Source organism: Salmo trutta, unplaced genomic scaffold (genome assembly GCF_901001165.1).
Source record: "Salmo trutta unplaced genomic scaffold, fSalTru1.1, whole genome shotgun sequence".
Classification (NCBI taxonomy): Eukaryota; Metazoa; Chordata; class Actinopteri; order Salmoniformes; family Salmonidae; genus Salmo; species Salmo trutta.
In genome coordinates this window covers 10,965,396-11,037,484 of record NW_021822911.1, presented here as the reverse complement: position 1 = coordinate 11,037,484, position 72,089 = coordinate 10,965,396, and the positions used below count along the sequence as shown (strand labels likewise).

The 72,089-nt window shown below is 42.1% G+C and overlaps 3 protein-coding genes across 3 annotated transcripts in view; 2 read left to right on the top strand and 1 right to left on the bottom strand.

Annotated features, from left to right (window-relative positions):
* The window catches only part of LOC115186466 (zinc finger protein 583-like), a 678-nt gene extending 33 nt beyond the window's left edge, over positions 1-645 (bottom strand). The window contains exon 1 of the mRNA XM_029746090.1: positions 1-645. This exon is cut by the window's left edge and continues 33 nt beyond it. Coding sequence (XP_029601950.1) covers positions 1-645 — 645 coding nt within the window.
* A 6,453-nt stretch (positions 646-7,098) lies between these two features.
* Positions 7,099-25,239, top strand: LOC115186465 (zinc finger protein with KRAB and SCAN domains 8-like). Its single transcript, XM_029746088.1, has 3 exons — positions 7,099-7,506; positions 23,034-23,223; positions 24,497-25,239. The coding sequence occupies exons 1-3, from the start codon at positions 7,099-7,101 to the stop codon at positions 25,096-25,098; spliced, it is 1,200 nt and encodes a 399-aa protein (XP_029601948.1). The 3' UTR covers positions 25,099-25,239.
* Positions 25,240-47,108: 21,869 nt separating this feature from the next.
* On the top strand, positions 47,109-71,280 carry LOC115186464 (zinc finger protein 135-like; the record flags this gene model as incomplete). The annotated part of the gene is made up of 3 exons (XM_029746087.1): positions 47,109-48,183; positions 67,631-67,762; positions 71,270-71,280. Coding segments are annotated over 3 exons (1,218 nt in total), but the record flags the coding sequence as incomplete, so codon positions are not given.
* Between the last annotated feature and the right edge of the window lie 809 nt (positions 71,281-72,089).

Here is a 72,089-nt window from a genome sequence, read left to right as displayed (position 1 = left end):
TTAATCGCCATCCACGTCTTTGGTGCTCGGCTTTTCTGCAGTGTGTTTTCTCTCATGCCTTTTCAGGGTAGCTAACACGGTAAAACTCTTTCTACACTGGGAACATTGGAAAGGCTTTTCTCCTGTGTGTGTCCTCTCATGAGCTTTTAGGTCCCCTACTCGGGAAAATCTATTTTTACACTGGGAGCAGTGGTAAGGCTTTACTCCTGTGTGTATTCTCTCATGCTCTTTTAGGTGCCCTCTCTGAGTAAAACTGTTTCCACAATGGGAACATTGGAATGGCTTTTCTCCTGTGTGTATTCTTTCATGCCTTTTTAGGTTAGCTAACACGGTAAAACTCTTTCTACACTGGGAACATTGGAAAGGCTTTTCTCCTGTGTGTGTCCTCTCATGAGCTTTTAGGTCCCCTACTCGGGAAAATCTATTTTTACACTGGGAGCAGTGGTAAGGCTTTACTCCTGTGTGTATTCTCTCATGCTCTTTTAGGTGCCCTCTCTGAGTAAAACTGTTTCCACAATGGGAACATTGGAATGGCTTTTCTCCTGTGTGTATTCTTTCATGCCTTTTTAGGTTATCTAACACGATAAAACATCTTTCCACACTTGGAAAATTGGAAAGGCTTTTCTCCTGTGTGTGTCCACTCATGCTCCTTCAGGCTCCTTGACTGAATAAAACCCATTCCACAGTGGGAACAGTGATGAGGCTTTTCTCCTGTGTGTATTCGCTCATGCCTTTTCAGGTTAGCTAAGACGGTAAAACGCTTTCTACACTGGGAATAATGGAAAGGTTCTTCTCCTGTGTGTGTCCACTCATGAGCTTTTAGGTCCCCTGATCGGGAAAATCTCTTTTCACATTGGAAGCAGTGGTAAGGCTTTTCTCCTGTGTGTATTCTCTCATGCCTTTTCAGGTTATTTAACACAGTAAAACTCTTTCCACACTGGGAACAGTGATAAGGCTTTTCTCCTGTGTGCGTCCACTCATGCTCCTTCAGGATTCCTAACTGAATAAAACGCTTTCCACACTGGGAACATTGGAAAGGCTTTTCTCCTGCGTGTGTCCTCTCATGAGCTTTTAAGTCCCCTGATCCGGAAAATCTCTTTTCACATTGGAAGCAGTGGTATGGCTTTTCTCCTGTGTGTGTCCTCTCATGGCGTTGTAGGTTCCCTAACCAGCGAAAACTCTTTTCACAGTGGGAGCAGTGGTGTTGTCTCGCTGGTTTGGGTGTCTCTGGGTCTGGTTCCCTTGAAGGACTCTTCCTGCTGTCATAGCGAGAGTCTGGTCTCTCTCCTGCCAAAGACAAACAATATCTAGTTAAACAGAGACCTGACTGAAACCTCCACATGATAAAACTGTCTTCCTATGAGGTTTAATCTAGACTAGATCCCTCAATAAAAGAGCAGAACTGGTCATCACAGAGTGGCTGTAGTGCTTTGTAGGCTGGGTAAATCCATTTGAATTCAATTCATTTTTGACAGCATCCATTTTGACTTAAAAAAAGCTTTCCTTACATGTTTGCCTACGGAAGAAGTGGTAAAAAAATTGACTTTTTCTAACTGAATGCAAAAACATTCATGAGATATACAGTACCAGTCAAAAGTTTGGACACACCTAGTCATTCATGGGTTTTTCTTTATTTTTACTATTTTCTACATTGTAGAATAATAGTGAAGACATGACAACTATGAAATAACACACATGGAATCATGTAGTAACCAAAAATTGGTAAAACAAATCAAAATATATTTTAGATTCTTCAAAGTAGCCACCCTTTGCCTTGATGACAGCTTTTCACACTCTTGGCAGTGTCTCAACCAGCTTCACCTGGAATGCTTTTCCAACAGTCTTGAAGGAGTTCCCACATATGCTGTGCAATTGTTGGCAGCTTATCCTTCACTCTGCGGTTCAACTCATCCCAAACCATTTCAAATCGGGTTGAGGTCGGGTGATTGTGGAGGCCAGGTCATCTGATGCAGCACTCCATCACTCTCCTTTTGGTCAAATAGCACTTATACAGCCTGGAGGTGTGTGGGGTCATTGTCCTGTTGAAAAACAAATGATAGTCGCACTAAGCGCAAACCAGATGGGATGGCGTATCGCTTCAGAATGCTGTGGTAGCCAGACAGGTGTGTGTCTTTCCAAATCATGTCCAATCAATTGAATTTACCACAGGTGGACTCCAATCAAGTTGTAGAAACATCTCAACGATGATCAATGGAAACAGTATGCACCTGAGCTCAATTTCAAGTCCCACAGCAAACGGTCTGAATACTTATGTAAATTTAGGTATCGGTTTTTTCTGTTTAATAAATGTGACATGTTTTCTACAAACCTATTTTAGCCTTTTCATTATGAGGTATTGTGTGTACAGTCGTGGCCAAAAGTTTTGAGAATGACACAAATATACATTTTCTGCCTCAGTTTGTATGATGGCAATTTGCATATACTCCAGAATGTTATGAAGAGTGATCAGATGAATTGCAATTAACTGCAAAGTCCCTCTTTGCCATGCAAATGAACTGAATCCCCCAAAAACATTTCCACTGCATTTCAGCCCTGCCACAAAAGGACCAGCTGACATCATGTCAGTGATTCTCTCGTTAACACAGGTGTGAGTGTTGACGAGGACAAGGCTGGAGATCACTCTGTCATGCTGATTGAGTTTGAATAACAGACTGGAAGCTTCAAAAGGAGGGTGGTGCTTGGAATCATTGTTCTTCCTCTGTCATCCATGGTTACCTGCAAGGAAACACATACCGTAATCATTGCTTTGCACAAAAAGGGCTTCCCAGGCAAGAATATTGCTGCCGGTAAGATTGCACCTAAATCAACCATTTATCGGATCATCAAGAACTTCAAGGAGAGCGGTTCAATTGTTGTGAAGAAGGCTTCAGGGTGCCCAAGAAAGTCCAGCAAGCGCCAGGACCGTCTCCTAAAGTTGATTCAGCTGCGGGATCGGGGCACCAACAGTACAGAGCTTGCTCAGGAATGGCAGCAGGCAGGTGTGAGTGCATCTGCACGCACAGTGAGGCGAAGACTTTTGGAGGATGGCCTGGTGTCAGAAGGGCAGCAAAGAAGCCACTTCTCTCCAGGAAAAACATCAGGGACAGACTGATATTCTGCAAAAGGTACAGGGATTGGACTGCTGAGGACTGGGGTAAAGTCATTTTCTCTGATGAACCCCAATTCCGACTGTTTGGGGCATCCGGAAAAAAGCTTGTCCGGAGAAGACAAGGTGAGCGCTACCATCAGTCCTGTGTCATGCCAACAGTAAAGCATCCTGAGACCATTCATGTGTGGGGTTGCTTCTCAGCCAAGGGAGTGGGCTCACTCACAATTTTGCCTAAGAACACAGCCATGAATAAAGAATGGTACCAACACATCCTCTGAGAGCAACTTCTCCCAACCATCCAGGAACAGTTTGGTGATGAACAATGCCTTTTCCAGCATGATGGAGCACCTTGCCATAAGGCAGTGCTTCTCAATTATTTTCTGTTACGCCCCCCCTAGGAAGAAGTAAACATTTCGCGCCCCCCCAACTCTCCGCCGCGACTGTAAATAGTATCATTTGTCTATAAAATTGTTATAAGTACACCTCTGCATAACATTGTATGCTTATTAACATTAAAGAAAAATAAAAAAGAAAGAAATATAGATCAACTTACAACAAAGAATAACTTTATTAACATTGTTTTTTTTAGTTTGTAACGGAAAAGACTTCAAGTGCATCAATTTGCCTGAAATTTAAAAAAAAATTAAACCCTTATTTAAACTGTAAACATTTTTTGACCATTTGATACTGAAAAATACAATTAAATATAATCAATAAATAATAATAAATTCAAATTGATCAGCAACATTAACTCAGGAGCACAATATATGAAACATTTTGACCTATAAAACAAAAATGAATAAAACAATTTGTGCTGATTTAAAAAAAATCAAAATTAGGAAGCCAGGATTAATGGCTACAATGAGCACGTTTTGCAGAGCACAGCTTTTCGAAGCGGGGTTTGAAGCATGATACTGCAACTCTCAGCTCCTGCTCAATGTTTAGCTGGGACCTGTACTTGGTCTTCAGTGCAGCAACAGCAGAGAAGCCAGTCTCACAAAGATAAGATGTTGCAAAAGGAAGAAGAATGCCCATGGCCCTCTGCCCTAAGAGTGGATACTGCCTCTCTACACTCAGCCAGAATTCACTCAGTGTCTGTGATGTGAACCTCAGTCTCAATGTGGAGTCAGACGTCATATCAATGAACTGGTCCTCCTCTGCAGAGCTGAAACCAGTTGGAGCTGGTGCATTGAAAGGATCTCTCACCCAGTCATATTGGGAACTGTTTTCAGGGAAGTACTTTTTAAAGAATCCCATCAGTGATGAAATATGCTCCTTAATATATGGAATCACTGAGGTGGCATCATAGTCAGTAGTGTCAACAAATTCATGCAGGTTCTGGAATGAATCAGTATTTCCTTCATCAAGTCGCCTGCCCCACATTGCAAGCTTTCGAGTGAAAGAGCTGATCTTGTCTGTGACCTGAGGGAGGTGTTTATCTTTCCCTTGAAGCTGTAGCTTTAGTTCATTTAGCTTTCCAAATATGTCACTCAGGTAGGCCAGTTTTGCCAGGAAGTTCTCATCACTAAATGTTTCTGTGATGTCATACTTGTGCTCCTGCTCCAAAAACATTCTTATCTGCTCTCTGAGCTCAAAAACTCGGGACAAAACTTTTCCTCGTGACAGCCACCTTGCTTCACTGTGAAACAGTACAGCTTGATGTTCAGCTCCCATCTCCTCACAGATAGCAGAGAAGACTCTTGTTTTTAGTGGTCTGGTCTTTATAAAATTGACTACACCTACAATGTCAGTCATAACCTCACTTAATTCAGAGGAAAGGTGCCTTGATGCCAGTACTTCTGTGTATAACACAGTGTGTCCACTCAGCATTAGGTGAGGCCTTCTTGATGAGTGCCCGAAGTCCTTTTCTCATCCCTGCCATGGTCTGTGCACCATCACTGCAAACACCAATGCAGTTCTCCCACTTTAGCCCATTCTCAGTCAGGAAGCAGTCCAGCATTTTGAATAGCTCTTCAGCTGTGGCTCTGTCTCTGACATATTTACAAAAAAGTAGATCCTCACACAGGGAGTTTGTCATGTCAAAACGTACATAAGCGATAAACAAACAGTCTTTGTTGCTGTCAGTTGCTTCATCGAACTGTAAGGCAAAACGTTTGTCTTTGAGTTTATCTACCAGCTGTTCTTTAATATCGTTAGCAATGTCATTTATACGTCTGGCGACAGTGTCATTGGACAGAGGGATAGTTTTTATTTTTGCAGCACTTGCGTCATCCAGCATGACAGAGACCATGTCTAATGCTGCAGGCAGTATCAGCTCCTCTGCTATGGAGTGGGGTTTTTTGCACTGAGCAATTTGGTACGCCACCTTATATGATGCTAACAGTGCTCGCTGGTTTACTGAAGTAGCATTCACAAAGCGGGACGATTGTTGACAATATTCGGCACGTTTTCGCTGAAAAAACTCAAGCGGCTTATCAGCGTGATTGGGGTGTAATGTCTTTAAGTGACGCCTTAATTTATTTGGCTTCATGCTGTCCGCTGCCAACATTTTTAGACACAGTAAACATACCGGTCTTTCCTCGTCTCCCACCGTAGTCACAGTGAAGCCAAGCGCGACATACACTTCGTCATATTTCCTCGTCTTAGCTTTCGGGAGACTTACGTTTGTCTCATTATCTCCGTCTCTCTCCGCCTTTCTTTTCATCCCTGTTAAATATTTTTCCATGGTGTCTCTAAGGGTTTGTTATCTGCACTTCATATCTCCTGCTCTGTGCTCTTGTTCGGTAAAAAAAAAAACTACTACGCGGCAAAAAAAAGCGTGTTCCCTGGGGTCACGCGCCCCCCCTGGCATCGTTCCGAGCCCCCCCAGGGGGGCGCGCCCCACTATTTGAGAAGGACTGCAAGGCAAAAGTGATAACCAAGTGGCTCGGGGAACAAAACATCGATATTTTGGGTCCATGACCAGGAAACTCCCCAGACCTTAATCCCATTGAGAACTTGTGGTCAATCCTCAAGAGGCGGGTGGACAAACAAAAACCCACAAATTCTGACAAACTCCAAGCATTGATTATGCAAGAATGGGCTGCCATCAATCAGGATGTGGCCCAGAAGTTAATTGACGGCATACCAGGGCGGATTGCAGAGGTCTTGAAAAAGAAGGGTCAATACTGCAAAAATTGACTCTTTGCATCAACTTCATGTAATTGTCAATAAAAGCCTTTGACACTTATGAAATGCTTGTAATTATACTTCAGTATTCCATAGTAACATCTGACAAAAATATCTAAAGACACTGAAGCAGCAAACTTTGTGGAAATTAATATTTGTGTCATTCTCAAAACTATTGGCCACGACTGTAGATTGATGAGGATTGTTATTTATTTCATCCACAGTAGAATAAGGCTGTAACATAACGAAATGTGGAAAGACTTTAGTGACATAAATAAGGGGTTAAAGACGTGCACATTTTATTTTGTATATATCTCAGATACATTTTATCTCTTAGATACAGGACAGACACTTCAGAACAAACACTTCAGAACAAACTTCCTTTAGATGTTTTGGGGGAAACAATGTTACTATGGTTGTTCCATGTTGTGAATGTTATCCAATGTGTTACTATGGTTACTGTTGTTCCATGTTGTGAATGTTATCCAATGTGTTACTATGGTTACTGTTGTTCCATGTTGTGAATGTTATCCAATGTGTTACTATGGTTACTGTTGTTCCATGTTGTGAATGTTATCCAATGTGTTACTATGGGTTATAGCAATATGGCCTAATACGTTGACATAAAATAATTTAAATATTTTTTTGTTGATACTTCCATTGGTCTTACAATTCAAAATGAAATAGCAAAATTATCCTTGGTGTAACCTTAAAACATTTCTCATTCCGTTGTCGTTGGAGTGAGGCCTGGGAAATTATTTGGCTGGAGGGAAGGTTGTGTCAAATCCTGTGGTTTGTAAGGAACCCAGAATTGCGGAACCTGATGTGTTATCAGAAAAGTACCCTACAGTGTTCCCAGCATGTGCCATTACACATTCCAGTGTGTCAGTACCAGGCGACTGGTTCCAGTGTGTCAGTACCAGGCGACTGGTTCCAGTGTGTCAGTACCAGGCGACTGGTTCCAGTGTGTCAGTACCAGGCGACTGGTTCCAGTGTGTCAGCACCAGGCGACTGGTTCCAGTGTGTCAGCACAAGACGACTGGTTCCAGTGTGTCAGTACAAGACGACTGGTTCCAGTGTGTTCCAGTGTGTTAGTACAAGACAACTGGTTCCAGTGTGTTCGTACAAGACAACTGGTTCCAGTGTGTCAGTGTGCCGTTACACGTGCTCTGTCTAAGAAAGTCACCAGGAGCAAGTCTAGTGTTGAGGATGTCAACGATCCCACCACGGTCCATCTGTCTGAGGCGTTTATGGTGGTCCTGATTTCGGTAAACGTACTGAGTTTGAAAACCCCAAAGGTGAGAGTTTGTAGAACCTCTGAATGAAGAGAGGGTCCCTACAGTTGACACTTGGATGTCTAGGAAGCAGCAGATTGATGAACAGAGTAAAGATGTTTCTAGGAAGCAGCTGATTGATGAACAGAGTAAAGATGTTTCTAGGAAGCAGCAGATTGATGAACAGAGTAAAAATGTTTCTAGGAAGCAGCTGATTGATGAACAGAGTAAAGATGTTTCTAGGAAGCAGCTGATTGATAAACAGAGTAAAGATGTTTCTAGGAAGCAGCTGATTGATGAACAGAGTAAAAATGTTTCTAGGAAGCAGCTGATTGATGAACAGAGTAAAGATGTTTCTAGGAAGCAGCTGATTGATGAACAGAGTAAAGATGTTTCTAGGAAGCAGCAGCTTGATGAACAGAGTAAAGATGTTTCTGGGAAGCAGCTGATTGATTAACAGAGTAAAGATGTTTCTAGGAAGCAGCTGATTGATGAAAATTTAGGAAGAAAAAATTCCTGACGTTTCGCACAATTCGTGCTTCTTCAGAGGAAAAAATTTTTTTTTTCAATATGTATTCCAACTTGTCACAATTGAAAACCCACTTGTATGTATTTTTTGGAAAATCAAATCTTTCAAATTCTAAAAAAGAAAAAGCACAACTATGAAAATCTTTCAAACATGTCACTGAAGCAGTGCACAAATTTTCTTTCCCTCTCCCCTCTTTTTGCTGAGATACATCCAGAAGAGGAGTTTGATGAAGTTTTTGTGAGGAAATGGTGTTCTAATGAGGAAATGGTGTTCTAATGAGGAAATGGTGTTCTAATGAGGAAATGGTGTTCTAATGAAGAAATGGTGTTCTAATGAGGAAATGGTGTTCTAATGAAGAAATGGTGTTCTAATGAGGAAATGGTGTTCTAATGAGGAAATGGTGTTCTCGCGCCACTTCTGGCTGAAACAGGATGTTGTGGCTCACTGTAAATCCTGTGGCGTTTGTCAGCGGACAGGTAAACCGAACCAAGCTGTACCGGTTGCACCTTTGCAGCCTATTACTGCTTTAGCCAAACCTTTCAGCAGGGTTCTGATGGACTGTGTTGGTCCTTTGCCCAAAGCGGTAAGTATTTCAGTTAACTAGTGACAGACTATTTATAATGCAGACATGATATAGTAGTTCATATGTATTACTGGTTGATTGTACTCTTCTGTTTGAGAGACATTTTTGGCTTTCTTGCCGGGGAACGTCACAATGGATGTTTAAAAAAACACTTTCCTACATTTCCGTGGAGCAGGCCAAGTAGTTCTATGCTCAGGTGGGCGCTCCCTCAACATGATCAGGACAGAGAAACCAGACATGCGCTCCCTCAACATGATCAGGACAGAGAAACCAGACACGCGCTCCCTCAACATGATCAGGACAGAGAAACCAGACACGCGCTCCCTAAACATGATCAGGACAGAGAAACCAGACACGCGCTCCCTCAACATTATCAGGACAAAGAAACCAGACATGCTCATTGCTCACATGGAGCACTCCAAACAAAAAGACAATGAAAAAAATTGACAAATCTTGTAAATGATGGTTCTGAAATAAACCAAAACTGGTTTCTCACAAGTGCAGCAGGTTTTGAACAGACAACGTTTCCACTCCGAGAATGACAACGGTAAATGACTGTAATTAACAGAAATGAATGTAAACAAATGACAGGAAGTAACGGTACATTTACTACTGGTGACATTCGTAAAGTGGAATTGATATAATAAACTACATTTAAGGGCAATCAATTCACACAATGAAACAACGAAGGAGCAAGAATTGGTGGAAGCCAGCGGAGGACATTCTGAAGAGAGACTCACCTATATCTTCACCACACAACCCTGCCCTTCTTCTTGTCTCAACATTTTTAATTATACTCAAGAGACATTCTCTTCCTATATTTGAGATGCTTTTCACTGACAGCCATAACTCAATAATCAGCGAAACCTATTGCCACACGCGCTGCCCATTAGACATAAGCCTACAAGCTTGTGATTTGAAACCCGACACAACTAATTGTTTTTAAGAAAGAATTCCTCATTTGGGCAAATGTATTTTAATTTACTTCGGTATTAGAACCACCACTATGTCATTTCTCTCCTGTTCTATTAGACCCACCACTATGTCATTTCTCTCCTGTTCTATTAGACCCACCACTATGTCATTTCTCTGCTGTTCTATAGGACCCACCACTATGTCATTTCTCTCCTGTTCTATTAGACCCACCACTATGTCATTTCTCTCCTGTTCTATTAGACCCACCACTATGTCATTTCTCTCCTGTTCTATTAGACCCACCACTATGTCATTTCTCTCCTGTTCTATTAGACCCACCACTATGTCATTTCTCTCCTGTTCTATTAGACCCACCACTATGTCATTTCTCTCCTGTTCTATTAGACCCACCACTATGTCATTTCTCTCCTGTTCTATTAGACCCACCACTATGTCATTTCTTTCCTGTTCTATTAGACCCACCACTATGTCATTTCTCTCCTGTTCTATTAGACCCACCACTATGTCATTTCTCTCCTGTTCTATTAGACCCACCACTATGTCATTTCTCTCCTGTTCTATTAGACCCACCACTATGTCATTTCTCTCCTGTTCTATTAGACCCACCACTATGTCATTTCTCTCCTGTTCTATTAGACCCACCACTATGTCATTTCTCTCCTGTTCTATTAGACCCACCACTATGTCATTTCTCTCCTGTTCTATAGGACCCACCACTATGTCATTTCTCTCCTGTTCTATAGGACCCACCACTATGTCATTTCTCTCCTGTTCTATTAGACCCACCACTATGTCATTTCTCTCCTGTTCTATTAGACCCACCACTATGTCATTTCTCTCCTGTTCTATTAGACCCACCACTATGTCATTTCTCTCCTGTTCTATTAGACCCACCACTATGTCATTTATCTCCTGTTCTATTAGACCCACCACTATGTCATTTCTCTCCTGTTCTATTAGACCCACCACTATGTCATTTCTCTCCTGTTCTATTAGACCCACCACTATGTCATTTCTCTCCTGTTCTATTAGACTCACCACTATGTCATTTCTCTCCTGTTCTATTAGACCCACCACTATGTCATTTCTCTCCTGTTCTATTAGACCCACCACTATGTCATGTCTCTCCTGTTCTATTAGACCCACCACTATGTCATTTCTCTCCTGTTCTACTGGACCCACCACTATGTCATTTCTCTCCTGTTCTATAGGACCCACCACTATGTCATTTCTCTCCTGTTCTATTAGACCCACCACTATGTCATTTCTCTCCTGTTCTATTAGGACCCACCACTATGTCATTTCTCTCCTGTTCTATTAGACCCACCACTATGTCATTTCTCTCCTGTTCTATTAGACCCACCACTATGTCATTTCTCTCCTGTTCTATTAGACCCACCACTATGTCATTTCTCTCCTGTTCTATTAGACCCACCACTATGTCATTTCTCTCCTGTTCTATTAGACTCACCACTATGTCATTTCTCTCCTGTTCTATTAGACCCACCACTATGTCATTTCTCTCCTGTTCTATTAGACCCACCACTATGTCATGTCTCTCCTGTTCTATTAGACCCACCACTATGTCATGTCTCTCCTGTTCTATTAGACCCACCACTATGTCATTTCTCTCCTGTTCTATTAGACCCACCACTATGTCATTTCTCTCCTGTTCTATTAGACCCACCACTATGTCATTTCTCTCCTGTTCTATTAGACCCACCACTATGTCATTTCTCTCCTGTTCTATTAGACCCACCACTATGTCATTTCTCTCCTGTTCTATTAGACCCACCACTATGTCATTTCTCTCCTGTTCTATTAGACCCATGTCATTAGACCTATGTCATTTCTCTCCTGTTCTATTAGACCCACCACTATGTCATTTCTCTCCTGTTCTACTGGACCCACCACTATGTCATTTCTCTCCTGTTCTACTGGACCCACCACTATGTCATTTCTCTTCTGTTCTATAGGACCCACCACTATGTCATTTCTCTCCTGTTCTATTAGACCCACCACTATGTCATTTCTCTCCTGTTCTATTAGACCCACCACTATGTCATTTCTCTCCTGTTCTATTAGACCCACCACTATGTCATTTCTCTCCTGTTCTACTGGACCCACCACTATGTCATTTCTCTTCTGTTCTATAGGACCCACCACTATGTCATTTCTCTCCTGTTCTATTAGACCCACCACTATGTCATTTCTCTCCTGTTCTATTAGACCCACCACTATGTCATTTCTCTCCTGTTCTATTAGACCCACCACTATGTCATTTCTCTCCTGTTCTATTAGACCCACCACTATGTCATTTCTCTCCTGTTCTATTAGACTCACCACTATGTCATTGCTCTCCTGTTCTATTAGACCCACCACTATGTCATTTCTCTCCTGTTCTATTAGACCCACCACTATGTCATGTCTCTCCTGTTCTATTAGACCCACCACTATGTCATGTCTCTCCTGTTCTATTAGACCCACCACTATGTCATTTCTCTCCTGTTCTATTAGACCCACCACTATGTCATTTCTCTCCTGTTCTATTAGACCCACCACTATGTCATTTCTCTCCTGTTCTATTAGACCCACCACTATGTCATTTCTCTCCTGTTCTATTAGACCCATGTCATTAGACCTATGTCATTTCTCTCCTGTTCTATTAGACCCACCACTATGTCATTTCTCTCCTGTTCTATTAGACCCACCACTATGTCATTTCTCTCCTGTTCTACTGGACCCACCACTATGTCATTTCTCTTCTGTTCTATAGGACCCACCACTATGTCATTTCTCTCCTGTTCTATTAGACCCACCACTATGTCATTTCTCTCCTGTTCTATAGGACCCACCACTATGTCATTTCTCTCCTGTTCTACTGGACCCACCACTATGTCATTTCTCTTCTGTTCTATAGGACCCACCACTATGTCATTTCTCTCCTGTTCTATTAGACCCACCACTATGTCATTTCTCTCCTGTTCTATAGGACCCACCACTATGTCATTTCTCTCCTGTTCTATTAGACCCACCACTATGTCATTTCTCTCCTGTTCTATTAGACCCACCACTATGTCATTTCTCTCCTGTTCTATTAGACCCACCACTATGTCATTTCTCTCCTGTTCTATTAGACCCACCACTATGTCATGTCTCTCCTGTTCTATTAGACCCACCACTATGTCATGTCTCTCCTGTTCTATTAGACCCACCACTATGTCATTTCTCTCCTGTTCTATTAGACCCACCACTATGTCATTTCTCTCCTGTTCTATTAGACCCACCACTATGTCATTTCTCTCCTCTTCTATTAGACCCACCACTATGTCATGTCTCTCCTGTTCTATTAGACCCACCACTATGTAATTTCTCTCCTGTTCTATTAGACCCACCACTATGTCATGTCTCTCCTGTTCTATTAGACCCACCACTATGTCATTTCTCTCCTGTTCTATTAGACCCACCACTATGTCATTTCTCTCCTGTTCTATTAGACCCACCACTATGTCATTTCTCTCCTGTTCTATTAGATCCACCACTATGTCATTTCTCTCCTGTTCTATTAGACCCACCACTATGTCATTTCTCTCCTGTTCTATTAGACCCACCACTATGTCATTTCTCTCCTGTTCTATTAGACCCACCACTATGTCATGTCTCTCCTGTTCTATTAGACCCACCACTATGTCATTTCTCTCCTGTTCTATTAGACCCACCACTATGTCATTTCTCTCCTGTTCTATTAGACCCACCACTATGTCATTTCTCTCCTCTTCTATTAGACCCACCACTATGTCATGTCTCTCCTGTTCTATTAGATCCACCACTATGTCATTTCTCTCCTGTTCTATTAGACCCACCACTATGTCATTTCTCTCCTGTTCTATTAGACCCACCACTATGTCATGTCTCTCCTGTTCTATTAGACCCACCACTATGTCATTTCTCTCCTGTTCTATTAGACCCACCACTATGTCATTTCTCTCCTGTTCTATTAGACCCACCACTTTCACATCTGACTCCTGATGATCAACCTCCTCCTTCACATCTGACTCCTGATGATCATCCTCCTCCTTCACATCTGACTCCTGATGATCAACCTCCTCCTTCACATCTGACTCCTGATGATCATCCTCCTCCTTCACATCCGACTCCTGATGATCAACCTCCTCCTTCACTCTGTCAGATATGAACCTCTACCAGGTGGACTGTATAGAACGGTGTGTTCATCTCTGTCAGATATGATCCTCTACCAGGTGGACTGTATAGAACGGTGTGTTCATCTCTGTCAGATATGAACCTCTACCAGGTGGACTGTATAGAACGGTGTGTTCATCTCTGTCAGATATGATCCTCTACCAGGTGGACTGTATAGAACAGTGTGTTCATCTCTGTCAGATATGAACCTCTACCAGGTGGACTGTATAGAACGGTGTGTTCATCTCTGTCAGATATGAACCTCTACCAGGTGGACTGTATAGAACGGTGTGTTCATCTCTGTCAGATATGAACCTCTACCAGGTGGACTGTATAGAACGGTGAGTTCATCTCTGTCAGATATGAACCTCTACCAGGTGGACTGTATAGAACAGTGTGTTCATCTCTGTCAGATATGAACCTCTACCAGGTGGACTGTATAGAACGGTGTGTTCATCTCTGTCAGATATGAACCTCTACCAGGTGGACTGTATAGAACGGTGTGTTCTAATATTCATGCTAGTAGCTTAGCATCTCTCTCCATTGAATACAGGCGGTTGACGTCAACAACCCTCATAGAATATAAATAATAGATTACAATAATAAAATGTATCCACCAATCCAAAGACGGGATAGGGGGGAGATAGACAACCCACAGTGCAGCTTTGTGGACAACGACTCCCCTTGTTAGGACGGAGAGACATCTTGTCAGTATATCCATAATCTTTGGTGTAGCCAACCCAACTCTCACATGGCTCTATTGGGGGTCACGGTGTGTAGTAAAACATCACTACATTAAAATCACTACATGCCGTGAACCCCCAGTCTGCGGTCAGCAGATAGACCCTTCTCAAATATATATGTTAAGTCACTTTTTGGAAACGGAACGGAGAAAACAAGGGGTAGCTTGTTCTCTACGTCGTCTGATTCTAGACATATCAGTCATCATCCCAGGACCCTCAGTTGAAGAGGTATTGAAGAGCCAACTCCGAATATCCAAAGTTAAAAACTAATTGAAGGCGGTACTTACTGGTGTTAATCAGATCTCCTATCTCCACCTCTTCATCTTTCAATGTGACAGTAATCTCTCCTTCCTTCTTCACTCCAAAAACAGCATCATCCTCTTCTTCCTCTTGTTTAACTGAAACGTCTTCCTCTTCTTTCACTGTAACAGCCTCACCCTCTACTTCTTGTTTTACTGTAACATCCTCCTCTTCCTTCTCCTCTTTCACAACAATGTTCAGCCCCAGAGCTTCTTTCTCCGTCCAGCAGACCTCCTCTTCTTTAACAGGAGGGGAGTAGTTTAGGGAGCTCATGTTCGGGGATGTTAGCTAGCTAGCTATCATTAGCGACCAGGCTAATGCTAACTTAACCAGCCAGCTACTATAGCTGACTAATACAAAATAACGTAATATTAAATTAAATAGATTAACAAGTAGATACGACAGAAGTGTGTCTAAAACACAGTAGCTAATATAGACCGAAAGCGTATAAATAGGTTGAATCTTTCGGCTATGTTGGCTAGCAAGCTACCGAGGTGGTTGACGAGCTGTTTATGAAGAACCGTCCACTAGATTATACGTCACGCTGCAGCATCGCCTGAAAGACGCACATCGCCGTCTGCTGACTGGAGGGAAACGCAGTTGAGGATCACATTTTATGTACAGACAAAGATTATTTTAAATGGATTTAACTAAATAATACTTTTATATTGAGACATACAAAGACAGGAATGTGTTGGTTGATTAGTGAGAATAAAAAATATTTACTACAGCACATTTAAGCCAGTTTCACTAAGTCAAACTAAATCTTAATAAGTAGCTAGCTACTGTAGGTCTATACTGCTCCTACATGGTGTTACAATACATCATGTAGATGTATATAATGAACAGACTAGGTCTATACTGCTCCTACATGGTGTAACAATACATCATGTAGATGTATATAATGAACAGACTAGGTCTATACTGCTCCTACATGGTGTAACAATACATCATGTAGATGTATATAATGAACAGACTAGGTCTATACTGCTCCTACATGGTGTAACAATACATCATGTAGATGTATATAATGAACAGACTAGGTCTATACTGCTCCTACATGGTGTAACAATACATCATGTAGATGTATATAATGAACAGACTAGGTCTATACTGCTGCTACATGGTGTAACAATACAGTTTATTCGGAAAGTATTCAGACCCCTTCACTTTTTCCACATTTTGTTACATTACAGCCTTATTCTAAAATGATTAACACTACCGTTCAAAAGGTTGGAGTCACTTAGAAATGTTCTTGTTTTTGAAAGAAAAACACTTTTTTTGTCCATTAAAATAACATCAAATTGATCTGAAATACAGTGTAGACATTGTTAATGTTGTAAATTACTATTGTAGCTGGAAACAGCTGATTGTTTATGGAATATCTACATAGGCGTACAGAGGATCATTATCATCACTCCTGTGTTCCAATGCCACGTTGTGTTAGCTAATCCAAGTTTATAATTTTAAAAGGCTAATTGATCATTAGAAAACCCTTTTGCAATTATGTTAGCACAGCTGAAAACTGTTGTGCTGATTTAACAAAGCTTTTGTAAACAGTGTTGTTGCATAACAATCAGGCAGTAGAACAACAATAATCATCACCCTCTAGACCAATCTTCCCTCCCCTTAACATTGGGTTTGATTCAGACCCTGTCAGTGTGCCAGGTGGACATTGAGTTTGATTCAGACCCTGTCAGTGTACCAGGTGGACATTGGGTTTGATTCAGACCCTGCCAGTGTGCCAGGTGGACATTGGGTTTGATTCAGACCCTGTCAGTGTACCAGGTGGACATTGGGTTGATTCAGACCCTGTCAGTGTACCAGGTGGACATTGGGTTTGATTCAGAGCCTGCCAGTGTACCAGGTGGACATTGGGTTTAATTCAGACCCTGCCAGTGTGCCAGGTGGACATTGGGTTTGATTCAGACCCTGTCAGTGTACCAGGTGGACATTGGGTTGATTCAGACCCTGCCAGTGTACCAGGTGGACATTGGGTTTGATTCAAACCCTGCCAGTGTGCCAGGTGGACATTGGGTTTGATTCAGACCCTGCCAGTGCACCAGGTGGACATTGGTTTGATTCAGACCCTGCCAGTGTACCAGGTGGACATTGGGCTTGATTCAGACCCTGTCAGTGTACCAGGTGGACATTGGGTTTTATTCAGACCCTGTCAGTGTACCAGGTGGACATTGGGTTTGAGTCAGACCCTGCCAGCATGGCCAGAAATGTATTCCAAGGTCAGTAACTTATAACCACAGAACCACCCCAGACCTTTCATGCATGACTAAAAACACCTAAGTATTAGATTTACTGCCATGGTCTAGTATGTCACTGCATCAGACACCATTCACAATGCTGGCTGAGGTACGAGTAAAACATGACATATTATTTCCTAACCATTCACAATGCTGGCTGAGGTACGAGTAAAACATGACATATTATTTCCTAACCATTCACAATGCTGGCTGAGGTACTAGTAAAACATGATATATTATTTCCTAACCATTCACAATGCCGGCTGAGGTTCGAGTAAAACATGACCTATTATTTCCTAACCATTCACAATGCTGGCTGAGGTACGAGTAAAACATGACATATTATTTCCTAACCATTCACAACGCTGGCTGAGGTACGAGTAAAACATGACATATTATTTCCTAACCGTTCACAATGCCGGCTGAGGTACAAGTAAAACATGACATATTATTTCCTAACTATTCACAATGCTGGCTGAGGTACGAGTAAAACATGACATATTATTTCCTAATTGTAAAAAATTCCCCAATCTTTTAAAAAAGATCTGTAATGGCAAGGCTTTAGTTCAATACTTATTTCCCTCATTAAAATGCAAATCAATTTATAACATTTTTGACATGCGTTTTTCTGGATTTTTTTGTTGTTATTCTGTCTCTCACTGTTCAAATAAAGCTACCGTTAAAATTATAGACTGATCATTTCTTTGTCAGTGGGCAAACATACAAAATCAGCAGGGGATCAAATACTTTTTTCCCTCACTGTATATGCTCTCTAACATAGACAGTTGTTCCTGCTGTAAATGTTTTGCCTTTGTACAGATCTAGGATCAATTCTCCTCCACAATGCATATTCAGTACCGGTCAATTGTTTGGACACACCTACAAATTCTGTTTTTTCTTTATTTTAACTATTGTCTACATTGTAGAATAATAGTGAAGAGAACACAACTATGAAATAACTTATATGGAATCATGTAGCAACCAAAAAAGTGTTAAACAAATCCAAATATATTTTATATTTGAAATCCTTCAAAGTAGTCACCCTTTGCCTTGATGACAGCTTTTCCCACTCTTTGCAGTCCCTCAACCAGCTTCACCTGGAATGCTTTTCCAACAGTCTTGAAGGAGTTCCCACATATGCTGAGCACTTGTTGGCTGCATTTCTTTCACTCTGCGGTCCGATTCATATCAAACCATCTCATAGGCATAGTTGTGTTATCTTCACAGTTAACTCTAATGAACTTATCTTCTGCAGCAGAGGTAACTCTGGGTCTTCCTTTCCTGTGGCAATCCTCATGAGAGCCAGCTTCATCATAGCGATGGATGGTTTTTGTGACTGCACTTGAAGATTCATTCAAAGTTTTTGAAAGTTTCCGTATTGACTGACTTTCATGTGTTAAAGTAATGACGGACTGTCATTTCTTTTTGCTTATTTGAGCTGTTCTTGCCATAATATAGACAAATAGGGCTATCTTTTGTATACCACCCCTACATTGTCACAACACAACTGATTGGCTCAAATGCATTTAAGAAAGAAAGAAATTCCACATATTAACATTTAACAAGGCACACCTGTAAATTGAAATGCATTCCAGGTGACTACCTCATGGTAGATGATAGGAGATGGTCAAAAGATAAACGTTTTTTATTTTTTTTTAAGTCAAAATAAAACACAATAAAAAGTACATTTGAATGAAACTAAGTGGCAGTGTTTTTACAACTAATGCTGGTTTGCCTGAGGCTGATGCCGTGCAGGAACACATGCATATTCACACACTCTCAATCAAACAAACACATACAAGAACACACACATACATGTAATAGTGCCAGACATGCACACAAACATATACAGTTGGCATTGCTGTTATGATTTTAGTTGTCCTTGATTTCCTTTGTTTTAAATGTATTATTTTGTTTTATAATTTTTTTGCGTTGTTGTTTGCTGTTTTCTTCTGTCTTTTCCTTTTTTCTCTTTAGTTCATTCTCTTGGTTGTTGGTGCATTGGGGGGGTCTTGGGGGTGGGGAATGGAATTAATTGTCTTTTTTTATTAGGGGGGACTGTGGGAGGGGTCTCGAATGGTTGAGGGACAGCTATTGGGGAACTGTGGGGGGATCTTGGAGGGTTGAGGGACAGCTATTGGGGAACTGTGGGGGGGATCTTGGAGGGTTGAGGGAGCAGCTATTGGGGAACTGTGGGGGGGATTTTGGAGGGTTGAGGAACAGCGATTGGGGAACTGTGGGGGGATCTTGGAGGGTTGAGTAACAGCTATTGGGGAACTGTGGGGGGGATCTTGGAGGGTTGAGGGACAGCTATTGGGGAACTGTGGGGGGATCTTGGAGGGTTGAGGGACAGCTATTGGGGAACTGTGGGGGGATCTTGGAGGGTTGAGGGACAGCTATTGGGGAACTGTGGGGGGATCTTGGAGGGTTGAGGGACAGCTATTGGGGAACTGTGGGGGGATCTTGGAGGGTTGAGGGACAGCTATTGGGGAACTGTGGGGGTATCTTGGAGGGTTGAGGGACAGCTATTGGGGAACTGTGGGGGGATCTTGGAGGGTTGAGGGACAGCTATTGGGGAGCTGTGGGGGGATCTTGGAGGGTTGAGGGACAGCTATTGGGGAACTGTGGGGGGGATCTTGGAGGGTTGAGGGAGCAGCTATTGGGGAACTGTGGGGGGGATCTTGGAGGGTTGAGGGACAGCTATTGGGGAACTGTGGGGGGGATCTTGGAGGGTTGAGGGACAGCTATTGGGGAACTGTGGTGGGATCTTGGAGGGTTGAGGGACAGCTATTGGGGAACTGTGGGGGGGATCTTGGAGGGTTGAGGGACAGCTATTGGGGAACTGTGGGGGGGGATCTTGGAGGGTTGAGGGACAGCTATTGGGGAACTGTGGGGGGGATCTTGGAGGGTTGAGGGACAGCTATTGGGGAACTGTGGGGGGGATCTTGGAGGGTTGAGGGACAGCTATTGGGGAACTGTGGTGGGATCTTGGAGGGTTGAGGGACAGCTATTGGGGAACTGTGGGGGGGATCTTGGAGGGTTGAGGGACAGCTATTGGGGAACTGTGGGGGGGGATCTTGGAGGGTTGAGGGACAGCTATTGGGGAACTGTGGGGGATCTTGGAGGGTTGAGGGACAGCTATTGGGGAACTGTGGGGGGGATCTTGGAGGGTTGAGGGACAGCTATTGGGGAACTGTGGTGGGATCTTGGAGGGTTGAGGGACAGCTATTGGGGAACTGTGGGGGGGATCTTGGAGGGTTGAGGGACAGCTATTGGGGAACTGTGGCGGGGGGGATCTTGGAGGGTTCGGGTTTCACTAGATTGTGATCATGAAAAAGGAAACTATGACATATATTTTATATCACTATCATGCACACGCACCCTCACACATAAGGATGGCTCTGGTGTGGACAGACTGATACATGTTTGATAGTGTCTTGATGCTGTATTGTTTGTCCTTCATGTTCTAATACTTTAATGTTACCCCTTCCTTGTGTTGTTTGTAATAAATAATAATATATATATATATATATATTTAAATCAGTCGGGGTCTAAACTTACTGTTGAGAGTTAGAATAGAAGAATAGACAAGGTGTCATTTAGAAATGTGGTTGTTCATCAGCAGTTTTTCTCTTGAAAAAAATAAAGAGGAGGGGAATAGTACATTCAACACAAATGACCTTCATTATATCAAAGAACACATGTGTGTCTGAGGGGAAATTAACTTTCATACAGCCACAAGGGGTGAGAAGTTATACCAATATCAGTGGACAATTTGCACTGCTGCTGAAACACATCCCCACAGCATGATGCTGCCACCACCATGCTTCACCGTAGGGATGGTGCACATTTTCCTCCAGACGTGACACTTGGCATTCAGGCCAAAGAGTTCAATCTTAGTTTAATCAGACCAGAGAATCTTGTTTCTCATGGTCTGAGAGTCCTTTAGGTGCCTTTTGGCAAATTCCAAGCGGGCTGTCATATGCCTTTTACTGAGGAGTGGCTTCCATCTGGCCTCTCTACCATAAAGGCCTGATTGGTGGAGTGCTGCAGAGATGATGGTCCTTCTGGAAGGTTCTCCCATCTCCACAGAGGAACTCTGGAGCTATGTCAGAGTGACCATCGGGTTCTTGGTCACCTCCCTGACCAAGGCACTTCTCCCCCGATTGCTCAGTTTGGCCAGGCAGCCAGCTCTGGGAAGAGTCTTGGTGGTTCCAAACTTCTTCCATTTCAGAATGATGGAGGCCACTGTGTTCTTGCAGACATTTTTTGGTACCTTTCCCCAGATCTGTGCCTTGACACAATAATGTCTCAGAGCTCTATGGACAATTCCTTTGACCTCATGGCTTGGTTTTTGCACTGACATGCACTGTGAACCTTACATAGAGAGGTGAGTGCCTTTCTAAATCATGTCCAACCAATTTAATTTACCACAGGTGGACTCCAATCAAGTTGTAGAAACATCTCAAGGATGATTAATGGAATCAGGATGCATCTGAACTCAATTTCGAGTCTCATAGCAAAGGGTCTGAATACTTAAGTACATTTGTAAAAATGTCTAAAAACCTGCTTTGCGATTGTGTAGAGTTTTCCACAAGAATAAATGTTGAACTTTATTTAACTAGGCAAGTCAGTTAAGAACAAATTCTTATTTTCAATGATGGCCTAGGAACAGTGGGTTAACTGCCTTGTTCAGGGGCAGAACAACAGATTTGTACCTCGTCAGCTCGGGGATTTGAAGTTGCAACCTTTTGGTTACTAGTCCAACGCTCTAACCACTAGGCTACCCTGCCGCCACATTAGCAGTTTTGTACACAGTCATGTGATATGTGGCATAGAAAAGTCCAATCTTAGGAGAATATATGGGAGGCACTATACTGTGTGTCTGCAGGTGTATATCTGGTCAAAACCACTGATACAGGTGCCCCTCCACCCTCTGGTGGGATGGATCATGTCTACAGAGAAACCTAGATTCAAATACTTAGATTTGTGTGTATTCGGTACATGTTGTGAAATTGTTAGATATTACTTGTTAGATATTACTGCACTGTCGGAGCTAGAAACACAAGCATTTTGCTACACCCACAATAATATCTGCTAAACATGTGTATGTGACCAATAAAATGTGATTTTGATTTGAAATAAACGTCCTATTTATCAAAGGTGCTTTTGTCTGGGGTCAAAATGACTCCAAAGGATTTGAATTTGTCCATATTTGTCCATATTTGTCCAGATTTGATTGAGTCCATATTGATACAGAAACACTAAACCATGATTTAGATGTATTAACAGCCAGTTGATTGACAAAGTCATGAAAAAATGGAAGAATTGAATGAAATACATTTTGGCTATGATAAAAGATATGCCTCTGGGGTCAAAATGATCCATGTCAGAAGTATGGTTCAATGCAAATATGTAGTGGGTGTAAAGTTTGTTTAAATTCTCACTCATTAAACACAAATCAATCAACACATGCTTCTCTTTGAACGACTTAATATAATATTAAACTTTTATGAAATAAATGAAAAATAAAGGTTTGGTTCCTCAACTGCGTTGCCCCCTCCAGTCAGCAGATGGCGATGTGCGTCTTTTAGGTTCAGGCGATGCTGCCAGTGTGACGTATAATCTAGTGGACGGGACGCTCCTTCAACAACAACAGCTAGTCAGACACCTCGGTAGCTTTCTAGCAAACATAGCTACAACATTCACGCTCTTTACACTGGTTTGGTGTATATTAGTCTCTGTGTATTAAACACACTTCTGTCGTATGTACTTGTTGGCCCATTTAATTATATGTTTACGTTGTTTGTCAGCTAGCTGGTTTGCTAAGTTAGCTTAGAACTAGGCTAGTCGCTAATGCTAGCTAGCTAACATCCCCGACCATGAGTTCACTAAGTTACTCTCCTCCTGCTAAAGAAGCGGAGATCTGCTGGACGGAGAAAGAAACTCTCGTTAAAGAGGAGGAGGAAGAGGAGGCTGTTTCAATACAAAAACAAGTAGAGGGTGAGGCTGTTACAGTGAAAGAAGAAGAGAAAGACGTTTCAGTGAAAGAAGAGGAGGAAGAGACTGAGGATGATGCAGTTTTTGGAGTGAAAGAGGAGGAGGGGGAGATGACTGTCACATTGAAAGAGGAGGAGGAGACAGGAGATCTGATTAAGACCAGTAAGTACTGTCTTAAAATGCGTGGTTTTAAAGCGAAGTTCGACTGAATGTTTATGCTTGAATATGTTGTTTAATGTAAGAATTGATAAAACTAAGATGTGTATACCACCAACGAGCGGGTCACCAACAACACGTTAACAATGGATTTACACGCAAAATCCCATCTTTAATGTTTCACAGAATGGACTTGCTCTTATCATGACTCAAATTACGTTGCATTACACTGGAGCGCGATTCCATGCCAACGTGGGCCGATAATATTTTTCGTATCTCAGAATATATTGTTTTGGCAATTCTCTCATAGAAACCTCATTGGAGGAAGTATGTTCGATATGTTTTTTACATTTGTAACACAAACCATGTTTGAGAAAACCATGATAAAAGGGCCATTATAGGACCTTTTTAGACCTGTGCATGCCTCCTGTCAGACCCCGTGACCTCTGACCCCTACATGATACAGACATCTAGTCATTATACCGTCAAACCCCATGACCTCTGAACCCTACATGATACAGACAACATCTAGTCATTATACTGTCAGACCCCATGACCTCTGACCCCTACATGATACAGACATCTAGTCATTATACTGTCAGACCCCGTGACCTCTGAACCCTACATGATACAGACATCATCTAGTCATTATACTGTCAGACCCCATGACCTCTGACCCCTACATGATACAGACATCATCTAGTCATTATACTGTCAGACCCCATGACCTCTGACCCCTACATGATACAGACATCTACTCATTATACTGTCAGACCCCATGACCTCTGAACCCTACATGATACAGACATCATCTAGTCATTATACTGTCAGACCCCATGACCTCTGAACCCTACATGATACAGACAACATCTAGTCATTATACTGTCAGACCCCATGACCTCTGACCCCTACAGGATACAGACAACATCTAGTCATTATACTGTCAGACCCCATGACCTCTGACCCCTACATGATACAGACATCTAGTCATTATACTGTCAGACCCCGTGACCTCTGACCCCTACATGATACAGACATCTAGTCATTATACTGTCAGACCCCATGACCTCTGACCCCTACATGATACAGACATCATCTAGTCATTATACTGTCAGACCACATGACCTCTGAACCATACATGATACAGACATCATCTGTGAAAACTGACCTTGGGTTATTGAGGGATGTAATCTAGATTAAACCTCATAGGAAGAGTTTTATCATGTGGAGGTTTCATTCAGGCCTCTGTTTAACGAGATCCTCTGTTTGTCTTTGGCAGGAGAGAGACCAGACTCTCTCTCTGACAGCAGGAAGAGTCCTTCAGGGGAACCAGACCCAGAGACGCCCAAACCAGCCAAACGACATCACTGCTCCTACTGCGGAAAGAGTTTTACTAAGTTACGAAACCTAAAAGAGCATGAGAGGACACACACAGGAGAAAAGCCTTTCCAATGTTCCCAGTGTGGAAACAGTTTTAGTCTGTTAGGGAGCCTGAAAATACATAAGAGAATACACTCTGGAGAGAAGCCTTATCACTGCTCCCACTGTGGAATGACTTTTACCTGTTTAGGGAGCCAGAAGTCACATGAGAGGACACACACAGGACAAAAGCCTTTCCAATGTTCCCAGTGTGGAAACAGTTTTAGTCAGTTAGGGAGCCTGAAAATACATAAGAGAATACACTCTGGAGAGAAGCCTTATCACTGCTCCCACTGTGGAAAGAGTTTTACTCAGTCAGGGCACCTGAAATCACATCAGAGGGTACATCCACAGGAGGAGAAGACATACCACTGCTCTCATTGTGGAAAGACATTTTCCCAGTCAGAGGACCTGAAATCACATGAGAGAATAGAGAGGCTGTGTTCTGACTTATGTTTTTGACTAAGAATGTCTGTTTTTGTTCTTGCCAAATGAAATCATATTGTTTACATGAAATCATAAAAAACAGGTTTACTTTTGTGGATGTTTTTTCATCTGGAGACATGATCATGTCGAAAATCAGATAAAATATTTTAAAATATGTTTTTTTTTTCTTATTCGATTGATTGGATGCAAATGTCAACCCTATGATGTTGTTCATTATATTATTTGCAAAATGTAAATTATTATATAAGTAAGTAGCCTTGCACGAGTCCAGAACAGCTCATAGAAACAGGAGCCTTGTCTTGTATGATCCAGAACAAATCAAATCAAAGTTTACCTTACTGTGAAATGCTTACTTACAGGCCCTAACCAACAGTGCGATTTTAAGTAAAAAATAGGTATTAGGTGAACAATAGATAAGTAAAGAAATAAAAACAACAGTAAAAAGACAGTGAAAAATAACAGTGGCGAGGCTATAACAGTAATGAGGCTACATACAGACACCGGTTAGTCAGGCTGATTGAGGTAGTATGTACATGTAGATATGGTTAAAGTGACTATGCATATATGATGAACAGAGAGTAGCAGTAGCGTAAAAGAGGGGTTGGTGGGTGGCGGGACACAATGCAGATAGTCCGGGTAGCCAATGTGTGGGGGCACCGGTTAGTCGGGCTAATTGAGGTAGTATGTACATGAACGTATAGTTAAAGTGACTATGCATAAATGATAAACAGAGAGTAGCAGCAGCGTAAAAGAGGGGTTGGGGGGGCGGGACAATGCAAATAGTCCAGGTAGCCATTTGATTACTTGTTCAGGAGTCTTATGGCTTGGGGGTAAAAACTTTTGAGAAGCCTTTTGGTCCTAGACTTGGCGCTCTGGTACCGCTTGCCATGCGGTAGTAGAGAGAACATTCTGACTGGGGTGGCTGGGGTCTTTGACAATTTTTAGGGCCTTCCTGACACCACCTGGCGTAGAGGTCCTGGATGGCAGGCAGCTTAGCCCCAGTGATGTACTGGGCCGTATGCACTACCCTCTGTAGTACCTTGCGGTCGGAGGCTGAACAGCTCATAGTAACAGGAGCCTATCTCCTGTGTCTGTAGTGTGAGGCAGCTTGATGTACAAGTTCTTCCCCTGGACAGGACTCTAGTCTATTAAGTTGCCCTCCACCATCTGCTGTTTTCAGATCTCGCAATAGGTCACGGATGTGATTCAGATCTGGGGCCTCGTTTATACAAATCTGTGCGTAAAACCAAATGCGTGGGATAATTTCCACGCAAAGCGTGAGATTTATCGACATGAACGTTTGCTTGAGAGAGAGAGGGTAAATTAAACGCACAGCCGTTACCATGTGTAAGCACAGTGCCACGTGGTGGACTGAGGGAACTTCTTGTCAAGCGTAGAATGGGGAAATATCTGTTGAGAATGTCTGTCTGACATTGTGAGAATAATAATGAAAATATTTTTAGATGTGGCGGATGAATCAGAATTAGTTGGGTAACATAGATAATTAAGATCTTTTATTTGTATAATATGCTTATGTGAGATACTTGTCATTAGAATTGTCATGACGTTGGCCTGTGGGTAAGGTTTATGACCCCCCCATAAATACCTTTCTCCCTTCCCCTCTTTTTCTGACCCTACTGAAGGACTGTTGAATAGCCTTTGTTGAATATAGAGAGTCTGGGAACATCAAACAAATGGGGAAAAGGAACCATATTTTGGTAATAAAACCAGCTGGAAATATGCTTTGGAACTTAATGAGTATGGATGTCAGTTCGGTTGTCATCTGAGACATTATGACTGATGACAGGACGACATAAACTGTACCTGGGAAAGTATACACCCTCTAGTTATCAGAGTCACATGGAATTGTTATGCAATTGAAATGTTTGATATTGAAATAGTTTGTTAGGAGATTAAATGTAATTTTAGCTTCCAATTGAGAGAATTGGGTTTTCATAAGGAAAGTGCCCTGCTTGATCAGTGGTCCGCCCCTGTGAAGAGACGGGGGTTATAAACGATGAAACACACCCTTCTCCCCTCGCCACTATATAAGACAATGACACAATGTAACCAGTGGGTTCCACTACGTGAGGTCTGCAGCCTCTGCGTTACAAGGACACACATGTCAAGTACAGAACTAAGCCAACCTAGGCGTGAGCTTTGGTTGTGAATGGTATGAACTTTGAACTTATTCACTACAGAAGTGATACTTCTTAGCCATTGAGTTAGCAGCAGCCGCTGTAGACGTGGGCTAGGAAAGGACGGACGACGGATCCAGTCTACCACAGACAAAGATACTACAACGTATCCACTTTAACACCATTGACATTCTTCTGAGGACAGAAAGATCTGTTGTCCAACCCGGCCAGCATCTACGACCAATCTACCGAAGCGCAGCTCAGAGTAAATAGTTATTGCATTTTCCTTTTCCAAATGGGCGGTAATTTAGAATGCATAAGATGCTGTATTTACGATAGCATAGCTTCTGTTTCTTTGTTCCTAAGTCTTCCCGCTCTTTCATTCAAGCCCAACCCCCTTTCCTTTGTGTAACCAGCCGCCATACAGGTTCCGTCCACCAGGGACGTTTTCTGTATGACATCATTTGTATTCTGTGTATATGTAATTCTGTGTGATTAGTTGGGTATTTAGTAAATAAATAATTAAACCCAATTTTGGATTGCTGATTCAACTTGTTAGCCAGGGTTCGTGAAGATAACCAAGAATTTACAACTTTCATTATGAGACTGAAAATAAAATGAGGATTAATATTGACGGCTATCGATGTAAAATTTTAAAGTCTTTAAGAGTTTATTCGTAAGATAACGGCTCTATAAACACTCTTCCGTGGTGTCCCGACTTTCTAGTTAATTACATTTACATGATTAGCGAATCAGGTGATATTAATTACAGAGAAAGGATTTTATAGAATAGTATGTCATATCACTTAATCCGGCATAGCCAAAGACACGACAGAATGTATCCCTTTGGACTCTGGTGTTGGCAGTTGCACTTCTCCCTCAGCTGGGGCTCAGTCACCTGGGGCCCAGAGAGGGGAGAGGTCAGGCTTGTCTTTCGTATGTCCCTGGTGCTATGCAGAATATCAGAAAGGGAAGAGGACAGAATGGAACATTGTCTTCATTTTTACATTTGAGTCATTTAGCAGACGCTCTTATCCAGAGCGACTTACAGTAGTGAATGCTTACATTTCATACATTTTATCTCCGTACTGGTCCCCCGTGGGTATCGAACCCACAACCCTGGCATTGCAAACATCATGCTCTACCAACTGAGCCACCTATGGCGTGATTAGAACCAATTACTTGTCTCCACAATGTCTGTGCACAAGTCACTCCCTCCTTTGGCATTGAGGGGAGGTGTATGGCAGTGTCTGGAACCATTGTATGTCCTCTCTGATGTTGCACTTATCCTGGGATAGTGTATGACCTAGAGGCTCACTCCCCTCAGTGAGCTTGTCCAGGAGTGGGGTCAAGAGGGGCTTTACTTTAGATGGGAGTATCTAGAGTTGACAATTGATATATGCCATTGGATGAGTTCGTGTTTTTGTACTATGAAGTACCAGGAACGAGATTAGAACCTCGTCATAGGGACCAAACTGAACGATAATTTATAGCGAATGCTATCTGGCTATGGGATACTCCTCTCTCAAGTAAAAGTTTTTCTTTGTGAACAGTTCAATCAATAATACAGTAGAAAAATCTATATACAGCATGTGCAAGTGAGGTAGGATAAGAGAGGTAAGGCAATAAATAGGCCATGGTGGCAAAGTAATTACAATATAGCAATTAAACACTGGAATGGTAGGATGTGCAGAAGATAAATGTGCAACTAACTAACTAGCTAGCTAACATCCTTGACCATGAACTCACTAACCTACTACCCCTCTGCTAAAGAAGAGGAGGTCTACAGGACGGAGAAAGAACCTTTTAGAGTGAAAGATGAAGAGGGGATAGAGGCTGTCACAGTGGAAGAAGAGGAGGTAGAAGCTTCCAGAATTAAAGAGGAGGAAGAGGAAGATGTTATAGTGAAAGAAGAGAAAGAACCCATTGGAGTGTCAGAGGAGGCTATCTTAAGAAAAGAGGATGAGGAAGATGTTTTGGGAGATGAAGGTGAGGAAGAGGAGACTGAAGATCTGATTAACACCAGTGAGTACCGTCTTAAAAGCAGGGCCACAAACTGCCCTTGATGAATTAATGTATCGTTTTAATATATGGCTCTGGGCCTCGCCATTGGATCTTGGATAAGATAACTTAAAAAATGTCCACTGAACTTAGTTCAACTGTCGTACCCCATCAGAACCCAAAATATAAGCTTGTTTTACTCCTTTGTTTGTGAACGATGTAATTGTAAAATAACACTGTATATCCTCAAAACATGGAGGTAGTTAAAAACCTCTCTGGGGTATGTGGGACGAACTCGTCCCACCTACGTAACAGCTACTGAAATTCCAGTGGCGCGATTTTTGAATCGTTAGAAATACTATTACTTCAATTTCTCAAACATATGACTATTTTACAGCTATTTAAAGACAAGAATCTCGTTAATCTAACCCCACTGTCCGATTTCAAAAAGGCTTTACAACGAAAGCAAAACATTAGATTATGTCAGCAGAGTGCCCAGCCAGAAATAATCAGACACCCATTTTTCAAGCTAGCATATCATGTCACATAAACCCAAACCACAGCTAAATGCAGCACTAACCTTTGATGATCTTCATCAGATGACACACCTAGGACATTGTGTTATACAATACATGCATGTCTGTTCAATCAAGTTCATATTTATATCAAAAAACAGCTTTTTGCATTAGCATGTGACGTTCAGAAAAAGCATAACCCCCGCAAACTTCCGGGGAATTTACTAACAGTTTGCTAAATTACTCACGATAAACGTTCACAAAAAGCATAACAATTATTTTAAGAATTATAGATACATTACTCCTCTATGCACTCGATATGTCCGATTTTAAAATAGCTTTTCGGATGAAGCACATTTTGCAATAATCTAAGTACATAGCCCGGCATTACAGGGCTAGCTATTTAGATACCCACCCAGGTCAGCCTCCACCAAAATCACATTTCCTATAAGAAAAATGTTCTTACCTTGCTTGTTCTTCATCAGAATACACTGCCAGGACTTCTACTTCAATAACAAATGTTGGTTTGGTCCCAAATAATCCATCGTTATATCCAAACAGCGACGTTTTGTTCGTGAGTTCTAGACACTATCAGAATGCTTCTTCACGTTCCCGCGCATGGCGCATTGGCGTGTCAAAAATGTCTAAATATTCCATTACCGTACTTCGAAGCATGTCAACCGCTGTTTAAAACCAATTTTTATGCCATTTAACTCGTAGATAAGTGATAATATTCCGACCGGGAGTATGCATTGAGCCTAAACAGCCGAATAAAATTTCTCCTCAGGAGCGACTCGTGCACGCGCCTCATTCAAAGGTCCTCGGAGCAGCCACTTACAAAAGGTGATAATGTGTTTCAGCCTGAGGCTCCCTCGTAAACCTTCAGTTATTTCCCGGGCTCTGAGAGCCTATCGGAGCCCTGGGAATTGTCACGTTACAGCTAAGATCCTTACTTTTCAATAAAAAGATGCAAGACGCACGACTCCTTGTCAGACAGGGTACTTCCTGCTTGAAACCTTGTCAGGTTTTTGCCTGCCATAGGAGTTCTGTTATACTCACAGACACCATTCAAACAGTTTTAGAAAATTCAGGGTGTTTTCTATCCAAACCTGAACAATAATATGCATATTCTAGCTTCTGAGTTGGTGTAGGAGGCAGTTAAAAATGGGAACATATTTTTTCCAAAATTCTCAATACTGCCCCCTAGCCCAGACAGGTTAAATGATGCTGAACCTGAGACATAAGATTGTTATAAAAAGTGCTATTGAAATGCAATAAATGATTACTATATACACTGAACAAAAATATAAACGCAACAATTTCAACGATTTTACTGAGTTACAGTTCATATAAGGAATCAGTCAATTGAAATACATTAATTAGGCCCTAATCTATGCATTTTACATGACTGGGCAGGGGCGCAGCCTTGGGTGGCCCTGGGAGGACATAGGTCTACCCACTTGGGAGACTGGCCCACCCACTGGGCATCAAGGCCCAGCCAATCAGAAGGAGTTTTTCCCCACAAAAGGACTTCATTACAGACAGAAATACTCCTCAGTTTCATCAGCTGTCAGGGTGGCTGGTCTCAGACGATCCTGCAGATGAAGAAGCCGGATGTGGAGGTTCTGGGCTGGCGTGGTTACATGTGGTCTGCGGTTGTGAGGCTGGTTGGACGTACTGCAAAATGTTGTAAAATTACATTGGAAGCGGCTTATGGTAGAGAAATTAATATTACATTATCTGGCAACATCTCTGGTGGACATTCCTGCAGTCAGCATGCCAATTGCATGCTCCCTCAAACCATGAGACATCTGTGGCACTGTGTTGTGTGACAAAACTGAACATTTTAGTGACCTTTTATTGTCACCAGCACAATGTGCAAATATGTAAGATCATGCTGTTTAATCAGCTTCTTGATATACCACACCGGTCAGGTGGATGGATTATCTTGGCAAAGGGGAAATGCTCACTAACAGGAAGGTAAACAATTTGTGCGTAACATTTTGAGAGAAGAAACACACATTTCTGGAATCTTTTATTTCAGCTCATGAAAAATGGGACCAACACTTTACATGTTGCGTTTATGTTTTTGTTAAGTATATTTAGAGAGTTGGGCAACCTTCTAGAATTTGAATATTGTTATCATTCTAGACCTTCAGTTATATCATTTAAATATTCCCCATGTATTGTAAATGGGGGCGCTAACATGGCTGCCATAATTTTATGTAAACGCAGAAACCTGTCCCCAACTCTCTAAATACCTGTCTCTGGACTGAACCATGTTGCACCGGGCTAACATGCTGACCAGACTATCGCGCATGTTGATTTTGTCCCCCCACACCAGACCCTATTAGGACTCGCAGGTTAAAATATCAAAACAAACTTCCTGCTAACTTGCTGTTGCTAGCTAATTTGTCCTATTTAGCTAGCTTGCTGTTGCTAGTTAATTTGTCCTGGGATATAAACATTGGGTTAATATTGATATAAGTGATATAACCAACACTACTCCCTCCACAGTACCTGGAGCATCACAGTGATATAACCAACACTAGTCACAGTGTTATAACCAACACTAGTCACAGTGATATAACCAACACTAGTCACAGTGATGTAACCAACACTAGTCACAGTGATATAACCAACACTAGTCACAGTGATATAACCAACACTAGTCACAGTGATATAACCAACACTAGTCACAGTGATATAACCAACACTAGTCACAGTGATATAACCAACACTAGTCACAGTGATATAACCAACACTAGTCACAGTGATATAACCAACACTAGTCACAGTGATATAACCAACACTAGTCACAGTGATATAACCAACACTATAACCAACACTAGAGGTTTGACCACGTTAGGCAACCTAAAAGAACATGAGAGGACACACACAGGAGAAAAGCGTTTTCAATGTTCCTTCTGTGGAAAGAGTTTTACCCGTTTAGGAAGCCTGAAAAGGCATAAACGAATACACTCAGGGGAAAAGCCCTACCAATGCTCCCTGTGTGGAAAGAGATTTTGTAGATCACAGGACCTTAAATCACATGAGAGGACACACTTTACCACTGCTCCCAATGTGGAAAGACTTTTAACTGATTAGGGATCCAGAAAACATATGGGATGACACATAGGAGAAAAGAGATTTACTCCGTTATGGAACCTGAAAGACCATGAAAAATACATATAAATACACAGGAGGAGAAGACATACCGCTGTTCTAATTGTGGAGAGACATTTTCCCAGTCAGAGGACCTGCAATCACATGAGAGAATAGAGAGGCTGTGTTCTGACACGTTTTTGACTGAAATAGTGTTTACATTTTTTGTTTATATAAGAGAATGTTTTTCAAAAGATTTGCCCTCTTTTACATTCATAAAATGTGCATCTTTATGAACTTTGCCTGGATAAAAGTAAGTAAGTTGGCCTTGCCTGGTGTGAAACTTTCTGTAGCATAAGACAGCTTAGTGTACAAGTCCCCGTGAACAGGACGCTTAGCCCCAATCTATTTTCTTAAAGCTGAGTGCCAAGCAGATGCACCTGGTCCCCATTTTTAAAGTCTTTGGTATGACTCAGGCGGGGAACCAACTACCAACCTTGCAATCTCAGGGATGACACTAACCACAAGGACATTGACTTGATTGTGATTCAAATAAAATTGTAATTAAAATAAAATGTTTTTGGATACAAGTATAAACCCTTTGATGTTCATTAAATGTTTTGGATATATTTTTTAAATGTAAATGATTAAATAGATGAATAGAATGTGCATTTCTTCATTCTAACCTTGAAACATCTTGAATTTTGTCTGTGTTACATTGAGTTAATTTGTGTACTAGTCATCAAGCTAAATGAGTATGAAAATGTGATGACGTTCTTAGAACATTGATAAGTTGTTGACATGAAGAATTCACTACCTCATGAATGTTCCCATCAGTATTATTAAAACACTCACTACCTCATGAATGTTCCCATCAGTATTATTAAAACACTCACTACCTCATGAATGTTCCCATCAGTATTATTAAAACACTCACAACCTCATGAATGTTCCCATCAGTATTAATAAAACACTCACTACCTCATGAATGTTCCCATCAATATTATTAAAACACTCACTACCTCATGAATGTTCCCATCAGTATTATTAAAACACTCACAACCTCATGAATGTTCCCATCAATATTATTAAAACACTCACTACCTCATGAATGTTCCCATCATTATTATTAAAACACTCACTACCTCATGAATGTTCCCATCAATATTATTAAAACACTCACTACCTCATGAATGTTCCCATCAATATTATTAAAACACTCACTACCTCATGAATGTTCCCATCAATATTAATAAAACACTCACTACGTCATGAATGTTCCCATCAATATTATTAAAACACTCACTACCTCATGAATGTTCCCATCAGTATTAATAAAACATTCACTACATCATGAATGTTCCCATCAGTATTATTAAAACACTCACTACCTCATGAATGTTCCCATCAGTATTACTAAAACACTACCTCATGAATGTTCCCATCAGTATTATTAAAACACTCACTACCTCATGAATGTTCCCATCAGTATTACTAAAACACTACCTCATCAATGTTCCCATCAGTATTATTAAAACACTCACTACCTCATGAATGTTCCCATCAGTATTATTAAAACACTTACTACATCATGTATGTTCCCATCATTATTATTAAAACACTCACTACCTCATGAATGTTCCCATCAGTATTATTAAAACACTCACAACCTCATGAATGTTCCCATCAGTATTATTAAAACACTCACTACCTCATGAATGTTCCCATCAGTATTATTAAAACACTCACTACCTCATGAATGTTCCCATCAATATTATTAAAACACTCACAACCTCATGAATGTTCCCATCAGTATTATTAAAACATTTACTACATCATGAATGTTCCCATCATTATTATTAAAACACTCACTACCTCATGAATGTTCCCATCAGTATTATTAAAACACTCACAACCTCATGAATGTTCCCATCAGTATTATTAAAACACTCACTACCTCATGAATGTTCCCATCAATATTATTAAAACACTCACTACCTCATGAATGTTCCCATCAGTATTATTAAAACACTCACTACCTCATGAATGTTCCCATCAGTATTATTAAAACACTCACTACCTCATGAATGTTCCCATCAGTATTATTAAAACACTCACTACCTCATGAATGTTCCCATCAGTATTATTATGACACTCACTACCTCATGAATGTTCCCATCAGTATTATTTAAACACTCACTACCTCATGAATGTTCCCATCAGTATTATTAAAACACTCACTACCTCATGAATGTTCCCATCAGTATTATTAAAACACTCACTACCTCATGAATGTTCCCATCAGTATTATTAAAACACTCACTACCTCATGAATGTTCCCATCAGTAATATTAAAACACTCACTACCTCATGAATGTTCCCATCAGTATTATTATGACACTCACTACCTCATGAATGTTCCCATCAGTATTATTAAAACACTCACTACCTCATGAATGTTCCCATCAGTATTAATAAAACATTCACTACATCATGAATGTTCCCATCAGTATTATTAAAACATTCACTACAGCATGACTGTTCCCATATTAAAACATTCACTACATCATGGATGTTCCCATATTAAAACATTCACTACATCATGACTGTTCCCATTTTAAAACATTCACTACATCATGGATGTTCCCATATTAAAACATTCACTACATCATGACTGTTCCCATTTTAAAACATTCACTACATCATGACTGTTCCCATTTTAAAACATTCACTACATCATGGATGTTCCCATATTAAAACATTCACTACATCATGAATGTTCCCATCAGTATTAATAAAACATTCACTACATCATGAATGTTCCCATCAGTATTATTAAAACACTCACTACATCATGAATGTTCCCATCAGTATTATTAAAACATTCACTACCTCATGAATGTTCCCATCAGTAATATTAAAACACTACCTCATGAATGTTCCCATCAGTATTATAAAAACACTCACTACCTCATGAATGTTCCCATCAGTATTATTAAAACATTCACTACATCATGGCTTTTCCCATCAGTATTACTAAAACACTACCTCATGAATGTTCCCATCAATATTATTAAAACACTCACAACCTCATGAATGTTCCCATCAGTATTATTAAAACACTCACTACCTCACGAATGTTCCCATCAGTATTATTAAAACACTCACTACCTCATGAATGTTCCCATCAGTATTGCTAAAACATTCACTACCTCATGAATGTTCCCATCAGTATTATTAAAACACTCACTACCTCATGAATGTTCCCATCAGTATTATTAAAACACTCACTACCTCATGAATGTTCCCATCAGTATTATTAAAACACTCACTACCTCATGAATGTTCCCATCAGTATTATTAAAACACTCACTACCTCATGAATGTTCCCATCAGTATTATTATGACACTCACTACCTCATGAATGTTCCCATCAGTATTATTAAAACACTCACTACCTCATGAATGTTCCCATCAGTATTAATAAAACATTCACTACATCATGAATGTTCCCATCAGTATTATTAAAACATTCACTACAGCATGACTGTTCCCATATTAAAACATTCACTACATCATGGATGTTCCCATATTAAAACATTCACTACATCATGACTGTTCCCATTTTAAAACATTCACTACATCATGGATGTTCCCATATTAAAACATTCACAACCTCATGAATGTTCCCATCAGTATTATTAAAACATTCACTACAGCATGACTGTTCCCATATTAAAACATTCACTACATCATGGATGTTCCCATATTAAAACATTCACTACATCATGACTGTTCCCATTTTAAAACATTCACTACATCATGGATGTTCCCATATTAAAACATTCACTACATCATGGATGTTCCCATATTAAAACACTCACTACATCATGAATGTTCCCATATTAAAACATTCACTACATCATGAATGTTCCCATCAGTATTACTAAAACACTCACTACCTCATGAATGTTCCCATCAGTATTATTAAAACACTCACTACCTCATGAATGTTCCCATCAGTATTATTAAAACATTCACTACATCATGGATGTTCCCATATTAAAACATTCACTACATCATGGATGTTCCCATATTAAAACATTCACAACCTCATGAATGTTCCCATCAGTATTATTAAAACATTCACTACAGCATGACTGTTCCCATATTAAAACATTCACTACATCATGGATGTTCCCATATTAAAACATTCACTACATCATGACTGTTCCCATTTTAAAACATTCACTACATCATGGATGTTCCCATATTAAAACATTCACTACATCATGAATGTTCCCATTAGTATTATTAAAACACTCACTACATCATGAATGTTCCCATATTAAAACATTCACTACATCATGAATGTTCCCATCAGTATTATTAAAACACTCACTACATCATGACTGTTCCCATCAGTATAATTAAAACATTCACTACCTGATGAATGTTCCCATCAGTATTACTAAAACACTCACTACATCATGAATGTTCCCATCAGTATTATTAAAACACTCACTACATCATGAATGTTCCCATCAGTATTATTAAAACACTCACTACCTCATGAATGTTCCCATCAGTATTATTAAAACATTCACTACCTGATGAATGTTCCCATCAGTATTATTAAAACACTCACTACCTGATGAATGTTCCCATCAGTATTAATAAAACATTCACTACATCATGAATGTTCCCATTAGTATTATTAAAACACTCACTACCTGATGAATGTTCCCATCAGTATTAATAAAACATTCACTACATCATGAATGTTCCCATTAGTATTATTAAAACATTCACTACATCATGAATGTTCCCATCAGTATTATTAAAACATTCACTACATCATGGCTGTTCCCATCAGTATTATTAAAACACTACCTCATGAATGTTCCCATCAGTAATATTAAAACACTACCTCATGAATGTTCCCATCAGCGTTATTCCACCATATCAGAGAAAACACAGGTGCTGATTGTTAAAAGGAATTGATTAATGAAACATATTTTGGTCTGAATATTAATAAAGTGTGGAATGCCATTAGTGGACTTTCATTATATACATCTACTACACGTATATGAAAAAAACCCTGAAATATCACATTTACATAAGTATTCAGGCCCTTTACTATGTTGAAGCACCTTTGGCAGCGATTAAATCCTCGAGTTTTCTTGGGTATAACGCTACAAGCTTGGCACAGTTTCTCCCATTCTTCTCTGCAGATCCTCTCAAGCTCTGTCAGGTTGGATGGGGAGCATCGCTGCACAGATATTTTCAGGTCTCTCCAGAGATGTTAGATCGTGTTCAAGTCTGGGGTCTTGCTGGGCCACTCAAGGACATTCAGAGACTTGTCCTGAAGCCACTCCTACTTTGTCTTGGCTGTGTGCTTAGGGTTGTTGTCCTGTTGGAAGGTGAACCTTCGACCCAGTCTGAGTGCTCTGGAGCAGGTTTTCATCAAGGATCTCTCTGTACTTTGCTCTGTTCATCTTTCCCTCGATCCTGACGAGTCTTCCAGTCCCTGCTGCTGAAAAACATCCCCACAGCATGATGCTGCCACCACCATGCTTCACCGTAGGGATGATACCAGGTTTCCTCCAGATGTAACGCTTGACATTCAGGCCAAAGAGTTCAATCTTGGTTTCATCAGACCAGAGAATCTTGTTTCTCATGGTCTGAAAGTCCTTTAGGTGCCTTTTGGCAAACTCCAAAACGAGCTGTCATGTGCCTTTTACTGAGGAGTGGCTTCCGTCTGGCCACTCTATCATAAAGGCCTGATTGGTGGAGTGCTGCGGAGATGGTTGTCCTTCTGGAAGGTTCTTCCATCTCCACAGAGGAACTCTGGAGCTCTGTCAGAGTGACCATCGGGTTCTTGGTCACCTCCCTGACCAATGCCCTTCTCCCCTGATTGCTCAGTTTGGCCAGGCGGCCAGTTCTAGGAAGAGTCCTAGAAAATTGTGGAGGCTGTTCAGTGTGGCTTTTGACATTATCGATCATAGTTTGCTGCTGGAGAAATGTAAGTGTTATGGCTTTACACCCCCTGCTATATTGTGGATAAAGAGTTACCTGTCTAACAGAACACAGAATTGTACATATGTGGTAGTGGAGTAGGGGCCTGAGGGCACACACTTAATGTGTTGTAGATATGTGGTAGTAGAGTAGTGACCTGAGGACTCACACTTAATGTGTTGTAGATATGTGGTAGTGACACTAAGTGCCAGTGTTTTTACAACTACTGCCGGTTTGCCTGAGGCTGATGCCGTGCAGGTGTTTGTACACATGCATATACACACACTCTCATTCAAACAAACACATACAAGAACACACACATACATGTAATAGTGCCAGACATGCACACAAACATATACAGTTGCCATTGCTGTTATGATTTCAGTTGTCCTTGATGTCCTTTGTTTAACATTTATTATTTTGTTTTATAATTTTTTTGCATTGTTGTTTGCTGTTTTCTTCTGTCTTTTCCTTTTTACTCTTTAGTTCATTCTCTTGGTTGTTGGTGCATTGGGGGGTTCTTGGAGGTGGGGAATGGAATTAATTGTCTTTTTCTATTAGGGGGGACTGTGTGAGGGGTCTCGAATGGTTGAGGGACAGCTATTGGGGAATTGTGGGGGGATCTTGGAGGGTTGAGGGACAGCAATTGGGGAACTGTGGGGGGGATCTTGGAGGGTTGAGGGACAGCTATTGGGGAACTGTGGGGGGGATCTTGGAGGGTTGAGGGACAGCTATTGGGGAACTGTGGGGGGGATCTTGGAGGGTTGAGGGGCAGCTATTGGGGAACTGTGGGGGGATCTTGGAGGGTTGAGGGACAGCTATTGGGGAACTGTGGGGGGATCTTGGAGGGTTGAGGGACAGCAATTGGGGAACTGTGGGGGGATCTTGGAGGGTTGAGGGACAGCTATTGGGGAACTGTGGGGGTATCTTGGAGGGTTGAGGGACAGCAATTGGGGAACTGTGGGGGGATCTTGGAGGGTTGAGGGACAGCTATTGGGGAACTGTGGGGGGATCTTGGAGGGTTGAGGGACAGCAATTGGGGAACTGTGGGGGGATCTTGGAGGGTTGAGGGACAGCTATTGGGGAACTGTGGGGGGATCTTGGAGGGTTGAGGGACAGCTATTGGGGAACTGTGGGGGGGATCTTGGAGGGTTGAGGGACAGCTATTGGGGAACTGTGGGGGGATCTTGGAGGGTTGAGGGACAGCTATTGGGGAACTGTGGGGGGATCTTGGAGGGTTGAGGAACAGCTATTGGGGAACTGTGGGGGGGATCTTGGAGGGTTGAGGAACAGCTATTGGGGAACTGTGGGGGGATCTTGGAGGGTTGAGGAACAGCTATTGGGGAACTGTGGGGGGATCTTGGAGGGTTGAGGGACAGCTATTGGGGAACTGTGGGGGGATCTTGGAGGATTGAGGGCCAGCTATTGGGGAACTGTGGGGGGATCTTGGAGGGTTGAGGGCCAGCTATTGGGGAACTGTGGGGGGATCTTGGAGGGTTGAGGGACAGCAATTGGGGAACTGTGGGGGGATCTTGGAGGGTTGAGGGCCTACTATTGGGGAACTGTGGGGGGATCTTGGAGGGTTGAGGGACAGCAATTGGGGAACTGTGGGGGGATCTTGGAGGGTTGAGGGACAGCTATTGGGGAACTGTGGGGGGATCTTGGAGGGTTGAGGGACAGCTATTGGGGAACTGTGGGGGGGATCTTGGAGGGTTGAGGGACAGCTATTGGGGAACTGTGGGGGGATCTTGGAGGGTTGAGGGACAGCTATTGGGGAACTGTGGGGGGATCTTGGAGGGTTGAGGAACAGCTATTGGGGAACTGTGGGGGGGATCTTGGAGGGTTGAGGAACAGCTATTGGGGAGCTGTGGGGGGATCTTGGAGGGTTCGGGTTTCACTAGATTGTGATCATGAAAAAGGAAACTATGACATACATTTTATATCACTATCATGCACACGCACCCTCACACATAAGGATGGCTCTGTTGTAGACAGACTGATACATGTTTGATAGTGTCTTGATGATGTATTGTTTGTCCTTCATGTTCTAATACTTTAATGTTACCCCTTCCTTGTGTTGTTTGTAATAAATAATAATATATATATATATTTAAATCAGTCGGGGTCTAAACTTACTGTTGAGAGTTAGAATAGAAGAATAGACAAGGTGTCATTTAGAAATGTGCATCAGCAGTTTTTCTCTTGGAATAATAAAGAGGAGGGGAAAAGTACATTCAACACAAATGACCTTCATTATATCAAAGAACAAATGTGTGTCTGAGGGGAAATTAACTTTCATACAGCCACAAGGGGTGAGAAGTTATACCAATATCAGTGGACAATTTGCACAGCTGCTGAAACACATCCCCACAGCATGATGCTGCCACCACCATGCTTCACCGTAGGGATGGTGCAAATTTTCCTCCAGACGTGACACTTGGCATTCAGGCCAAAGAGTTCAATCTTAGTTTAAGCAGACCAGAGAATCTTGTTTCTCATGGTCTGAGAGTCCTTTAGGTGCCTTTTGTCAAACTCCAAGCAGGCTGTCATATGCTTTATACTGAGGAGTGGCTTCTGTCTGGCCACTGTACCATAAAGGTCTGATTGGTGGAGTGCTGCAGAGATGGTTGTCCTTCTGGAAGGTTCTCCCATCTCCACAGAGGAACTTTGGAGCTCTGTCAGAGTGACCATCAGGTTTTTGGTCACCTCCCTGACCGAGGCCCTTCTCCCCCAATTGCTCAGTTTGGCCGGGTGACCAGCTCTAGGAAGAGTATTCCATTTATGAATGATGGAGGCCACTGTGTTCTTGGGGACCTTCAATGCTGCAGAATTATTTTTGGTACCCATCCCCAGATCTGTGCCTCGACACAATCCTGTCTCGGAGCTCTACGGACAATTCCTTCGACCTCATGGCTTGGCTTTTTTGGGACCTTATATAGACAGGTGTGTGCCTTTCCAAATCATATCCAATCAATTGAATTTACCACAGCTGGACTCCGAACAAGTTGTAGATACATCTCAAGGATGATTAATGGAAACAAGATGCACCTGAAAGCAATTTTGAGTTTCATAGCAAAGGGTTCGAATACTTAAGTTAATAAGGTATTTTTGTTTTTTACCTGTTTTCACTTTGTCATTATGGGCTACAAGATAGCCTAACCATCAGAAAAAAACCTCTTCCTTAGCCTTCTCCTCCCGCTGCTGCTGGCCTTCGTATATTCTGACGTTATGCTCCTAAAGTGTCTGGTGATGCGTTGTGTAGACCTCACTACCCTCTGGAGAGCCTTTCGGTTATGGGCGGAGCAGCTGCCATACCAGACGGTGATACAGCCCAACAGGATTCTCTCGATTGTGCATCTGTAAAAGTTTGTGAGTGTTTTTGGTGAAAAGCCGACCATTATACTGGATAATCGCAGCTAGCTAGCTGCTACCGAGTGGCCCAGCTCCGAAGCTAGCCTTGAGCCAGGCCCATCTCCCGGCCTGCTCAGTGGACCCTATGATCACTCAGCTACACAGCTGATGCCTCCCAGATTCTTCACTGAGACGACAAGAAGCCACTACATCACCGGATTCCTACCGTAAGCTCTGGACCTTTGCACCAGATTGGCTATAGTCCTGAAGCTAGCACCAGTTAGCCTCGAGCCGGGTGTTTCTCCCGGCTACCAAACAAAATTACTCCAGCTACAATACCTCTTGCCAATTGGCCTTGACCCTTTGTCGACACGGAGCACCGCCGATCCATCACGACTGGTCTGCCGACGCAATTCCGTCCGATGTTCCCTCAACCGGCCTTTGCCAGGCGTCGGTGATGCCCTTGTCTCTAAGCTAGCACCAGTTAGCCCCGAGCCAGGCGCATCTCCTGGCTAGCGTAGTAATGACTACCTAACGGCTTCCCTGGTTCATATATTGCTGTTCACTGGACACTATGATCACTTGGCTACATAGCTGATGCCTGCTGGACTGTTCATTAATCCTTGTACTCCATTTTGTTTATCTGTCGGCCCCAGCCTCGAACTCAGGCCCTGTGTGTAGTTAACCGACCCTATCTGCCCATTCATCGCCATTTTACCTGTTGTTGTTGTCTTAGCTGATTAACTGTTGTCTTACCTGTTGTTGTCTTAGCGAGCTCTCCCAATCAACACCTGTGATTGCTATATGCCTCGCTTTATGTCTCTCTAATGTCAATATGCCTTGTATACTGTTGTTTAGGGTAGTTATCCTTCTTTTATTTTACTGCGGAGCCCCTAGTCCCACTCAACATGCCTCAGAGAGCTCTTTTGTCCCACCTCCCACACATGCGGTGACCTCACCTAGCATAACTGGTGCCTCCAGAGATGCAACCTCTCTTATCGTCACTCAACACCTAGGTTTACCTCCACTGTACCCGCACCCTACCATACCCCTGTCTGTACATTATGCCTTGAATCTTTCCTACCACGCCCAGAAATCTGCTCTTTTTATTCTCTGTTCCGCACTAGACGACCAGTTCTGATAGCCTTTAGCCGTACCCTCATCCTACTCCTATGTTCCTTGGGTGATGTAGAGGTTAACCCAGGCCATGTGTGTCCCCAGGCACTCTCATTTGTTGACTTCTGTAACCGTAAAAGCCTTGGTTTCATGCATGTTAACATCAGAAGCCTCCTCCCTAAGTTTGTTTTACTCACTGCTTTAGCAACCTTGATGTCCTTGCCGTGTCTGAATCCTGGATTTGGAAGGCCACCAAAATATCTGAAATATCCATCCCGAACGACAACATTTTCCGTCAAGATAGAACTGCCAAAGGGGGAGGAGTTGCAATCTACTGCAGAGATGGCCTGCATAGTTCTGTCATACTTTCCAGGTCTATGCCCAAACAGTTCGAGCTTCTAATTAAAAAAAAATCATCTCTCCAGAAATGTCTCTCACTGTTGCCGCCTGTTACAGACCCCCCTCAGCGCCCAGCTGTGCCCATGACACCATATCTGAATCGATTGCCCCCCCCCATCTATCTTCAGAGTTCGTTCTGTTAGGTGACCTAAACTGGGATATGCTTAACACCCCGGCCATCCTACAATCCAAGCTAGATGCCCTCAATCTCACACAAATGATCAAGGAACCCACCAGGTACAACCCTAAATCTGTAAACATGGGCACCCTCATAGATATTATCCTGACCAACTTGCCCTCCAAATACACCTCTGCTATTTTCAATCATGATCTCAGCGATCACTGCTTCATTGTCTGCATCCATTACGGGTCCGCGATCAAACGACCACCCCTCATCACTGTCAAACACTCCCTAAAACACTTCTGCAAGCAGGCCTTTCTAATCGACCTGGCCCGGGTATCCTGGAAGGATATTGACCTCATCCCGTCAGTAGAGGATGCCAGGTTATTCTTTAAAGTGATTTCATCACCACCTTAAATAAGCATGTCCCTTTCAAAAAATGTAGAACTAAGAACAGATATAGCCCTTGGTTCGCTCCAGACCTGACCTCGACCAGCACAAAAACATCCTGTGGCGTACTGCACTAGCATCGAAAAGTCCCCGCGATATGCAACTTTTCAGAGAAGTCAGGAACCAATACACACAGTCAGTTAGGAAAGCAAAGGCTAGCCTTTTCAAACAGAGATTTGCTTCCTGTAGCTCTAACTCCAAAAGGTTTTGGGACACTGTAAAGTCCATGGAGAATAAGAGCACCTCCTCCCAGCTGCCCACTGCACTGAGGCTAGGAAACACTGTCACCACCGATAAATCCACGATAATCGAGAATTTCAATAAGCATTTCTCTACGGCTGGCCGTGCTTTCCTCCTGGCTACCCCAACCCCGGCCAACAGCACTGCACCCCCCACAGCTACTTGCCCAACCCTACCCCGCTTCTCTTTCACCCAAGTCCAGATAGCTGATGTTCTGAAAGAGCTGCAAAACCTGGACCCGTACAAATCAGTTGGGCTAGACAATCTGGACCCTCTTTCTAAAATTATCTGCCGCCATTTTTGCAACCCCTATTACCAGTCTGTTCAACCTCTCTTTCGTATCGTCCGAGATTCCTAAAGATTGGAAAGCTTCCGCAGTCATCCCCCTCTTCAAAGGGGGTGACACTCTTGAACCAAACTGTTCCAGACCTATATCCATCCTGTCCTTCCTTTCTAAAGATTTCAAAAGCTAAGTTAACAAACAGACCACTGACCATTTCGAATCCCACCATTTTCGCTGTGCAATCCAGGTTCCGAGCTGGTCACGGGTGCACCTCATCCACGCTCAAGGTACTAAACAAAATCATAACCGCCATCGATAAAAGACTGTACTGTGCAGCCGTCTTCATCGACCTGGCCTGTTGTCCGGACCTCTGGTAGTCTCAATGGGGGTACCACAGGGTTCAATTCTCGGGCCGACTCTTTTCTCTATATATATCAACGATGTCGCTCTTGCTGCAGGTGATTCCTTGATCCACCTCTACGCAGATGACACCATTCTGTATACATCGGGCCCTTCTTTGGACACTGTGTTAACTCTTACATCTAGACGTTCCGCTAGCGGAACACCTGCTCCAATAGCCAATGATGGGCGTGGTGTGAATTACAAATTCCTCAAAAATACAAAAACTTCAATTTTTCAAACATTTTACTATTTTACACCATTTTAAAGACAAGACTCTCCTTTATCTAACCACACTGTCCGATTTCAAAAAGGCTTTACAACGAAAGAAAAACATTAGATTATGTCAGCAGAGTACCCAGCCAGAAATAATCAGACACCCATTTTTCAAGCTAGCATATAATGTCACATAAATCCAAACCACAGCTAAATGCAGCACTAACCTTTGATGATCTTCATCAGATGACACCCCTAGGACATTATGTTATACAATACATGCATGTTTTGTTCAATCAAGTTCATATTTATATATCAAAAAACAGCTTTTTACATTAGCATGTGACGTTCAGAACTAGCATACCCCCCGCAAACTTCCGGTGAATTTACTAAATTACTCACGATAAACGTTCACAAAAAACATAACAATTATTTTAAGAATTATAGATACAGAACTCCTCTATGCACTCGCTATGTCCGATTTTAAAATAGCTTTTCAGTGAAAGCACATTTTGCAATATTCTGAGTAGATAGCCCGGCATCACAGGGCTAGCTATTTACACACCCACCAAGTTTAGCACTCACCAAAGTCAGATTTACTATAAGAAAAATGTTATTACCTTTGCTGTTCTTCGTCAGAATGCACTCCCAGGACTTCTACTTCAATAACAAATGTTGGTTTGGTCCCAAATAATCCATAGTTATATCCAAATAGCGGCGTTTTGTTCGTGCATTCAAGACACTATCCGAAAGGGTAAATAAGGGTTACGCGCCCGACGCGTTTCGTGACAAAAAAAATTCTAAATATTCCATTACCGTACTTCGAAGCATGTCAACCGCTGTTTAAAATCAATTTTTATGCCATTTATCTCGTAAAAAAGTGATAATATTCCAACCGGGAAAGCGTGTTTACGTTCAAAGAGAGAGAAAGTAAAAGCATGGGATCCCCTCGTGCACGAGCCTCAGTCTGATGGCCCTCTGATCGACCACCATCGAAACGCGCTAAAGTTTTTCAGCCAGCGGCTGGAATTACATCATTCAGCTTTTTCCCGGGTTCTGAGAGCCTATGGGAGCCGTAGGAAGTGTCACGTTACAGCAAAGATCCTCAATTTTCTTTAAACAGAGCCAAAAAGCCCAAGGAATGGTCAGAGAGGGTACTTCCTGTTTGGAATCTTCTCAGGTTTTTGCCTGGTTAAATAAAGGTCGTCTGGCACACTGCTTAGAGGTTCAACAACATGAATAACTTATTTCTAGCCTACAATCTTAGATGTTACTACTAATGTGAAAACAAGACAAAATATGACACTTCTTGCTCATTTTAAGACAAATGTCAAATAATTTTAACATATATTACAGAAATCAATTGTTGTATAACATCATGGCTACGCTATTGGCATCACCGGTAATCCATCACCGGTAATCCATTACAGTGGATTACCGCTGTTGTGGGCGTTAATCATCTGTCTGACTTTGTTGTTCACACAGGATAAATAATTAACTATCGTAGATCCTCTGGGGAGCCTCAACAACCTCATGATGCTGACTTGGCAGAGAAGAGTGTCTCCAGATCAGAACACCTCAAGAAAAACCTGCAGAGATCCACAGGGAAGAGAACTCACTGCTGCTCTGACTTTGGGAAGAGATTCACCTCCCCATCAGGCATTAAAATTCATCAGAGAACACACACAGGAGAGAAACCTTATAGCTGTAGTCAATGTGGGAAGAGTTTTACTACATCTATCATTCTGACTCTACACCAGAGAATACACACAGGAGAGAAACCTTATAGCTGTGGTCAATGTGGGAAGAGTTTTGGTCGATCTTGCCATCTGACACAACACCAGAGAATACATACAGGAGAGAAATCTTATAGCTGTGATCAATGTGGGAAGAGTTTTGGTCAATCTGGAGAGCTGACAGTGCACCAGAGAATACACACAGGAGAGAAACCTTATAGCTGTGGTCAATGTGGGAAGAATTTTACTACATCTAGCATTCTGATTCTACATAAGAGAATACACACAGGAGAGAAATCTTATAGCTGTGATCAATGTGGGAAGAGTTTTACTACATCTAGCGTTCTGACTCTACACCAGAGAATACACACAGGAGAGAAACCTTATAGCTGTGATCAATGTGGGAAGAGTTTTGGTCGATCTTGCCATCTGACTCAACACCAGAGAACACACACAGGAGAGAAATCTTATAGCTGTGGTCAATGTGGGATGAGTTTTGGCCAATCTTGCCAGCTGACATTATACCAGAGAACACACACAGGAGAGAAATCTTACAGCTGTGATCAATGTGGGAAGAGTTTTGGTCGATCTGGCTCTCTGACTCTACACCAGAGAACACACACAGGAGAGAAACCTTATAGCTGTGATCAATGTGGGAAGAGTTTTGGTCGATCTGGCTCTCTGACTCTACACCAGAGAACACACACAGGAGAGAAACCTTATAGCTGTGATCAATGTGGGAAGAGTTTTGGTCGATCTGGCTCTCTGACTCTACACCAGAGAACACACACAGGAGAGAAACCTTATAGCTGTGATCAATGTGGGAAGAGTTTTCCTCGTTCAGACAGCCTGAATATACACAAATGGACACACACAGGAGAGAAACAATGTAGCTGTAGTCATTGTGGGAAGGGTTTTACTACATCAAGCCAGCTGACTTTGCAACAGAGAACACACACAGGAGAGAAATCTTTTAGCTGTAATCAATGTGGTGAGAGAGACACTGATAAAAGTTATCTGACTAAACATCAGAAAATACATGGAGTTGTTTCATGATTTCAATGAAATAATGTCACAATGTAGAATGTTTTAACATTGTAGTAGGAGTATTTTAATGATGTCACAATGTAGAACCCTAAACGTTTGCCCCCTGTTCTATTGATTTCAACATGATATGGATATTAGCCTCAGGGGGAAAATCCAGGCTCTGAAATGGAAGAGTTACTATTTATGAGATTTAACAAAAAGTGTCTAACAAAAAAAGAGCTGTGTTACACTTACCATGTTGGTGACCCACTGGAATCAAAATGCATCACTTCAAAATGTAGCTAGCTGTTTTTGACAAATTGTCCTCTAACCAGGGATGTACACATTATTCCCAGATTCCGTGTGATTTTTGAGCTGTTAGTTTTAACAGGACGTGCAACCTCATCTCCCTCCTGTCGTACAATTGATTTCAACACGTTATCGATGAGTGATGACAAATTAGTGTTGCGTTCCTTTGTTTAGCGACCCCTAAATTTAAATGTATCACTCCAAAATGTGGCTGACTGTCTTCTGCAGGTTGTCCTCTAATCAGTGAGGTGAAATATATCTCCCATTTCCATGTGTTTTTGTTTAGTTGTTAGTTTCAACAGCACGTACAACCTGATTTCCCCCCTAATCGATATCAGTGATTTATTGCTACTTGTCAAAACAACAGTGTTTCTGGTGCTTGTGCAATTTATAAGGAGCTTGTTTTAAAAAAATACAAGTAATAGGATTATTGTAGCAGATGTTTGTGTATATAGCACATTTTTTGTTTAGGTTTTCAATGTATCACAAACTCTGCATATTGGTTATTGATTTTGACACGATAAAACGTTGTTTTGACAGTGGGGCTATCCCACCTAGCAAAATGTAATTGAAAAGCCGTTGAAAATAAGATTATGCAACCAAATATTTTATATTTACATTTCTTGTAAGATTTGGAATTGATTATTATTAATGCAACCAACTGACCATTTTTGGGTACAATTATATTGACATTGTTGCCCTGCTTTTAGAATATCAGGGTTAATTCTCATTCTCAAATGTCCGTGTTAAAGACAACTTGGTTGCTGATTGTCTCAAGGGTGGGCAGTCAAAAAGTTTTGCGTTTAGGCAGTGATTTGCCATGGATCAGAATTTATTTTGACTGCACGTTCTTCAGTATTGGAGATGAGTTTTGTTTGGGCTCGTTCCAAGGGGACGAGAGTTCTAGAAGCTAGTGAGGAAAAAATTGTTTTTTTTAATTGTTGACAGCCAGTAGACACCATGTTTATATTGGTGAAGGTGAAGCATTGTAGTTGATTATAATGTGAAATGGAAGTTGTTTTCTGTTGGTGGTAAGCATTCTCTTAAGTTGTTATAGTCTTTGGTTTTTCCATTTCTGTTAGTCAGTATGTGTTACACCGGCTTGTCCATCTCGTTAGTGGGAAGGTGTTTCACCTGAGCTGGTCCAGGTTCTATTTAAGAGTGTCTGGCCCAGTGCTCCAGTTGTCTTGATACATGTGGAGAGTCAACACCTTTAGTTGCTCCACCTTTTTGGTTTACTTCCTGTCTTTAAGTTTGGTGTGTGTTTTGCTTTTGTTTGCCTCTTCTTGGGCAGATTTAGTGGGTCTCATGGTGGGTGTCTTTTAGGTCCCAGTTGTTGTTACTAGTCAACTTTCAGTGGACACTGAGAACAAAACTGCATGATTATGTTATAATACTTTTATTGCATCAAATGGTTGTTTTATGCAACAGAATAGAGGGTTCTTAGAACTATTGTGTCTGTGTTCTACTGAGGATGGGCCTCTGGGAGAAAACACTGACAGGAGATTTACAATGTCTTTTGGGTGATAAAACCTAAAGAGACCGCATTCCAGAGCATGAGTTAATGTTTCTGTTCTATATGGTACCAGGGAGAGATGACCCCAGGGCCAGACCCTGGTCTCTACACAAAGAGTACTGTTTTTACAGCAGATACTGTCTGCTGAGAATTATAACTATCTTTCATACAAATCTTAACCTTGTGACCCATTCTATACATCTGTTTGTCATGTAGGTTGAATGGGCTATAAAAGACCTTGGTACTTTTGTCCACTCAGTTGATTCACTTTATATGTGTACGTTGTATTGACCTGCTCCCTTATAAGTGAATAAAGATTTAGTTTAAGAATAACTCTGACTTGTGATAAGTTTGTCTCTCCTCAATTGATATTAAAGAAATTAACCACCACATTTGGCGATGGGGATGTGAATCTTCACTTGGTGACCGCTCCTGACGAAGAGTTTTTATAAAGGCTCTGAGTGTGTATTCCTGTGTGGAGGTGTAAACAGGGCCCAGTCAGGAGGCTCTGAGTGTGTATTCCTGTGTGGAGGTGTAAACAGGGCCCAGTCAGTAGGCTCTGAGTGTGTATTCCTGTGTGGAGGTGTAAACAGGGCCCAGTCAGGAGGCTCTGAGTGTGTATTCCTGTGTGGAGGTGTAAACAGGGCCCAGTCAGTAGGCTCTGAGTGTGTATTCCTGTGTGGAGGTGTAAACAGGGCCCAGTCAGGAGGCTCTGAGTGTGTATTCCGGTGTGGAGGTGTAAACAGGGCCCAGTCAGTAGGCTCTGAGTGTGTATTCCGGTGTGGAGGTGTAAACAGGGCCCAGTCAGTAGGCTCTGAGTGTGTATTCCTGTGTGGAGGTGTAAACAGGGCCCAGTCAGGAGGCTCTGAGTGTCTATTCCTGTGTGGAGGTGTAAACAGGGCCCAGTCAGGAGGCTCTGAGTGTGTATTCCTGTGTGGAGGTGTAAACAGGGCCCAGTCAGGAGGCTCTGAGTGTGTATTCCTGTGTGGAGGTGTAAACAGGGCCCAGTCAGGAGGCTCTGAGTGTCTATTCCTGTGTGGATGTGAAAATTCGGCCCAGTCAGGAGGCTCTGAGTGTGTATTCCTGTGTGGAGGTGTAAACAGGGCCCAGTCAGTAGGCTCTGAGTGTGTATTCCTGTGTGGAGGTGTAAACAGGGCCCAGTCAGTAGGCTCTGAGTGTGTATTCCTGTGTGGAGGTGTAAACAGGGCCCAGTCAGTAGAATCTGAGTGTGTATTCCTGTGTGGAGGTGTAAACAGGGCCCAGTCAGTAGGCTCTGAGTGTGTATTCCTGTGTGGAGGTGTAAACAGGGCCCAGTCAGGAGGCTCTGAGTGTGTATTCCTGTGTGGAGGTGTAAACAGGGCCCAGTCAGGAGGCTCTGAGTGTGTATTCCTGTGTGGAGGTGTAAACAGGGCCCAGTCAGTAGGCTCTGAGTGTGTATTCCTGTGTGGAGGTGTAAACAGGGCCCAGTCAGGAGGCTCTGAGTGTGTATTCCTGTGTGGAGGTGTAAACAGGGCCCAGTCAGTAGGCTCTGAGTGTGTATTCCTGTGTGGAGGTGTAAACAGGGCCCAGTCAGGAGGCTCTGAGTGTGTATTCCGGTGTGGAGGTGTAAACAGGGCCCAGTCAGTAGGCTCTGAGTGTGTATTCCGGTGTGGAGGTGTAAACAGGGCCCAGTCAGTAGGCTCTGAGTGTGTATTCCTGTGTGGAGGTGTAAACAGGGCCCAGTCAGGAGGCTCTGAGTGTCTATTCCTGTGTGGAGGTGTAAACAGGGCCCAGTCAGGAGGCTCTGAGTGTGTATTCCTGTGTGGAGGTGTAAACAGGGCCCAGTCAGGAGGCTCTGAGTGTGTATTCCTGTGTGGAGGTGTAAACAGGGCCCAGTCAGGAGGCTCTGAGTGTCTATTCCTGTGTGGAGGTGTAAACAGGGCCCAGTCAGGAGGCTCTGAGTGTGTATTCCTGTGTGGAGGTGTAAACAGGGCCCAGTCAGTAGGCTCTGAGTGTGTATTCCTGTGTGGAGGTGTAAACAGGGCCCAGTCAGTAGGCTCTGAGTGTGTATTCCTGTGTGGAGGTGTAAACAGGGCCCAGTCAGGAGGCTCTGAGTGTCTATTCCTGTGTGGAGGTGTAAACAGGGCCCAGTCAGGAGGCTCTGAGTGTGTATTCCTGTGTGGAGGTGTAAACAGGGCCCAGTCAGTAGGCTCTGAGTGTGTATTCCTGTGTGGAGGTGTAAACAGGGCCCAGTCAGGAGGCTCTGAGTGTGTATTCCTGTGTGGAGGTGTAAACAGTGCCCAGTCAAACTGGATGAAAACTAGAATCTGTGTTTACTAGTTAAGACCATTTATGATATAGTATAAGATAGTACGGTGCACCTGTAATGGTTTTAAACCTGGACCCCATTTTAGACGTATTGAAAGATGTAAATGTATGAGTTACATTATCCTAGGAACTAACCATGAGATAGAAATGTGAAAATATTCCTGCAGGTTAAAATATTGTTGAAAAACAACTAATTGATTAGGTATGTTTGGGAATAGCATGGTGTGACTGTGATATGAGAGTTGTGTGACTGTGATATGAGAGTTGTGTGACTGTGATATGAGAGTTGTGTGACTGTGATATGAGAGTTGTGTGACAGTGGAAATGAGTCTTAATCTGTCGTCTGGATAGTAACATATAGAAATATGCTGAATCAGATGATTGAAATGTGGATAATAAGCGGGATGATATTTTAGAAAGCAGCGGAAGGTCTATAGTTCCTGGGAGGCTTGATTTTGCCGTGGTCTCTGGGAGGTTAGAGAACCGTTGAGGATCCCATGGTCATTGTCCGGGAAACAAAAGTATATTTTTTGTTCTGCTGGGAGTATGTTTGGAGAGCTGCTTCGTAGCTGTGGAGAGTCCTTGAAAAAGCAAATGGAATGGTTGTCGTGACTACCTGAGAATTACTTACGTTTTATATGGATTCTGTGAATACATGAAAATTTGATGAATTATATGTGTGTATAATCGATTACTAGAGATTTGATGAAGTAATACTGGGAATATAATTAGATACAATTTAAACAACCCATATGTAGACGAACGTAGGTTTTGAGTTGGTATCTTTAATGGATCATTTGATAAAGATGAGGTTTAAGCATTATTAAACAATCTACAAAGTCTGGCCAGTTGTCTCAGAAACTGATGGGAGTGTGTCCACTTTAGGTTAAGTTACCCTAACGATGAAACTATAAAACGCTAATTGGATTTTCTCCGTCCGGGTACTACATTTGAAATAAACTGCCCTTAAGGCCTGGGGGGGGGGGGGTTCTTCCCAGTATGAGAGGAGTTGCTGGATTTATTGAATAAACCTTTTTCCATAAAGTTAGAGTGAACCAAGGTGGCTGACTAGCTGTTGATGTTGAAGAAGCGTCTCGTCCACTAGATTATACGTCACAGTGGCAGAATCACCTGAAAGACGCACATCGCCATCTGCTGACTGGAGTTGGTATCGCAGTTGAGAAAATACTTTCAAAAACTCAAAAGCGACTGCCCCTAAAAACCAACGACTCCCTTTGAAAACGGGCGATGTGGCATCAGAAACATTTATTATAGTTTTAAAATGTACTACAAAGTGTAGCTAAATAGAATAACTTTGGTCATACCCACTCAGCACGTGACGTCCAAGGACGTCGAATTATGGTCGATATCAGGTCTGTCTGTTGTGGCCGCTATTTCGCCCTAAAATAGTGATAAGAGAATTATCTATTAAAGGTAAATGAATCAATAGACCATGATGAATTATTAGTCATACAGAATGGTTAATGAATAATAAATGTAATGATCAATGTAGGGATAGATAAGTTTGATTAGTTCTGGAAAGTTCAGGAACCATGTGATAGGGAAAGGAATGTGTATATGCAATTAGAGGGACACCAGGAGACACATGTTCCTGGGAGTGAAAGCTTCAAAGCATTTCTTATCTTGAGGGAAAGAAACAGGCGAGATCAGGGGAGTGATAAAGAGTGTGAGAAGTTTGTGGGGGAGACAGGTCACCAACAGTGTGTGTAAATGCATGTGCGTAAGAAAGCAAGAACTATATAATGACTGTTTTGTTATCCTGACCTGAGAACGTTCTCTGAATAAAAGCTACAGATACCTTTTGCAGAAAGCTGAGTCCTTGCCTAATTATTTTAACCCATTGTCTTACAAACCTTGGCCATTAGTCAAGGCGAATTGATTCTTGATTATTATCATCAAAGATATAAAATTCCTTTAACAATTGGTCCTTCGAGCCGGATCTCAAACTGCCGCTGTCGTTCCAAGGAGACACCGAAACCGTGCACGGGCGGATGAAATATCCGTAAATCAAAGACCTGGCCCTTTTCTGTGGGTTCTTTACAGGCCGGTGGCAAATTGGTACGCGACAGAGGTGGTGACGAGATTCAACGAACATTGAAAAACTCAGCTGCATATGATAAGGTTAGTAGACTTTATTCATACTTTTGGGGAATAGCACCTGTATGATTACATTAAATAAGGGGTGAGTGATATACCTATAGGTTTGCATTGCATAGTGAAATGAGTGATACACCTGTGTGTATGCATTGCATGAGGGAATAAGGGACACAATTGGGTGTTGGCATTTGATGAGAAGTGAGTGCAAGGCAAAAGCGATTGGTGTGAGTGAAAGACAAAAGCGATTGTTGAGAGTGTAAGGCAAAAGCGATTGTTATGAGTGAAAGGTACTCTGGGTATGAGACGCTGAGATTGATGAATATTATAGCTGGTGACCTGGGCTCAGAAGTTCGTGCGGAGAAAAATCGGTTTTAAAGGGAATCAAGTAGTCTGTGCGAATAGAAGAAAGGAATCAGTCGTAAATTCAAAATCTCATGGATGTAGAGGATTTTAATGTACTCTGGGTGTTAGACGCTGAAAGTCGGGGAGGTTATAGCTGGTGATCTGGCTTCGAAAGTTCGCGTGGAGAAAAATCGGTTTTAAAGGGAATCAAGTATTCTGCGCGAATGGAAGGCAGAAATCAGTTGTAACTTCAGAAAGATATGAATTCGAAAACGACGGAGGGTCCGAAATAGACCCTCGGCAACTGTGGCCACTGCATAAAACTAAACTAGGTCTTATGGTGAGAACCTGATAACGTAAAAGGGTTAATAGTCCATAGGGGGATAGTCGGTACCTAAATACGGCTTTGGGTCTGATATCTATGGGTGAAGTGAGACCTAATATGGTGGAGTGAGATACAGATATTGGTGTCAAGAGTTACATGAAGCAACAGATAAATAGGCTGTTAACTAGGGCTTTACGACCCCTGGAAAGTAGTTTATAGTTGCATACGTATGCGACCTAATGTCTGATCGAAAATCCCCGCTGTAGATAAAGTTTCGAGAGAGATAGAGTGATTATGCTGTTATGAGGGATTGCGTGTGAGGAGAATTCTGTCGATAAATCGCGAGGAAAAGACAGACAGTAAAACCTAAATATAAAACGGGTTGCAGTGTTTGCCTATGAGCGAGATAAAGACCGGGTTAGGATAGATACGTATAAATCATTCTAGCAGAACTACTCTATAATTGAAAAGAAGGTTAATAACGAAAACATCTTGCTAGAATCAACAGTCGCAAGAAAAAAGCCGTTTGTCCTTTTTGAGCGATGAGATAGAAGCAATTTGTAATATAGAACGATTATTCCCCAAATTCTAGGTTAATAACGGTAAAATAGCATACACCTAAAGATTAACAACGAGGAGACACTGATCGTATTTGGTTTGGAGTTGTATAAATTAAAGCACATAGTTTAAGGTTCTTACGAATAATATTTCTAAAACTCTAGATTGGGAGAAGAAACAGAATAAATACGAGTGTACTTTAACAACATGGGTAGTAAATCCTCTAAGGAGACCCCGGTATTGACGGGAGTTGAACGTTTTATGCTGGGAAAAGATAAAAGGAACATTTATTTTGGGCCGACATGGAGGAAGAAATACGATTTTGATGCATGTTTGAATGTTGAAAGATTGGAATTAATGATAAAATAAATACATAGGGTCTGTGGGGATAAGACAGAGAAGCAGCGCACAGAGGGGCTTGACTGCTCGGGTTTGGCTGTCAGAAGCTAGGAAGAGAGCGGAGGGGGCCAGTGATAAGGGCGTTGCTAACAATGATTTGGGTAAACAGGAGCAGACAGAGAGGAAAACAGGATTTAGCAAACTTATTGAGAAAAGTGGATAGAGATACTGTAGACAGAAGGGGAAAAACAGGGAGACGCGCTGACAAAGACGGAGAGAAGAGGTGTTTTAATTGCGATAGAACAGGACATTTCACCAGACTGTGAACATTGTATCCGAGCAGGAAAGAACTACCGAAATTTTAAACATGAACAATATCATTGTGGTTCAGTGGTAGAATTCTTGCCTGCCATGCGGGGGACCCGTGTTCGGATCCCAGCCCATGCACCATGGGGCTAAAATTAAATGTACTTATTGTTATGTTTTGACTGGAACGATACGGTTGTTAGTGTTGGTTTAAGATAGAAAAATTCGATAAAGTACGTTGTTTGTGGTCTAAATGGCCTGCTTAAAGGATTTATAGAGAATGGGAGTTGTAATTGAATGACGGAATCAAGGAAAAGGCAGTTACTTAAATCTAATGAATTATAAGGAGCGGAAATTAATAATTGCGACAGAATTGTGGCGATATACATGATATTTTTAAACCCTTGGACATTTCATAAGACTATAAACCAATACCTAGAGAGATTAAAGGACGTGTCCAACGCTAATATTGGGTTAATAGAACCCACGGTAGTGGATGGATTTGAAGCCCCGGATTATCAGCAATGAAAAATTGCTTTCCTCAGTGGAATGCATCCCGAGATAAATCGTGCCACCAAACAGAACCTCGTAGGGTGGGGGCTAGCAGATCTGAGGGAAGTAAGAGAGGCCAGAGAGGGGGTCGAGACAAATACAGAGAGAAGAAGGTCAGGCGCCCACAGAAAGGCATGTTCAATCACATAAACCATTGAGAAAGTTTAAAACTAATGATTGGGGGGAGTACAATGGAATTTTAAGTATTATTAGGTTTTGTTTATAGTCAACTTTTGGGTTTTTCAATCAGTGTGACAGGATGAAATGCTGACCAAGTGGTTATTGTATGGAAAAAGAAGCGCTTAGCTCTCTTTGGGAAAAAATAAATAAATAAATAAAAAATTCCTAGGGACATGATATCTTAAAGGGGAATACGAGTGTTTCAATTGTCACAAGCTAGGACACCTTGCTAGACAGTGTAACGCACCGTGTAACCGCTGCAGGGGGGGAAACCATTCTGGTAGAGATTGTAACAAAAACAGAGACAAGCAGAGCCAGAGAGGGAGTAGAGATAAAGAAAAGAAGGCCAGGCGCCCCCAGCCAGACTCAGAGGAGGAGGATGGGGCATGACTAACTATGGAGAGCAGGGGAACAGACACTAGTGAGGGGAAGGACGATTTTCAGAATTTAGTTATAAACAGCGATTGTGAAGTTTTTGAATTGGCTACAATTGATTTGGCAGTACAACAAGAACAGAAACCCTATTTGACACTAACAGTAATGGGAGAGAGAATCAAATTTCTGTGTGATACTGGGGAGTGTCTTGTTTTCAGAGTTTTAATAAACACATGAAATTCATTTGATAGGGAATGTTCTGGGAACCTGGGATACAAAATGTAGATGAAGTTCTAAGCCTTAATTTGTTTAATGTAGTAAGAAACACGGTTCTGAAAGGGTGGTATGACTTGTTGACCCCTCTGGTGACTTTTCCTGTGTGGTCTGATCATTATCGAGATAAATTAGAAACAATGTAAATGATAAACAAACACTGTAAACACTCAAAACATGGTTAAAACTATAATGTTGATATCATGGATGGTCAGTCCTTGCATCCGTAGGTCTGTCTATGAATTTGAGAGTAGTTACATTTCTCCAGCCCCATCATCATCTTATAACCAAACTAGTGGTGGAATGACAGCTTTGTTATTGTATGAACTGCAGATTGGTTGATAGATGTGCGGCTGTTTTAAAGGGACAACCTAGGATTTAAACAGCAACAAAATGGCTGCCCAGAGGCTTGGTTTGGTAAACAGCTGAGGGATGGGGGAAGGAGAAGTGTAACCACTCTCAAATTCATAGAGAAAACCATTGTAGAAACCGTAACCCAACATCTAGCGACCTCTTCAAGAAGTTCAGACATCTTGGCGTAACAGTTATAAGGTGTTGGCTTGACAGTTGCTGGACCCAGGTTTGAGTCCAGCTCAGGGCTACCCACTGAATTCACTACACTATGAATACAAGGACTGGCTGGCCATAAGGTCAAAATGATAGTTTTAAACAAGATTAAGGCTATACAGTGCTTGTTAACAAACAGTGGCGTTATACGAGCTTATGTTTTGGTTTCTGGTGGGGTAATACTGTTGAAACATTTGAGGCATTTATTAATATTGAATTTACAATATTCTTCAAGAATCAATGGTTATATAGTAAATGGGTCTTTCTATAACTGCCAGTGTAGATTTCCTGTGGGGGTCAAATTGTTAGAGCTGTTGATAAGTCATTAGCTGTGTTAGAATACTCATACTAACCGTACTATTTGTGATGTTAATTGAGTATATAGTGTGCTTATTGGTCATAGTATGATATAGTTAGTATGCCAAAAGTTCCCGGATGTCGTACTAAATTCGCCATAATATGACGTACACACGCAGTACGTTAGGGCCCAGAATGCAATTCTTCAGGAAATGGGCGTGGCTTCACATTATTTTCAGATTTGTAGAAAATGGCGGAAAATATTCAGCCGAAGTCCAAGGAGAGCCGATACAAATTCATTGTTTTAACTAATTATGACAAATGTTAAGAAAATGTTGAGCAATGTAATAAAGTTATGACTTTTCAAATAAGTTACCTTACACGATATTTTGGCTGACAATTTGCTAGCATGTTATTACAGCAGTATGGTCCGGTATGTTAACTAGCTAGCTGACATTAGTTGGCTACTTATACATCAAACTTGCCAGTATATTAACTATATTCTATCTAACTACCCAACGTTTATTGACTTGGTTATTCCCGTCATTCTTAGCTTAGCTAAATGGTAAAGTCGTTGTGTTTTCTCAATGGACATTCGGGTGCTTTCATAAATTCACTCTGACTATCTACTCTGATTTCAGAGCATCTCGTCTGAGTACCAGAGAGCAGAATAATGAATTTACTAGCGCTCAACACCCGTTCAATATGTCGAGGTGTCAGTAAACGTAGGCAACAAAAAGCATACTTTAAATGTTTTCCAGCAGCACAGTTACAGTCACTCTGGATAACATGAAAACTGCCTAACCAGCTCTGCTAGGGCGAGTAACATGGTCAGAGTCTCATTTGTGTCTGGAAGTAGCTAGCAAGCTAAGGTCAGAACGGTCAAATCAACCCAACTGCTCGGCCGGAGCGTCCAGTGGCTCCGAGAGCGAAACGGGCTGAATTTATAAACGGACAATCTGACAACGGTCTGAATTTATGAAGCACTCTGGTATTCAAGATTTAATTAAAAAACACACCTGAAGTCGTAAAATGTCTAACTAGTAATGTGTTATGCTAACTAGCTAGCAAGAGGTTGCATAGCAACAGCATAAACATCCGGTAGACAGGAGAAGAGCCTCAACTGAAAGGAAACGGTTCAGTTACAGTTTACTACAATTATCTAATAGTATGTAGTATATACTCATTAAGTATGTAGTTACAGTATACTACAATTAACTAATAGTATGTAGTGTTACGAACCGGCTCAGGGTTCGTAACAAAAGGGAGACAACGTGGAGACAAGGTATATCAAAAATATATATTTATTAAATAAAGCAACTAAGAAGTTAACAATGGCATGTGTAATCAGTAATCAGTAATGTAAGTGAGTGTGTTGCATACTTGAATGTAATATTGCAGAGTGTTGAAAGGTGCCAAAGCAAATAACCAAAAGAACCACAAAACTCCCCAACCAATATCAACAAGGTGTCTGCGTGGAGAGAGTCTCCCCAATGAATGTGGAAGAGGTCCATTTATCCTGGGAAACACCCGAGCCCAGGTGTTTCCCATTTATCTGACGACCCTTCCAACTCCGCCCACCGGCCTCCTAATAAAGAAACAAGAACAGGAGAGAATACGGCAGACAGAGTGGGAGGGTCGTCACACCCCCCCCCATAAAACCGGGGACCAACAAGGACCCCGGAACAACACACCAGCCTCTGCGTCCCAAATTTACAAGAGGTTACATGTTCACCTTCCACTTGCCCCAGCCAACCTCCTTCTCCCTAGACCTCAGCAACCTTTGTGTACAGGAAGCAACTTTTAAGAGGAAAGAAGAAAACGAGACCAGGAGGGAACAGACAGGAAAGTTAGAACATGACAACCCCCAACAATGATCACTCACATAACACTCAGGAACAGGGCACACAAGAGACCACATTAGCTACCAACGCAAACAACATTTTCCAACGATTCATAGTCCTAAACTCATAACGAATACGAGTACAGACTAGAGGAAGTAATAAAGGCAAAAATGTCATATGCCCTACTCGTCAGTGGCACCTGCCAATGGCACAATAACCGTTCAAATTTGCTCACAACTTAGCTGCGCCGACTTGATCAACGCCATCCTCCATCTAAGGAAGAGGAAATTAATCCGGCTTAGTAACTCCGTTTACATTACGGTGGTCCGTTCCATCCGTTTTACTGACCAAGATACAGGGAGAAACCCAACTAGAGAAAGAAGGCTCTGCTATCTTACTCTCCAGCATGTACCTGACCTCAGCATCCAGACAACGCAGTTTCTCTACAGAGACTCTATAGAACCCCTGACGAATGGGGTCAGCATTTCCAGTGTCAATATCATGTTCTATCAAGTTTGTACATGTAGGTGTCACAGAAAACAATCCTGGAATTTTCCGAATCAGACCACCCAGCTCTTCCCGCCCATCAACAGGTAGCTGAGTAAAAGGGCTATCCAAAATATCCAGTGTCTCAGAATTCTTCAATCTACCCTGCAGTATGCAATCATCGGGACCAGGAACATTTTTTTCCTCATGCACAGACCTAGCATTAACAGAACCAAGGGAAGCAACGTTATCAGCCAAACGAACAGGTTTACCGTCCCCTATAGACACCAGCTTTCTCATCAGAACATCCTCTTGGGGAAAATAACCATGTGCGACATCTCCCAACTGTTCCACAGGCACAACTTGGTCACGCAACTCTTCTAATGTGTGGTCCATCCGTGGCGCATTGTTTAGATCGGAGATGAGTACAGACAACGGAATAACAGGGAAAACAGCGAGAGACTTCTTTGTGGTATTCACATTTACCGGAGCAGGGACCAGGTCACCATGGCTCATAGACCGCGTCACTGTACCCGCAGAGAACACCGCTGGGAACCTCTGCTCACTCTCATCAGGAATCCCTACAAGTGACGATTTAGTGGAAACCACTAGAGATGGAAACACAACAGGCCACACACACTCGCCAGCCAAGTTATTCCCAAGGATAACGTCGATACCCTCAATAGGCAACGAAGGACGCACCCCCACAACAACCTCACCTTTCACCAGTCCACAATCCAACATTAGTCTATGCAATGGAACTGACAGATTATTCAAACCTATTCCCCTAATTAGAACACTATTCCCAGAATCAGTCTCAGCAGAGAAGGGTAACACAGATTCCAACACAAACGATTCCGAGGCACCTGTGTCTCGTAGGATCTTCACTGGCACTAGGTTCTTACTTCCTAACATAGACACAAAACCCTCCGTAACGAAAGGTAAATAGCCTGGGTCAATATGAACTTTCACATGGCCCTCGGCCTGAGACAATGTTTCAGGAGTAAACTGATGTGGAACAGACGCAGCTAACGCCGTAGGCCTAGATTTAACGTTAGCACACGTACTGATTTTACCCCTAGACCTGAGAACCGGACATTCGTTTTTCCAATGACCTGAGCCTTGACAGTAGTGACACTCTTGACCAAAGTCAGTTTTACCACGGGAATCAGGCTCAACCCTAGTTGAATAAAACTCTGCCCGTGAACCAGAGTATCTCTGTGAGCGTGGTTCAAATCTCTCCGAATGTCTCCACTCACTCCGTATACGGGGCTCTACAAAAACACTTTTGTGAGTCAAAACATATTCGTCTGCCAAAACCGCAGCTTCAGCGACAGTCTTTACTTTGCGTTCGTTAATATACGTCGCTATATAATCAGGGATTGTGTCCTTAAATTGCTCTAGCATAATCAGATCACACAGCCCTTGAAAAGTCATAACGGCAGAAGCGGAACACCAGCGATTAAACTGTGAAGATAATTTTCGCGCAAACTCAACATGAGTCTGCTTATCATCCCTTTCTAAAGTTCTAAATCGTTGGCGGTAAGCCTCAGGAACCAATTCGTAAATCTGTAACACCGCCGTTTTAACCTTATCATAACTGACACTGTCGGCTACACTAAGAGCTGCATATGCTTCCTGAGCTTTACCAGTCAGCACACATTGCAACATCAAAGTGCGATCAGAATCAGGCCAACTCCTAGCGTTAGCAACACGCTCAAACAACAAAAAGAATGTCTCAGGATCCCTTTCATTAAACTGAGGCAACAACCGTAAATTCCCAACAATGTCAAATGTGTCCGGGGCACGACCAAAAGAGGAACGATTCCTAAGTAATTCTGGGTCACCTTCCCAGAGCAAACTCTCTCCTGAGAGCTTTCCTTCCCTAACCAACTCTAGTCGCTCTTGTTGCAGCTTGATTTTAGCACGCTCGATATCCTGTTTAAATTCCAATTCCTTTTCATATTTTAACTGATCAGCACGCTCCATATCTTGTTTAAATTCCAATTCCTTTTCATATTTTACACGATCTGCACGCTCCTTATCCTGTTTAAATTCCAATTCCTTTTCATATTTTAACTGATCAGCACGCTCCTTATCCTGTTTAAATTCCAATTCCTTTTCATATTTTATACGATCGTGCTCTAGCTTCTCACGATCGTGCTCTTGCTGTAACAGAAGCAGCTCTTTCTGCTGTTCAAAAAGAAGATTACTAGGACTAACCGATGGAGCGGTAATTGTGACATATCGGGGAGACGGCGAGTCCTCAGCAAAGGCTGCCCCAGTGGTAACGTCAAGAATACCACTCTCCATCAGATTGGCCTTCAATATTAACCTAATGGAATTTTTTAGACGTTTATCACTAATTTCAATTTTGTAGTGTTCAGCAACCTTCAACAGCTGTTCTTTAGTACATAAGTCTAACAGTTCCTCTGATGGAAAGCGAATGAACTCGTCTACATTAGACGCCATAGTCAGAGAGAGAGAGGAAAGGGAGAAAAAAAAAATCTCACTCAACCCCTCTGAGCACACCAGACCACAACAAGAGAAAAAACAATCACACTGGTACCACAGAAAAGAGATGAGATATGGAACTTCCCCAAAACCTACAATAACTCAACCCTAGTCTTCATGCAGATTTGCGGTGGGTAATTATGCACTGTAGCCCGCTGGCGAGGAAGTAACCCCCCAGCACGCTGGTAGATTCCACCAAGCCACGGATGTGCTCCCGAGACAACTGCTCAGTCCACAGACACCACACAAAAATAACAAACTTTAACAATTCCCAACATATTCCAAAATGAAACACGTCGCTAAGCCTATCAGGGGAAAAAGACTATAGCTCCAGGTAGTAAGTTTCACTACCCTATCCAAATCTCCCACCGAGGTACACAGCTGATTCTACTCACCTCAGACCAATGTTCCAACAGCGAGTACAACAAGTGTTTCCAGGCTGGGCAGAGGCCTGGAAACTAACCAATGTACTCTCTCCAACGCAGCACACAAACAAATTAACCAAAGGCAACCAGTACTGAGCACCAAACTCAACTAACAAACAAAGCACCTCAAGTTAACATACCTCCACGTTTTCTCCCAAACACAAGTTCAAAAATCCCGGATGAGCCCCCACTTGTTACGAACCGGCTCAGGGTTCGTAACAAAAGGGAGACAACGTGGAGACAAGGTATATCAAAAATATATATTTATTAAATAAAGCAACTAAGAAGTTAACAATGGCATGTGTAATCAGTAATCAGTAATGTAAGTGAGTGTGTTGCATACTTGAATGTAATATTGCAGAGTGTTGAAAGGTGCCAAAGCAAATAACCAAAAGAACCACAAAACTCCCCAACCAATATCAACAAGGTGTCTGCGTGGAGAGAGTCTCCCCAATGAATGGGGAAGAGGTCCATTTATCCTGGGAAACACCCGAGCCCAGGTGTTTCCCATTTATCTGACGACCCTTCCAACTCCGCCCACCGGCCTCCTAATAAAGAAACAAGAACAGGAGAGAATACGGCAGACAGAGTGGGAGGGTCGTCACAGTAGTATATACTCATTAAGTATGTAGTTACAGTATACTACAATTAACTAATAGTATGTAGTATATACTCATTAAGTATGTAGTTACAGTTTACTACAATTAACTAATAGTATGTAGTATATACTCATTAAGTATGTAGTTACAGTATACTACAATTATCTAATAGTATGTAGTATATACTCATTAAGTATGTAGTTACAGTTTACTACAATTAACTAATAGTATGTAGTATATACTCATTAAGTATGTAGTTACAGTTTATTACAATTAACTAATAGTATGTAGTATTTACTCATTAAGTATGTAGTTACAGTATACTACAATTAACTAATAATATGTAGTATATACTCATTAAGTATGTAGTTACAGTATACTACAATTAACTAATAGTATGTAGTATATACTCATTAAGTATGTAGTTACAGTATACTACAATTAACTAATAATATGTAGTATTTACTCATTAAGTATGTAGTTACAGTATACTACAATTAACTAATAGTATGTACTCATTAAGTATGTAGTATACAGTATGTTAGTATGGGTATTCAAACACATATTCGCCTTTTTCCATTTATTTTCAATGCCATTACATTAAAGGCGAAACATACCTACATTCCATAACATTTATAAATTGTTTGAAACCTTTGTTTTAAACCCTTCTCAAAGTTGGTGCCTTGCCGGATTTGTATTTTAATTTTTTTATTTATTTAACACTTCTTGACTTTCCTTGTATTTATGGCAGTGTAGTTCCCTTAAGGGTCAGTCAACTTTGGAACAACATACTAACCGTTCAACAGTTTGGGGTCACTTCGGAATGTCCTTGTTTTTGAAAGAAAAGCTAGTTTTTTTAACAAAGCTTTTGTAAACAGTGTGCCAGCCTTCTTGTTCTTTAACAAAGCTTTTGTAAACAGTGTTTTTGCATGCAGCAATTCAACCTCCTCCTTCACATCTGACTCCAGCGATCAATCCAGAGCGTCTTCTTTTTTGGGGGAATCCCGATGGACGACGTCATCGAATAGGCCGTCATCACCACCACCGCCCACTAGTTAATTGTCATTCAGGTTATCAATGGGAAGAGCATTAGCAATATGTCCTGTCTGGTAACTTGTCTCGTTCAATGGATTTACATTGGCAGGTGCACAGGGAGAAACCCCATTAAAACACTTTTGGAAGTCTTTAACTGTATCAAAGTTTGTGGCCTGTGATGTTGGGACAAATGATAGTCCCTTATCCTCTCTGGCGCATGTGGGACGAACTCGTCCCACCTACGTAACAGCCACTGAAATCCAGTGGCGCGATTTTTGAATCGTTAGAAATACTATTACTTCAATTTCTCAAACATATGACTATTTTACAGCTATTTAAAGACAAGAATCTCGTTACTCTAACCCCACTGTCCGATTTCAAAAAGGCTTTACAACGAAAGGAAAACATTAGATTATGTCAGCAGAGTGCCCAGCCAGAAATAATCAGACATCCATTTTTCAAGCTAGCATATCATGTCACATAAAACCAAACCACAGCTAAATGCAGCACTAACCTTTTATGATCTTCATCAGATGCATGTGACATTCAGAAAAAGCATAACCCCCGCAAACTTCCGGGGAATTTACTAACAGTTTGCTAAATTACTCACGATAAACGTTCACAAAAAGCATAACAATTATTTTAAGAATTATAGATTCATTACTCCTCTATGCACTCGATATGTCCGATTTTAAAATAGCTTTTCGGATGAAGCACATTTTGCAATAATCTAAGTACATAGCCCGGCATCACAGGGCTAGCTATTTAGATACCCACCCAGGTCAGCCTCCACCAAAATCACATTTCCTATAAGAAAAATGTTCTTACCTTGCTTGTTCTTCGTCAGAATACACTGCCAGGACTTCTACTTCAATAACAAATGTTGGTTTGGTCCCAAATAATCCATCGTTATATCCAAACAGCGACGTTTTGTTCGTGAGTTCTAGACACTATCAGAATGCTTCATCACGGTGTCGCGCATGGCGCATTGGCGTGACAAAAATGTCTAAATATTCCATTACCGTACTTCGAAGCATGTCAACCGCTGTTTAAAACCAATTTTTATGCCATTTATCTCGTAGATAAGTGATAATATTCCGACCGGGAATATGCATTGAGCTTAAACAGCCAAATAAAATTTCTCCTCAGGAGCGAATCGTGCACGCGCCTCATTCAAAGGTCCTCTGAGCAGCCACTTACAAAAGGTGATAATGTGTTTCAGCCTGAGGCTCCCTCGTAAACCTTCAGGTTTTTGGCGGGTTCTGAGAGCCTATTGGAGCCCTGGGAATTGTCACGTTACAGCTAAGATCCTTACTTTTCAATAAAAAGATGCAAGACGCACGACTCCTTGTCAGACAGGGTACTTCCTGCTTGAAACCTTGTCAGGTTTTTGCCTGCCATAGGAGTTCTGTTATACTCACAGACACCATTCAAACAGTTTTAGAAAATTCAGAGTGTTTTCCATCCAAACCTGAACAATAATATGCATATTCTAGCTTCTGAGTTGGTGTAGGAGGCAGTTAAAAATGGGAACATATTTTTTCTAAATTCTCAATACTGCCCCCTATCCCAAACAGGTTATTATACAAGAGACAAAATCCCCTAATTCTACAGCACAATGGCAGAGTCATGTCTTCAGTGTAAAACTAACAATGACTCAATAATCCTTCTGGGAATGTTATGACGTCAGAGTTATGGGCGGAGTTAGAAAGTTGGCTGTCAGAAGTACAGTTATACAATGTAAAATTACTTTTAATCTGTCTGTCTGCATATTTCAAGACATGGCATATGAGGGTGCAATGAGATACTCGATGGTTGGACGAGACTTTTCTCGTCAATTATCTTAAATTGTCACGTCCTGACCAGCAGAGGGAGTAGTGGTGTAGTATTTTGGTCAGGACGTGGCAGAAGAAGTCTGTATGTGTTGTCTAGTATGTCTGTTTCTGTGTTAGTCTTGTGACTCCTGATCAGGAACAGCTGGGGATCGTTGTTCCTGATTGGGAGTCATATATTTAGGAGTATGTTTGTCACTTGGGTTTGTGGGTGGTTGTGCTAACACTGCTAGTCTTTTGTTTGTACTTAGCATGTCGTTAGTAATTATTGTTTTTCCTGTGGATGCTTTGCTCTTATATATTAAAAAGATGAGTATCCACATTCCGTCTGCAGTTTGGTCCATACAACACGGTTTCAACTATTGTGACAGAACCACCCACCACAACAAGACCAAGCAGCGGAAAAAGGAGCAGGACGCTGAATATATGGACTATTCTGAGGAAATAGACTTCGACATGGACACTCGTGAGAAATGGACTTGGGACCAGATTCTGGCCGGAGAGGGCCCGTGGAGAAAGGCTGGTGAGGACCGGGAACGCTACCGGGGTACACGACTGGTGAGGAAGCCGGAGAGGCACCCCCAATACATTTTTTGGGGGGGCACATGGGTAGTTTGGCTAGGCCAAGGAAGAGCCATAAGCCAGCTACCCGTGATTATGTGGAGGAGCGTATAGAGTGGAGGGCGCCGTGTTTTGCTGAGGTGCGCACTATCTCACCCATACGCACGCACAGTCCGGTGCGCGCCATTCCAGCCCCTCGCAGATGCCGTGCTAGAGTGGGCATCCAGCCTGGTAGGAGGATGCCTGCGCAGCGCATCTGGTCGCCGGTACGCCTCCTAGGACCAGGCTACCCTACTCCCGCTCTATGCACGGCAACCATCAGGCCCCTGCACAGCCCAGTTCGCCCTGTACCAGCACCCAGCTCGTGCAGGGCTGCTAGTTCCATCCAGCCAGGACGGGTTGTGCAGGCGATGCGGTTAAGGCCACCTGTGCGCCTCCATGGCCCCGTCTTTCCGGTTCCTGCCTCTCATGCTATCCCGGAAGTGAGTACCTCCAATATGGCACGACCAGTACCAGCAACCCGGACCAAGCTTCCCATGAGTCGGCCTAGTCCTATTCAGCCTGTTCCCGCTCCTCGCACTAGCCCTAGGGTGCGTGTCTTCAGCCTGGTACCACCTCTACCAGCCCCACGCACCAGGCTTCCAGTGCGTCGGCCCAGCCTCAAGAGCCCGGCACCAGTGTGCAGTCCAGAGTATCCGGCACCAGTGTGCAGTCCAGAGTATCCGGCAAAAGTGTGCAGTCCAGAGTATCCGGCAACAGAGTCTAGGCTGATGGGCACTTCAGTGACTTGGAGCCTTTGATTGCCCTGCCTCTGGGAGCCTGTCCACTTGTTACATGATTACTGAGTGAAAGAGAGCCTATGAAAGTTTTCATGGAGGGTGGGTGACCCCCTTGGTGGCTGAACCTGAGATCAATGAGAGAACTTGTCAGAAAAAACGACAGAGTCCCACTTTCTCTGTCATTGTACAAAGTAGAGAGTGGGGAAAAAATGTGTAAAAATGTATACAGAGGCTCTGGAATTTGTCATAAAAAAAATAAAAATAAAAATTGTGAAAAAGGATTCAAATAAAGTTCCAACAGTACATGAGATGATCAGACTGAACCAACTGCTATCTTAAAATGTTTATTCAGTTAGGAAACAGAGGATGGATCACATAATTAAAGTTATCACACAATTCAATAATAAATCCTCACTCACACAGACAAACATGGCTTCATTATTGTTCACAGTTTATTATCATAGTTTCTCACAGATCCTGGCTTCCACTGTTAGAATGGCTGAGCGAGAGGAGGTGGGGCTTTTTTCATAGCCTGAGAGAGAGACATTCAGTTTTACTAGAGGGGTTGGGTGTGCCCCCTGTTGGCTAAACCCGGGTGGGAGGTTCCCCCTTAGCAAGCAATGGACCCCAGCACACCACTGAAGCCATTAAGAACTATATTCAAAAACACACCTGGTAACCTGTTCAATCACCAGGCACACGGCTCAACATAGTTCAATGACAGAGACTGTGGACTTAGAATAATTTAGGGTAAAAAAAAAAACATTGTGAGAATTAATAAAATAAAGTTGCAGCTGTCTTTGATATGCTCAAAATTAACTAACTGCTATCTTGAAATGTTGAAAAAGTGTTTTTAAATAGGCATCCTATCATTTGAAAATTAGTTGAAAGGCTAAGGGATTCTCCTCCTGAGAAGAAGCTGACAGCCTTCAAACAGAGCAAAAAAAGTGGTCCCAAAAAATATGTCAAAATGAATAAAAAAATGATACAGCTGTCTTTAATAAGATCAAACTGAACTAACTGCTATTTTGAAATGTTGAAAAAGTGTTTTTAAATAGGCATCCTATCATTTGAAAATTAGTTGAAAGGCTAAGTGATTCTCCTCCTGACAAGAAGTTGACAGCCTTCAAACATAGTGCAAAAAAAGTGGGCGTGAACATAGAATATTTTTGGGTCAAAAAAAAGAATATACAGCTGTCTTTAATAAGATCAAACTGAACTAACTGCTATCTTGAAATGTTGAAAAAATGTTTTTAAATAGCTCAGTCTTATCACTCAATATGAGTCAAAATCTGTCACTTCCAAGAGTGCTCATTTTGTCAAAAATGAAAAAATTAACAACTCACAGCTGTGTTAATAGACCCAACTCAAACATCTGCTATCTTGAAATGTCCAAAAAAGGTATTTAAATGGGCCTACCAGACATCTTCTTGAGAGAAGATAAGGTCAGGGACTCCTGACTGACTCTCTGTCATGTTGAAATAGGTTCTCCTGTCTTACTTTCTGTCATGTTGAGATTGGTTTCCCTGTCTTACTTTCTGTCATGTTGAGATTGGTTAGTTCTTCTTGAGAGAACTAACCCAAAATTAGTCCAACTAAACCAAAATTAGTCGAAAGGCTAAGGGATTTTCTAAATAGCTCAGTCTTATCACTCAATATGAGTCAAAATCTGTCACTTCCAGGACTGCTCATTTTGTCAAAAATGAAAAAAAGAAAAAAATAACAACTCACAGCTGTGTTAATAGACCCAACTCAAACATCTGCTATCTTGAAATGTCCAAAAAAGGTATTTAAATGGGCCTACCAGACATCTTCTTGAGAGAAGATAAGGTCAGGGACTCCTGACTGACTTTACTCTCCGTCATGTTGAAATATGACAAAAGCACCCTGTGTATCCAGTATAAACTAAACGGTGTACACCCGGTGTATCCAGTATAACGTAATGGTGTACACCCGGTATATCCAGTATAAACTAACGGTGTACACCCGGTGTAGCCAGTATAAACTAACGGTGTACACCAGGTGTATCCAAACTGCTGACGGTGTACACCCGGTGTATCCAGTATAAACTAAACGGTTTACACCCGGTGTATTCAGTATAAACTACACGGTGTACACCCGGTGTATCCAGTATAAACTAAACGGTTTACACCCGGTGTATCCAGTATAAACTAAACGGTTTACACCCGGTGTATCCAGTATAAACTAAACGGTGTACACCCGGTGTATCCACTATAACTAACGGTGTACACCCGGTGTATCCAGTATAAACTAAACGGTCTACACCCGGTGTATCCAGTATAAACTAAACGGTGTACACCCGGTGTATCCAGTATAACTAACGGTGTACACCCGGTGTAATCAGTATAAACTAAACGGTGTACACCCGGTGTACCCAGTATACACTAAACAGTGTACACCCGGTGTAACCAGTATAAACTAAACGGTGTACACCCGGTGTACCCAATATAAACTAAACGGTGTACACCTGGTGTACCCAGATTTAACCTCTCTCCCTCTGACCGACTACTGGATCTGGATACGCGTTTCTATGGAGACAAGAGGTCAGGTCAGGGGTCACACAGAACCATCACTACCACCATCATCATCCTCCTCTTCCTCCCCTCCATTAGAATCCTGGTAGACGTCAGTCTCCCCCAGATCTACTCCCAGTCTCCTACAGACAGACAGGTTAGGGTTAGGAGGTGTTACTGAACAGACAGACAGACAGACAGACAGACAGACAGACAGACAGACAGACAGACAGGTTAGGAGGTGTTACTGAACAGACAGACAGACAGACAGACAGACAGACAGACAGACAGACAGACAGACAGACAGACAGACAGACAGACAGACAGACAGGTTAGGAGGTGTTACTGAACAGACAGACAGACAGACAGACAGACAGACAGACAGACAGACAGACAGACAGACAGACAGACAGACAGACAGGTTAGCAGGTGTTACTATACAGACAGACAGACAGGTTAGGGTTAGGAGGTGTTACTGAACAGACAGACAGACAGACAGACAGACGTAACATCCTAATTCAATTGCAGGGTTTAGCTCCGTCCCTGCTCTAACTCAACCACGGTCCCGGTGAAGAGTATCTGAACCAGGCGTGTTAAAGCAGGGCTGGAGGAGAAGCCTTCCCAGCGGGTAGTTCAGAGAACCCTGGGAGGGGGATGCGTTCAGCAGGACAAAACGTTTTAGAAACGTTCAGATAAAAATATGGAACATAGAACAAACATGTCTATCTGAGAGGAGAATCGTGTGTTTCTATCAGGGCAACAGCCCTGGCTGTAACCTGGAACGGCCTATCGACTTCACCCTGCGATCCTATTGGCCAGCTCCATACAAGAGGGGGAGGAGTTTAGCGGAGAACAGGACCAATCGGTCCGTTAGTTTGTCTACATTGGTCTTAGCCCCTCCTTCTGGGTTCGTGGCCAA

What these genes read in the sequence shown, in the direction of transcription:
- LOC115186465 (XM_029746088.1), top strand. Translation starts at nt 7,099, where the DNA reads ATGTGCCATTACACATTCCAGTGTGTCAGTACCAGGCGACTGGTTCCA. An exon ending in TTATGGTGGTCCTGATTTCG is followed by an intron (nt 7,507 to 23,033) that starts GTAAACGTACTG and finishes GAGGAGGAAGAG; the next exon opens with GAGGCTGTTTCAATACAAAA. An exon ending in AGGAGATCTGATTAAGACCA is followed by an intron (nt 23,224 to 24,496) that starts GTAAGTACTGTC and finishes TGTCTTTGGCAG; the next exon opens with GAGAGAGACCAGACTCTCTC.